The 72,089-nt window shown below is 38.0% G+C and overlaps 4 pseudogenes; 1 reads left to right on the forward strand and 3 right to left on the reverse strand.

Moving 5' to 3' along the window:
* Positions 1 to 13,488: 13,488 nt before the first annotated feature.
* Positions 13,489 to 16,832, reverse strand: LOC149208011 (DExH-box ATP-dependent RNA helicase DExH6-like; annotated as a pseudogene).
* Positions 16,833 to 19,477: 2,645 nt separating this feature from the next.
* Positions 19,478 to 20,482, reverse strand: LOC149208012 (DExH-box ATP-dependent RNA helicase DExH6-like; annotated as a pseudogene).
* A 5,413-nt stretch (positions 20,483 to 25,895) lies between these two features.
* On the reverse strand, positions 25,896 to 50,197 carry LOC149208013 (DExH-box ATP-dependent RNA helicase DExH6 pseudogene; annotated as a pseudogene).
* A 17,797-nt stretch (positions 50,198 to 67,994) lies between these two features.
* The window catches only part of LOC149208014 (protein rough sheath 2-like), an 11,233-nt pseudogene continuing 7,138 nt past the window's right edge, over positions 67,995 to 72,089 (forward strand).

The raw sequence follows: 72,089 nt of genomic DNA on the forward strand, positions 1-72,089 counted from the left end.
GATACTCCAAATGAAGTCGAGCTGCCTTATATACATAGCCTTCGAATGAGGTCGAATTTCCTTCCTTTAGGCTGACTTGCTCTTCTTGAGGCCGACTTTATGTTGAGGTTACATAATTCATTTTTGACTAAAAGATAATTCTTTTTACATCATTTGAAAGCCCAGAAGGGTCTCATAAAATATACAATGATTCGAATGACTCTTTATTAATCCTAGAAGTCCACAATGAGGAATTTGACTAATAAAATGATGACCCAAGCATGAAACCCATGATTTAATAAGTCATTGTGACAATAAAAAAAATCTTTTGACAAATACATTTTATGAAGACCGAACCTAGTTACATTTTTCAACACTCCCTCTTAATTAGGGAGGTATTCATATGGAATATATCAAACTATAAGAACTATGAAGAGTTTAGGCACCACAATGCCATGGACTAGATTCCTGTCCAGGGTAGTCTATCCAAGGTCTCTCAACAATTTAGGCACCACAATGCCACAGACTAGATTCTTGACTAGGGAAATCTATTCAAGTGGGACTAAGATGGACTAAAGCTTTCAACCTCCTTAGGCACCATAAGGATTAATTACTAAGCATCAACCCATGGATTTAGGTGCGTATCCGAGGTTAGAGCTCTACGACCAACGCCACCCTCCCTACTTCAGGTATTAGACATCAACACATAGTTCTGACTAGATGTCCTCCCAGGAAATATATTACACACAAATCTTCAACTTCATGACTATTTCAATCAGTAACAAATCCTCCCCGATGAAACAAATTGACACCAAATATCTCCCAATCAAACTAATCGTCAACTCTAGGCATGAAAAACACGCTATCAAACTTCTGAGATATTTACCTATGCAAACACAACCCCAATCAGTAACAAACTTTCAAATGTATATAAATAGATACAAACCTCCGTGGTCTTCCAGACAACTTGATGTTTCTTCTCAAATTTTCATAGTACGACTTAGAGCTTTCCCAATGAATCTTGACAGAAGATTCCTCAACCATACAACTTCCTTTCCTACTTCTCATGCAACAACATATTCCACAAATCGATCTGATTTTTCTTATCTCAACAGCCCTTCAAAATACATTCTCCAATTTTCTTCTCTCACTCATGGACTTCACTAAAACTTACGGTTTTTAGTCCTGGTCTAGTGTATGACACATGAAGTAGAGAACCATATCCATCACTCCCTCTTAGCCAAGGAGTATCTAATCATTCCTATACAAGGAATATACCCAAGCTCACTCTTATCCTAGGGAGAATCCTTTCATTCAAGCTCCCTCTTAACTTAGGGGGATCAACTTATTTTCTACGACATCAGAGAATCCTTCATGGATTCCATCCTTCTCATCAGAGTTTTCATGACCATCATTATTCACATCAACTTTACTTTACAAAAATATTCACTATCTTGAAGATCATGTACCTACACAACTTAAATAGAAACTACAACTAAATCTATAGAAGCATGAAGTTAACCATATCAAAATCACGGAAGCATTCAACTTTATATATCAAATGCCCAAACTTAATTACAAACAAGAGACACATACTCTTCAACTTCTTGCTAGGGAATTTGTCATAAACCCTAAACTACTTCATCAAGACTTCGAGAATTTCATAACAACTTTCAATATGTCTAGGGTTTCAATGTTTCTTCCAAAGGTATCACATACCCTACTACAACATATAAAAAACCCAAGAAACAATTTCAAACAAATATAGATCTACAAAGTATCTAAAAACTTCAGAATTCACATGTTAGACTTCCTATTAGGATTTCATACAAACCCTAGATTTCATACACGAGATTTCAATAATCAAAACCAATCACAACTCAATCAACAACATGACTAGCTCCCACTATGGTTTGTTTCAAACCCTAGATTTTCTCAATCAAACATCAATCACAACTAAAACTCAGGTTTCAAAAATCTTACACAAATCTCACGTTATCATATTGTCATCATATATTAGGGATTTGGACCTCTACTAAGGTTTAATTACAAAACCCTATAACTCACAAATACTATCATCCTAGATAATCAAACTTCGACTAAGTCTTCGTTCCAAACCCTAGCGATCATGACCATCAATAATTAGGTCAACTCATATATCTAGGATTTCATCATCATGCACAAGCACATCATAACATGTGTTAGTCAAACCTGTTGATAGTGCTGGAAGTCCGTCTACCAAGGGGATCTCCCCGATACGAAGTCCCAATCAGACCTCACACCATTTGGTGTAGGAGTCCCATCCAGTATAAAGGACCGGTTGCCAAATCCTTAAATATTTGCCTTGGCTCTAGCTGTCATCACAAGAGAGTGATGCAATGGTGTCTTCGAAAAGCAAGGGAAGTGTGCCTGGTGAGTGTGCAATTGGAACTATGTCAAGGTTCTTCTACTAAAAAGGTGGGGTGAAAAGTGAGCCTCTAAGTGAGAAGTAATAGTACCACCTAGGGAGAGACACACATGAACTAGAAAGCTCCATCTAACATCCAATAGAATAATCCACAATGGATGCAATGGTCATTACAACCAACATCAAGGAAATATATGTCTAGTATCTCACATAATATCCCACAAGGATGGGACAATGATAACAACCATTACAACACATTCTCAATAAGATAAGAACTAAAATAACCGAAAAAGTTCAACCATCTTAGTACATGTGAAAGAAAACATGAAATATAAACGTCGACAGAATAGTCTTACAAACATTCTTAGTCCAAGCTTTAAGAACGTGTTGGCCTTAAAGGCATATGTTATTAAGAAAAAGTTCCAAGACACATGTTTACAATGTACATCACTAGCCCAAATAGTGGGACATTGGAGCTACTCCTTTCTCCTCAAAGAACTAGATGATCTCTCTAATGCCTTGTAGGAGGAGCCAAGGTGAAAGTCCTTTTCTCATACAATGAGGGGTATATATAACCAAGGGGCGATGCTCTCCCTTTGTGACTCTTTGACTACCCTCATGACTGTTCAAATTCCTATGACTATTTAACTTACATGACTCTCCATATTCATGTGTGTCCTTTGGACTTCCACTTTACAATACATTTGAATATAATATACATGGTCCACAATGATGATGTGGCATATGACAACTCATGACAAGACATGACATGGCACTGCTAATGTAAACTTCTTGGATGTTGTGGCAGTGTCAGGTCACTGTTGCTGCTATGAGTGATGTCTTATTGAGCATACTTTTGTCTTCCACCTCCTCATGGCTTGGTGACAAGAATCTTCAATGATCTCAAGTCTTGGGTTGTGGTTGTGAGTTGGTGTCCCTTTGCTTTGCCTTGATGGATCAGCTTGCATGCTCAGCTACAAGAATGTCCTTTGCATGTCTTCCACCTTCATCTCATTCTTCATCATCCCACCAAGTTCCTGTATCTACAATTCACTCATGATGAGACGACATCAGCCTGAAATCCTAGCCTAAGATGGTGCATTTAGCTTCAAATAATGAGCTGAAATTGAGTTGAAGGTCAAAGAGGGAGGCTCAATGATGGTGCATTGCATAGTCCCAGTAACTAGGGCTGAGGCTTGAGGTCTGAAACTATACAATGCATAGTCGAGGCTGTGCTGAGGGATGGTCTCTCCATAGTTTTGAGAGACAGTGAGTCTGGCTGAAGGAGTGGCCACTGTGGAATATTTCCGCATAGTTATGGAGAGGAAGGCTGACTGAATTCTGCGCAGTTCTGGGAGACAGTGGGTTAAGATGAGGGGAGGACCACTGAAGGCAACTTCTGCATAGTTTTGGAATGGGAGGCTGACTAATTAGATTGGGCAGTTCTGGAAGGGAAGGCTGGTCTTGAGATCAAGAATTGCACAATGTAGCAGTCCTGGGGGACAAGAATTGAGCATTGCATAGATCCAAGGGTTAGTTCACAACTTTTTGACTAGAACTACGCAATGCGCAGTCCAAGAAGGCTAGGTGAAGCTAAGTTGAAGGGTCGGGGAGCTTCTTCGAAAAAGGCCAAGTGCTGGACTAGTGAGACCGATAGGTGAAGTGATGAAGCTTCGACTATGTCCTAACACTTACAATACTCGATGACTCAATAAAATTTATCACCCATGACATATGAACAACACTTTTACTTGTGTGTGATTGCTTCATGACCAGCTATGACAAGTGTGACACCTAAGATAGACTTTATGACGACCGTGACGACACTTGTGCGACATCACTCAAAACTTTGTGAATGAGCATGACATATGTTTACATGGTTAGGAAAACTCATAAACACAAGTGACAAAGATGAGGCCTTGGAACCACTAGAATGAGCTTACTCATAAAGTACGACAACCAACATGCAAAAAGACGACATCTTGCCTATCTTGCGAAGGGAGCGGAACACTTAGTAAAAACACATGGAATGACTTTCGGTTTTGCAACCATACATGTCATTGAAGATATAACGGTATGAAAATGATAAGCTATCCTTCATGCTACACAAAGAGGTGCATTTAAACTTCATGAAACATGTGATTTATTTTTCGTACCTACCCTCCAAATGGTTTTGAATCAAATGGAGTCTTCATGCGGTCCTGATCTCTGATCTTCTATCATACCACAGGGTTTCTTGGTCTTCTTATCTGATGATTATCTTTTCTCCTCAGCTCCTTAAGTTTCATCTAGTGTGTCCTCCTTCTTCATCATCTTGCCATAGTGTAAGAGAGTACCTACATCTGCAACTCACTCATGGTGAGATGACATTAGTCTGAAAACCCCTAGCCTAAGATAGAGCACTTGGATTCATGAACTAGGACATGACTGAGTGATAGGTTAGGGGAGAAGGTTCAGTGACTACACAATTACGTAGTTCAATCAGCCAAGGGTCGATCTTGATCACTGAGAATGCGCAGCGCACGACTTAGTCCAGACTGAGGGGAATTTCTGCATAGTTCTCATTGAGGGAAAAATTGCCGCAGTGTTCACTAATGGACATAATTGTGCAGTTGAAGTAGGAAGTGGCTACTATGGGATGGGGCCCTAGGAGGAAAAACTATGCAATTTCAGGAGGCAAGGGGAACTGGGCAGCTGAGAGGCTTGAGAGACAGAACTGCGTAGTTTCTGAAGGTAGTGAGCTTCGACTGAGGGAAGGAAACTGGAGGAAGCATCTGCATAGTTTTGGAAGCCAAGAGAGGCTGGGATTTTTGCGCATTTCGTAGTTCCAATAGATAAGGAGAAATCTTGATGGTTGTAGATGCGAAGTGCGCAGTTTAGGAAGGTTGGATGAGGCTAGGTTTCCAGAAATCCTCGATAATTTGGCTAAGTGTGGGATCAGTGGAACTGATGTGAACAGTGATAGAACTTAACTGTGACCACACACCTGGATATTTGGTGATACAACGTAGAGCATCCAAAACATATGAAAACATATTTCGCTTAATGCAACAAAGTTTGTGGCAACTTACGACAAGTGCGACCTCGTCAATGGATTTTGTGAGGATAATGACGACATTTTGGAAATGAGTGCAAAACATGTCTATATGATGAGAAAAACTCATTTTCACAAATATTTTCCCTTGATGCAAACCAAAACTCCCCTTTGCATGACAAGTGATAACTTCCATGCTTGAAGACGATACTTTATATATAAAGATAAAAGTGTGAACGCAACTTGATATCTGAGAAGGGGGCTTGAAATCATCAACTAACCAATAAGTGACTAAGGAACGATCAATCACAGGATCCATAGTAGGCTCCAAAATTCGAATGTAGGCCAAAATTTTGGAGGGTGTTGCAGTCGCTACAACACTTGGCAACACACTGGTAGAATCCAACTTCTCTATTTTGGTTAAATCTTTCATGCAGGGCCTTGGTTCTTCGGGGAGTACTGATTCATCATGTAGATCACTTTGGCCTTTTCCACTTACCTCACGACCATACATGGTCCCCTATGTACCTTATCGGTGGAACACAACATAAGATTCAACATAATCACAATGTTTTGAGTTGGGAAGGGTAGTGTAGCTCGCGAGCTTAAGATTTTTAGAGTATAATTTTTCATATTTGGTGTTGGTCTACTGCCAGTAGGCCTGGACTGTACCCTGGTGGAGTCACGCAGGAACACAAACATTGCTCCACTTCCAGTGAACTTGGACAGTACCCCGGAGGAGTTGCTTGCTTCACCTCTCTAAGCAAGAAGCATTTCTCTTTCTTCGCATTTATTTATTTATTTGAAGAGAACTGCGCACTCCCACTTATTTGTTTTGGGGCAGAAGAGGGATCCTGACTTATTGAAAGCAGAAGAGGTTGTTCCTTTAGATAAGCATATAGATACCTATAATTTAGGTTTGCTCATTTAGATTTTCCCCTTCTTCGTTTCTACTAGTTGGATAAGCTTGAGAACAACAAAGAAAAAAAAAACCGAGAATAGGCATGACGTTTATGGACTAGATGTGAGTTCATGGTTGGACCAAAAGTCTCCTTATGGACGTATCATATTTTCCATCATAACTTCTTCAACCAAAATATGTAACCAACGTAAGGAAGATGAACAAATGGCTAGCCAAATGCTGAAGTGTCACAAGATTCTTCATAGTTCGGCCACACACATGCTAAGAAGCCAAAATAGGTCCAAGCACAACAATTATTCGCACGATAAAACAAAAGGAGAAACTCAACAAAAATGGAAAGACATCACACAACCAGAAGAGAAGAAAGAAAATGGCTACAACAAACATGATGTAGAACTAAAATAAGAATACCGGGACAAACTATAGGGAACAAGTGCGAGATGAGTGCAAAGAAGGGGGAAAAAGATGCAACTAATCCTACTCCTAACCTAACAGCTAGAAGGTTGGGGTTACATATAATGAAATTTTTAGTGATGCCACCGTAATTTTTCCCGACCTATATTCACAAAGACACGGACAATTAAAACATATATAAAGTGATGTGCAATAGAAAATATAAAAGCTTGAATAACTTGCACAAGAAAAGGAAGGTCATGCCTGTGGGCAGAAAGGTGTGTCACAACCACTACTTTCATCCAATCCACATGCTTACCTTTTCGATGAATATCATTTTTCAACAAACCTCGGAAGCTTCTTGCGGATGTGTCTTCATCTACATCGAGCTCCTTAGCGAGCGCGAGGAAATATTGAAACTTGTTGTTTGCTACAGATCTTTCCATGTAATATTGTTCCAACTTGTTGTATCTCTCAAGAGACAGTTCCTGGCTATGGGGAACTCATGCCCTAGACATATTCAGATTAATTAAAAACAATTTGAAATCGATGGAAGGAAGGGTAGGCCATGAGGGCTTGCAAGAAAAGCTTCTAGTTCCGAAACCCTAGCTTTCCAAAGCAGAATGGCCAAAGAGGCTATGAGAATTGCAGGGTGGAGGTGTAAAGCAGAAAATGGAAGGGATAGAGTTTTGGTATAGGAAATTAATAATATGTGTTTTAACTCTGTAGAAAGAATAATGTAAGACTGAGAAAATTTAAATGAAATTCCTGGACTTGGAGCGCTTCAAGATTAATTTTAATGAGTACAATTAAGTAAATTCATCAAAAACTAAACCAAAGCACCAACTACATCTTACACTGCCCAATAGAGGAAAAGGCATAAATTTGAATGATGAATCTCAAGATAAAAAAAATCACCGCAACTTCCCAATGTTGGAATCAAACTGCAATTTCATTGTCAGATTTCAGAGAGAATGTTTTGTTTACATTTCTAGTCATGGATGGCTGTGCCCTTTCGAACCCTTTACAATCATTGATTTCTAATTTTTATTTCCTTCCCTTGGACCTAACTGTCTAATCAGTTATACAACTAAATTTTAGAACAATTATAAAATTGTTTCTCTTTTTAAGAAAGCTCAACTTACAAAGAAATATTATATATATTAAAATATATATAATATTAAAATTAAACTCTTAAAACCAAACCCACCCATTTATAAAAGTTCATAATATGATTTGAGTTTTGACTCAAAAACAAAATATCTGCATAAATGAGTGTCGGCAATCAGAAGTAGGTGCGTTCAAGTCGCAGATGTATTGACATGCGTGTCAGAAGTGAAGAGGCAACACATGTTGATGTTAAGATGAATAACAATGAAAAGTTGCATGTGGGTCACAACCTATCGTCATACACAAGTTTCTAATTGAAACCATAAACCATTTACGGTGACACCTTTGGTGGTTTTATAAAATTGAGGTGGGTGATGCCACATTGAATCATGGCCATCAATCCACAAATAATGATTCAGTCCAAACCACTCTACAGGGGCATTCTCTTCATTACAATTCTTGCAGTTTATCTTTCCGAGAGTCCATTGATTTAGAACTTAAGGGTTTTGGATGTAGGTTTTAACCCCATACAAAAATTACATGCATACGAATTCTAAAACACATAAAATAAACAATGCGAGCGCATAACACATATACACAGAGACTTTCCCTTGGATCCCAAAACCGGGACTACCATCTTGTTTTTTCATTATATTCCTTTCAATGTTACAATACATATTTATACATGCCAAAGCATCCAATACCAAGGACTGAAAGCCATCGTGTCCAAAACCATGGACCGAAAACCATCGCGTCCAAAACCATGTGCGAAAAATCATGCACAATACCATAGGTAGGTCCGTCCAACCTAATATAGGGTCCAAAAACAAAATTTCCCTAGGCACTTCCCCAGACCCCATAGAGTGGGGTTAGCTGCACCCCTCAAACCCCTTGTGACCCCCGCCCCCCTACTACGCAATCGACGCAACAAAGGGGGGGCTCCGCCCCCCTCATAACCCCCAGTTAACTACGTGGACTAGTTGTGGAAAGAATATAACACAACCCAACATTCTCCCACTTGTTGTTTTCTTTCCACAGGGGGCCACAAGAGAGCTTAGTCATTTATCCAGCCCTGCAATGCCCATTGTTTCTCTACACCAAGAGAACTTCTCAGAACTCACAGATTTTGTCAATCCATCTGCAATATTCTTTAAAGTGTCCACCTTTACCAGTAGCACCTTTTTGTCTTCTATCATATCCCTCACAAAGTGATACTGAACATCAATGTGCTTTGTCTTTGAATGATATGTAGGGTCCTTTGCCAAGAAAATTGCACTTTGGCTGTCACAGTCTATCTTTATGGCTCCCTCTACTAACCCTATACTTGAACACAATCTCTGCAACCAAATTGCTTCCTTGCTTGCATGAGTGGTTGCCATGTATTCCGCCTCTGTAGTTGATAGTGACACTACAATTTGTTTCTTACTCATCCAACTGACTGCACCTCCAAATAGGTTAAACACATACCCACTTGTAGATATTCTTTGATCCAGATCTCCAGCCCAGTCTACATCAAGAAAGCCACAAATATCCAACACTCTGTCCAATCCTGGTCTTCCTTGGTAGCAAAAACCATAATCATAAGTGCCACGGAAATACCTAGAAACCTGCTTCACTGTTGTCCAGTGCTCCTTCCCTGGTTTTGACATAAACCTACTCAATACTCCCACTGCATGTGAATTGTCTGGTCTAGTACATACCATCGCATACACCAGGCTACCGACTGCACTTGCATATGGAAAACGGGACATGTCCTCTTCCTCTTCTTGTGTCGTGGGACACTGTTCAGCAGATAACTTTACACCTATAGGAATAGTAACCTTCACATGTTTACTATCTTGCATATTAAACCTCTGAAATATTGTCTCGACATACTTCCTCTGGTTTAACTAGAGCTTCCTCTTTGTCCTATCTCTTTTAATTTCCATGCCCAAAATATAGTTTGCAGCACCAAGATTTTTCATGTCGAATTTGGAGGACAAATGGGCCTTCAAATCCTGGACAATTTCTTTGTCATTTCCAACCAGCAACATATCATCCACATACAAGACCAGATAAATAACATGGTCATCAATTAATTTAAAATACACACAGTGATCTGCTTTACTTTTGGTGAAGCCAAGTCCCCATATAAATGTATCAAATTTCTGATACCACATCCTTGGTGACTATTTTAACCCATACAGAGACTTCTTTAACTTGCATACCAGTTATTTCTTACCCTTCACCACAAAGCCTTCAGGTTGCTTCATGCAGATCTCCTCTTCTAGATCCCCGTGAAGAAATGTTGTCTTCACATCCATCTTTTCTACCTCAAAATCAAAAGCAGCAACAAAATATAGAAGTAATCTAATAGAAGTTACCTTGGCAACAGGAGAGAAAATATCACCAAAATCAATTTCCCGGCAGCTGGGAATAACCTTTTGCTACCAATCGAGCTTTGTATTTCTCCACCTTTCCTTCTACATTTGTCTTCTTCTTGAACACCCATTTGCTGCCATTGGGTTTCCTTCCATCCGGCAACTCCACTAGATCCCAAGCCTCATTTTTGCGCAAAGATACCATTTCATCAACCATGGCCTCTTTCCAGAGTTTTCCATCCTCTGAATCTACTGCTTCCTTCACAGTTCTGGGATCATCATGGGTAATAGATAAAGAAAAATTTGAACAGAAAGCAGATGGACTATACCTTTCTGGCTGCCTTCTTTCTCGAACTGATCTTCTCACACCCGGAGTTTGTGGCTCTTCATCTTCTGATTCCTCCTCTGCTGTAGAGTCTGATTTTCCTCCTTTAGCTCAAACTCTATCTTCTCAGGTTCCTTTGGTTGGAATTCATGTTTAATAACATCTTTCACTTCTCTAAACACCACATCTCGGCTGTACACAACCTTCCTTGTTACTGGGTTCCAAAGCTTATAACCCTTTAAACCATCCTTACACCCAATAATGATTCACTTTTCATATTTACTATCCAACTTGGTTCGTTTCTCCTTTGGAACATGTACATATGCATCACATCCAAATACCCTCAGATGTGGAAGAAAGGGTTTCTTACCAGTCCATACCTCTTATGGAGTCTTATCCTCCAACGCTAATAAAGGTGATCTATTGACCAGGTAACATGTTGTCTCCACCACCTCTGCCCAGAATTCCTGTCCTAACCCGACACCATTGAACATGCTTCTTTCCCTTTCCATCAACGTCTTGTTCATTCTTTCAGCAACTCCATTTTGCTGAGGTGTATATGGAGTAGTCTTCTGCCATGCTATACCACACTTCTTACAGAATGCTTCAAATTCCTTATTGCAAAACTCTCCACCGTTATCTGTCCTTAGCACCTTTATCTTCTTCTCTGTCTCGTTTTCCACCAGAGCCTTAAATTCTTTAAACTTGTCAAAGACTTCAGATTTCTTCTTAAGGAAATATATCCATGTATTCTTTGAGAAGTCATCTATAAATGATACATAGTACACAGACTTACCCAGTGATGGAACCTTCACAGGTCCAAACACATCACTGTGCACAAGCTCTAATATCTGTTTCACCCTCTTACCACTAGAGGGGAAACTCACCCGATTTTGCTTCCCATATACACAATTTTCACAGAAATCAAAATCCAGAGAGCTATTACTCATACCCTCTACCATACCTTTACCATGAAGTATTCGAAGGCCCTTCTCTCCAATATGTCCAAGCCTTTGATGCCACAACATGGTCTTCTCTCCAGAGACCACTAGATTTTCTGCTCCACTTTCAGGAACCACGGAACTATTGCACCCATCAACAACAATGCTACCTTGCAGCTTGTACAGAGTTCCAATTTGAAATCCCCGCATCAATACTAGTGCCACTTGAACCATCTCACAGGTATCCTTCTCGAACACTATTTTTACACCTGCATCATCCAACTTGCTTACAGAAATCAGATTTCTGGCTAATGCAGGAATATGCAGAACACCTAGAAGTGTTCTAACCCTTCCACCTTGCAACTTCAACTTTAATTTTCCACGACCAACGATTCTAGCCTTCCTGTCATCCGTAAAGAAGACATCACCACCATCATATTTCTCATACTCGCAGAACCACTCTCTATGGGGAGTGAAGTGAAAGGATGCACCTAAGTCAATCAACAATGCCTCATGATCTACATGTGTACTTGAAGAAGCCAAGTACACATCCCCACCTTCATCTGAGGTGGTTTTCGCCTCTGCAGAAGGAGCATCATCAGATCCCTTTCCTTTATCAGGAGCTTTAGATTTACAGTCCCTTTTGTAGTGCCCTTCCTTTCCGCATTTCCAACACACCACCTTTACAGGCTTTCCTGGAGATTTAGATCTACCTATAGATTTAGATCTCCCACTCGATGACTTATTTTTGTTTCTGTTCTGGGACCGTCCTTGTACAGACAAGGCATCACCATTCTGGCTCTCCATATTTTTCCGTCTCATCTCCTCTATCAGCAAGGATGAGACTATTTCATCAAACTGCAAAGCAGTTACATTGCTACCTATTGCAATAACTAGACTATCCCACGAATCTGGTAGAGAACACAAAAAACTGATGCACTTATCTTCATCTGAAATTTTAATATCAACAGATAATAACTAACTTACCATAGTATTAAATGTGTTCAGATGTTCTGTCACCGAGTCTCCATCTTTCATCCTCAAGTTATACAACTTTTTTCTTAGGAATAGTTTATTCACCAGAGACTTAGATTGGTACAAAGTCCCTAACTTGTCCCACAAAGCCTTTGTTGTAGCTTCCCCTGAAACATTCAGCAATACTGAATTCGAGACACACAATCATATTATGCTCTTAGCCTTCCGATCCAACTTCTTCCATTCTTCATCGGACACCCCCGTTGGTTTATTACCCGGATCTACTGTGATCCACTGATCTTTATCCACCAACAAATCCTCCATCTTGAGTTTCCATAACTCAAAACTCTGACCATTAAATTTCTCGATCTCTATCTTTCCACTGCTCGCCATCCTCTTTCACCACCAGAATCGAGCCCGCAGATATCCCACTGAATAGGGTCTACCAAAGGCCCGAGCGAAACCCCTCAACAACAAAGGTTTCCCCTTGAAGCCAAAACAACTCTAATACCAAATGTAGGTTTTAACCCCGTACAAAAATTACTTGCATACAAATTCTAAAACACAGAAAATAAACAATGCGAGAGCATAACACATAAAACACATATACACAGAGATTTTTCCTTGGATCCCAAAAGTGGGAATAGCAGCTTGATTTTTCATTATATTCCTTTCAATGTTACAATACATATTTATACATGCCGAAGCATCCAATACCATGGACCGAAAACCATCGCATCCAAAACCATGTGCGAAAAATCATGCACAAAACCATAATTAGGTCCGCCCAACCTAATATAGGGTCCAAAAACAAAAATTTCCGTGGCGCTGCCCCGGACCCCATAGAGTGGGGTTACCTGCACCCCTCAAACCCCCTGTGGGCCCCCTTGCTATGCAATTGACGCTACGAAGGGGGGGCTCCGCCCCCCCTTCTAACCCCCAGTTAACTACGTGGGCTAGTCGTGGAAAGAATATAACACAACCCAACATTGGACCTTTAAATGCGCTGGTACTTGTATGATTCATACCAGATCAACTCGTTTCACACAAATTTTTTCACAGTAGTCTCTTCTACATATCTCTTCTTGACAAGTCTTTGCGAAGATGTGAACGTCGCACCCCTTGCCTTGTGTTTCTTCCTTTTTGACTTGCGAAGGTGTACCTTGTTGCCATATTCATCTTTGTTGTTCTCATCCTCACCCACACTGCATTCTGTCTCCCCATCATCCATTTCTTCATTAGGATCAAGCGAATAAACCACCGTTTTTGTAGCAAGTAATAGTAGTGGATAGTGCTGGACTAGAGTATAGTTTTTAATGGACATCGATGCCTCACTGCGTGTTACCTCATAAAACACAAGTAGAGGCCCGTTCAATAATTCCTTTCTCTTTGAATTTGAATTGTAATGTACCAACCTAAAATTTTCAGAATGAGGATGAATACGTGCTTTATCACCCTTGGAAGTCTACACTACTGCTTTCTAACCACTGGGAAAAGGTGGTAACAAGATTCCTACCATTGGATACAAACTAGCTAATAGAACTGCAAGTAGAATACCTGGATGCTGAGCATTCAAACTTTAGGACTGTAAATCATCTGAGACTAATCCCTTCTAAGTAATCTCATTCCACAACTGCTTACGCATACCATCCAACATAACCATGGTTCCATGAGAAACAAAATTCTTAACTCATAATGCAACTTACTGTCCCTTTTTCTTTGCTTATCTCCCCTGATCAAATGCTGTAACCTTTGCCAAATGATCACTATAGCCACCATAGCATGACATGAACTCCATCTCCACTGCAAAGGTTCACGTTTTTTGTGTGATGCCATTGGAAACACAAAAGGCTGTCTGTAGCTTGCAACACATGCTATTGTCAAAGCATGATCAAGGCAGTTCAATAATATTGCAAATAGTAACATCTTGCTTGTTGAGAGATGAATTGGTAAGGAACCCATCTTCTTTCCCAGTTCTGTAAGCTTTTCACCTTGCGTTACAGCCCCTATATGTTGGAGCAATGTGATCGCATTATGAACAACAATATTGACTAGTGCATCAATTATCTTGTAAATGAATTTACTAATATTACAATCATGATCTAGTCTCTTGACCCGCAAATAGCACTCCTCCAAATAATATGTACAGACCAGATAAGTGACCCGAGGGACATTAATGATAGGGAAACCATTGAAATACTTCGAAAACAATTTGGCATCAAGAGTGGCGCTCATTAATATCAGGCACAAATCTGGCTGAGAAGGAAACAAATCTCTGATTATAATTAACATAAAATCAGCATATTGATCTCGTTCATGGATTTCATCCACAATGATATGAGTCACATCAATGCCATAGGAACTTCTTGTACTTTGGCTTTGTTGTCTTACATCTATATGAGAATGTTGACTTCTTGAGCCAATCAATTTTCGCAATAGAACACCATATGTACACAACATCAAAGATGAATGCTTTCCACCTTTTGACTCTAATCTTATATGATACCCAAGAGTCCCTCCAACATTTTCTCCTCTTTCTGCAACTATTATCTCTACAACTAATGTAACCGATATTCTTCAAGGTTGTGTACATAGTATTTTATGAATTTTTCCTTGGTTCCACATATGAGCCAATATAAATTGTGGTACCTGAGTTATTTTCCCACAACCGGTTTCAGCAGCAATGAGCACAACCTATTCTGATGAGAGTCCATTGTTGATGTATTGGGATCCTTAAAATATGTTATTGGTAACTTTGATCTCTATTATCACTACTTCTCTCCCAGCACGATCAACAAAGTCTATACCTTCACTCACTTTTCCACGACAAACAACAAATAATACAACACCAAAATGTGAGCGAAATTCACAATTGCGTTGATCTCAAACTTTGAAGCCTGCAGGTAGCACCCTTTGCCTTTGGTTACATCGTGGCAGAGCTCAAATATGATTCATCTTGAAGAAAATTTATTTCATGATTAATTGTATCAATAAACATATTTGTTGTTTCAATAGTAATGTTTAGATCCGCGAAAAACTCAAAAATATATGGACTCATTTAGCTTTTGAATTAAGTTCAAGGAACCTTTCTGAATGTTCACACTTGTTGGATGAATCCGCCATTGATAACTATTTACCAAAATCTATTCTTGAGCTTTCCATATATTGCATTGGATGAATTGGCAACATTGCATTAAAATAGAAAGCAGTTGCTTTCTGACACAAGTATGTTCTTGTGCAATCAAAAACCTCTATTTTGCACCCCATAGAAGTACCTAAACATTCAAAGCTAAGATATATTAACATATTTTGGATAGTGCTGACATGACTGCCTGAAGGACATGTTTCTTCAATCTTAAGTAAGTTCTCTAAAACCTTCAAATATACACTATTGACCATGGGGCAGGAACACAGTTCAACACTACCCAGCCATAAGCAGCTTTGAAGCATGGAAAGCAATGCACTGACAATTTGATGTTTCTCAGCCACATCTAGTATAATAATGCATTTTGTACTTAGAAGAAAATCCATTTGCAAAAGTATTCCATGAATGGCATTAAATGAAACACATCCCCTCTTCATGGTTATACATTGTCAAACCTTGCAAGACTCCTTGGGGCAAAATTCACTACCTCATTGTTCCAAGTCCAAATCCAAGAGGTAAAAATAAGCTACAACATCTGGCTCCAACTGGGGACAACATTTTTCTTGCAAAGCACTGAGAAAAATAGATCAATGGCCTTTATTGGGCATGGAGTCTAAAATTTTGAAACCCCTGGAATCTAAAAACTAAAGCCTGACTTTTTTGAAAACTGTTTTCAATAATGTTTATTTTCCAACTGAAAAAACTAACTGCAAACTACAACTCAAAATAAAAACTGAACACCAAACCTTATTTATGTACAGTTTCCTACCTATGTACATGAATGATCTCAATTAGGTGAAGTCGGACTTCCAATGGCACCAACCCAACACCTGGGTATTGGACCTAATTCCTCCATACTGCTAAGCTTGAGAAATTAAAACTAGCATGCACCACAAAATATTTTTAGATAAAAAACCTGATACATACCCCAGAAAATATATTTGTTGCTGACCAAAGAATGTTTCCATATAGTCAGCTACTGGATCATAAAGTTGATGAGAGAATGTTTCAGCTGCCCCCTTCTCCTGAACAATTTGCTGACATATATTTTCTTGAAAAAGGCAACTATACTCACTTTTTAACTCCTGAACTTGGGGTTGTACAACAACCTGCTTCTTTGCATAATCAAACGAAAGAACTTCTGCTTCAGAAATATTCTTGTACAAAATTGTGTTCAATCTTTCACACATTTCCATAGAAGCACAATTGATCTGAATATAAAAATTTGAAGATGGTGCCATGTGTTCTGGTTCAACAAATTGCTGATGTGACAAATTTTTGCTAGAAACCAAGAAATTTTCATTATTGTGAGCAAAGTGCTATGTATAATGTGAATATTCACCTTCAATTTTCACAACATTTCCTTCAAGAAACACCATGTCAGATCCATTCATTAATTCAAGAAATGGGAAATCATTTGCTACAAAAGTAAAATTATTTTGCTGAGGCAAATTGTTTAACTCATAAGAATTTGACTTACAACCTGTAAAATTTGAGGAAGAAAAGTTTAGATCAGATGATTGTCCTTTTGACTCCTTCTGCTGATTTATTCCCAGATTTGCAGAAATATTTTGATAGGGAAGCTTCCCACAGGCCCATAGATTATCCTCAATTTCTTGTGCATAGAGAAACATTTTCTCCATAGTGCAAGGCTTCCTTTCCCTAAGAAAAAATGCCAAGTCAAGAGGATGAGCTGCTAAATAATACACCATGGCAACAACTTTAGGAGGTTGAATTTCTTTTGGCATGCTAAAATAAATTTTTTGAAACCTCCTATTAAAATCAGTGACCAATTCACTACTCTGCCTCTGGATAGTATATAATTCCAAAAGGTGTTTTTCATATGACTTCTGCTCACCCCAACATCTAAGAAAGATATCCTGAAAACCTTTCCATGAACTAATTGAACTTGCCTCCAAATACTGGAACCATTGTTGAGCTTCCCGCTTTAATGTATGACAAAACAACCTCAAAACCACATCTTCATAAATAATTTGAAATTTGTCTAGAAAGTACTCAAATTCTAAGACATGTTGTTCAGTTGTAACATCATCATTCTCTCTAGAGAAACTTGGCAGAAATTTGAAGCTTTTTGAAGGATACTGATGAAGAATTGTAGGCAACACCAAGGGTTTAAAGATCGCCTTGGCTCCAAGCTGAAAAGCAGTGGATTGTTTATGAGGCAGAGTTATATCTCCCAAAGATGATGAATCATCACCTTTATGCCCAGACTATGACTGATTATCTTCAGGAATTGTAATGCAACAATCATCTCTCCTCTCATATTTAGGAGATAAAGTTGTGTCAAGATCAATAATACAAGAAGAAGAAAGGTCTTCTTTTTCCAATAAAGAATGTACTTTTTGGGCTTTACAATCTTATGAGAATATAAAGCAGGAAATAATATTTTTAATGTGAAGGGGAAAGTATACCACAAAGCTGATAATAAAAAATAAAATTTCCTTAAAAAACTTGAAAGCCTGATACTTGAACTTTTCATGTTGCTTCCTCATTTTCTTGTCAGCAAAATTTTAATTCAATGAAGCCTTCGTCAGTGGAGTCACCAGATGAATAATAAACAACCAATTTTATATCTAAATCTTGTTCACCATCAAGAAATAGATCTTAATACCCAAGGAAAAATAACTTCGTGTCTTCGTTCCCCGACAATAACACCAAAAGATGTTGTATCTCTCAAGAGATAGTTCCTGGCTATGGGGAACCCATGCCTGAGACATCTTCAAATTAATTAAAAACAATTTGAAACCAATGGAAGGAAGGACAGGCCATGAGGGCTTGCAAACAAATCTTCTAGTTCTGAAACCCTAGCTTTCCAAAGTAGAATGTCCATAGAGGCTATGAGAATTGTAGGGTGGAGGTGTAAAGCAGAAAATGGAAGAGACAGAGTTTTGGCATAAGAAATTAAGAATCTGTGCTTTAACTCTGTAGAAAGAATAATGTAAGACTAAGAAAATATAAATGAAATTCTTGGATGTGGATCACTTCATTAAGGGCTTCAAGATTAATTTTAATGAGTACAATTAAGTAAATTCATCAAAAACTAAACCAAAGCACCAACTGCATCTTACACTGTCCAAGAGAGGAAAATACATAAATTTGAATGCTGAAACTCAAGAGAAAAACAATCACTGCAACTTCCCAATGCTAGAATCAAACTGCAATTTCATCTTCAGATTTCAAAGAGAATATTTTGTTTACATTGCGAGTCCCTTCCAAACCCTTTACCATCATTGACTTCTCATTTTTATTTCCTTCCCTTGAACCCAACTGTCTAATAAGTTATACAACTAAATTTTAGAACATTTATAAAACTCTTTCTTATTAAGAAAGCTAAAATTACAAAGAAATATATTATATATATTAAAATATATATAATATTAAAATTAAACTCTTAAAGACAAACCCACCCATTTATAAAATTTCATAATATGATTTGAGTTTCGACTCAAAACAAAATATATGCATAAATGAGTGCTGGCAATTAGAAGTAGGTGCCTTCAAGTCGCAAATGTATTATTATCCGTGTCGGAAGTGAAGATACAACGCATGTTGATGGTAAGCTGAATAACAATGAAAAGTTGTATGTGGGTCCCAACCTTATCGTCAGACACAAGTTTCTAATCGAAACCATAAACCGTTTACGGGGACACCTTTGGTGGTTTCAGAAAATTGAGGTGGGTGATGTCACATTGAATCATGGCCATCGATCAGCAAACAATGATAAAGTCCAAATCACTCTACAAGGGCACTCTCTTTATTAAACTTCTTGCAGCTTATCTTCCGGGAGTCCATTGATTTAGAACTTAAGGGTTTTGGACCTTTAATAGTGCTGGTAATTGTATGATTCATACCTTGTTAACTCGTTTCACAAAAAAATTGTCACGGTAGTATCTTCTACATATCTCTTCTTGACACGTCTTCGAGAAGATGTGAGCATCACACCCCCTCCCTTGTGTTTCTTCCTTTTTGACTTGCGAAGATGTGCCTTGCTGCTATCTTCATCTTTGTTGTTCTCATCTTCATCCACACTACATTCTTTCTCCCCATCATCCATTTCTTCATCAGGATCAATCAAAGTAACCACCATTTCTGTAGCAAGTAATAATAGTGGATAACGCTGGACTAGAGTACAGTTTTTAATGGACATCGATGCCTCACCTTGTGTTACCTCATCAAACACAAGCAAAATCCTGTTAAAGAATTCCTTTCTTTGTGAATTCGAATTGTAACGTACCAACCTAAAATTTGCAGAATGAGGATGAAAACGTGTTTTTTCACCCGTGGTAGTTTGCACTACTGCTTTCTGACCACTGGGAATAAGCGGCAACAAGATTCCTAACATTAGATACAAACTAACGAATAAAACTACATGTAGAATACCTGGATTCCGAGAATTCAAGCTACATGACTATAAATCCTCTAAGACTAATCCCTTATAAGTAAGCTTATTCCACAACTGCTTACACATACCATCCAACATAACCATGGTTCCATGAGAAACAAAATTCTTAGCACAGAATGTGACTCACTATCCCTTTTTATTTGCTTCTCTCCACTGATAAAATGATGTAACCACTGCCAAATGATCACTGTGGCCACCATAGCATGACATGAACTCCATCTTTGCTGCAAAGACTTGCTTTTTTGTTTGTGATTCTATTGGCAAAATAAAAGGCTCTCTGTAGCCTACAACACAGGGTATTGTCAAAGCAGGATCAAGGCAGTGCAATAATATTGCAAATAGTAACATCTTTCTTGTTGAGGGATGAACTGGAAAGGAACCCAACTGCTTTCCTAGTTTTGTAGTATTTTCGCCTTGTGTTAAAGCCCCTACATCTTGGAGCAATGTGATAGCATTATGAACAACATGTAGGAGTTAATAAACAGGAAAGAAAACAAACTGAAAGGAAATTGAATACAACCACACAAGTAATAACTTGGGATTTACGTGGTAAAACCCTGACAGAGTTTCAAGGAAACATCCACAGGGCAAGGGATTGGAATTTCTATTCAATCAACGAAATGATTCTCCGTTACAATAGTTTGGGCATTCATCAGTTTTATATGAGCCTCCTCAGTTACATAACTGCTGATTCGGTATGAAAGTCAATAACTAAAACAATTTATCCAAATTTACATTTACATTACTTTGTTGTCAATTACCAACAAACTCCACCTTGACAACAATTTTCCTAATCCCTTGCCCATGCCCATTCATCATCTTTTCTGCAAGCCAAGAGAAGCTAAACACCATTGCAACTTCTCTACTATAACTGGCTTTGTGAATATGTCTGCACAATTCTCTCGTGTATGGACCTTTTGAAGAGCTACTTTTCTGCCATCGATCACATGTCTTAGAAAATGATACCTTACATCAATGTGCTTGGTTCTGCTGTGATAAGCAGGATTTGTAGCCAAGTGAATAGCACTTTGACTGTCACAAAGTACATTCACTTTCTCCTGCGTCCTTCCAATCTCATCAAGTAGACCCTTTAACCAGATTGCTTCTTTACTGGCATCTGAAGCTGTTATATATTCTACTTCTGCAGTGGACAACGCAGCTGTTTTTTGAAGCTTTGACATCCAACTAATTACTCCACCTGCAAGAGTAAAGTCATAACCTGTAGTAGATCTTCTTTTGTCCAAATCACCTGCATAATCAACATCTACATATCCGCACACTGATTCTTCACTACCATTAAAGATGATGCAATGGTCACTTGTGCCTCTTAGATATCGAAGCACCCATTTCACTGCTCGCCAATGTTCTTCACCTGGATTTGCCATGAACCTGCTGACAACTCCAACTGCATGTGAAATGTCAGGTCTTGTAGATACCATCGCATACATTAAGTTGCCTACAACATTTGCATATGGTACATGAGACATACACTGCTTTTCTTCATCAGTTATAGGACTCAAAATCGAAGAAAGCATAAAATGGGAACCTAATGGAACATTAACATGTTTCACATTGTTCATACAGAACTTTTCAAGTACTTTCTCCACATACTTCTGCTGCGATAACCAAAGCTTACCATTTTTCCTGTCTCTGTGTATCTCCATGCCCAAGATATGTTTTGCTGCTCCAAGATCCTCCATATCAAACGTCTTAGAGAGTTGAGCCTTTACCTTGTTGATCTCTTCCATGTTTTTGCTTGCAATAAGCATATCGTCAACATACAAAGCTAAGATAATGAATATGCCATTGAAACTTTTGAAGTATACACAATGATCATACTCACTTCTAATAAAGTTCTGGCTCACCATGAAGGAATCAAACTTCTTGTACCATTGTCTGGGGGACTGCCTCAGACCATACAATGATTTCCTGAGCTTGCAAACTAATCTTCTGTTGTGACCCTGTACAAAACCTTCTGGTTGTTCCATATATAACTCTACATTCAAATCACCATGTAGAAAAGTTGTTTTAACATCTAACTATTTTAACTCAATGTTAAGTAATGCAGTTAGTGCCAACACAGTACGAATAGAAACAAGTTTTACAACTGGTGAAAAAATCTCATGAAAATCGATACCTTCAACCTGAGAATACCCTTTTGCTACTAGTCTTGCCTTATACCTTTCAATACTTCCATCAACTTTTCGTTTTAGTTTGAAGACCCATTTGCATCCAACAACACTTCTCCCTTCAGGAAGTTCTACAAGATCCGAGGTATTGTTCTTGGCTAAGGAATCCATTTCTTCTTCCATAGCCATTTTCCATTTTCACTATCTGTATCATATACTGCTTCCTCATAACAAGAAGGTTCCCCATCTTCAGTAATCAAAGCAAAAGATGAAGCAGAATCTTCATACCTTTTGGGAGTTTTTCTTTCCCTTGTAGACCTTCTTAGAGTGACTGGTCGTTGAACTGGTTCAAAAACTTCAACAGTTTCCTTTGTATCTTCAACACTTTTTTCTCCAAAAGTCTCTTCTTCCTTTTGACTATCATCGAAAGGTCTAGCCTCCCACTGAATTTGTTGATTTGACAATATGTGTTCTTGTTCAATTCTTTCAACATTTGATTTTAAAAAAGAAGATTCATCAAATGTTACATCTCTACTAATGACTATCTTTCGCGATGTAGGATCCCACAATCTATATCGTTTCATTGCATAGTCATAACCAACAAAGACATAACATTTCGATTTTGGATCTAATTTTGAACGCCGATTTTTAGGAATAAGAGAATAAGCATCACAACCAAATATCCTTAAATGTGAATAATCACAAGACCGACCTAACCAAATTTCTTCAGGAATTTTACAATTAATTGCTAGTGAAGGTGATCTGTTAACTAAATAACAAGCAGTGGATACTGCTTTTGCCCACAACTCCTTTTGTAAGTTAGCATTGCTGATTATGCTTCTGGCTTTTTCCATAATTTTCTGAGGAGTATAAACAATAGTTTTGTGTCTAACAATTCCTTCATCCTTATAGTAATGTTCAAATTCTATTAAAGTGAATTCACCACCATTGTCAGTTCTTAAACATTTAATTGATTTTCCTGTTCTTTTCTCTACCATTGCTTTAAATTGTTTAAAGATATTGAATACATCAACGTTCTTTTTCAACATAAAGACCCAAACTTTACCACAGAAATCATCAATAAACGTTAAAAAATATAGAGCACCTCCATATGATACAATAGGAGATGGTCCCCACAGATCAGAATAAATATAGTCTAAAATATCTTTACTATTATGATTTCCAGTTTTAAATCTCTGTTTACACTGTTTTCCATACACACAATATTTACAGAAATCTAACTTCAAAGACTTTAGATCAGGAAGTGATTTACATTTCATCAGTATCTGAAGACCTTTCTCGCTCATGTGACCCAATCGTTGATGCCATATGCGAGTACCTTCTTCTTCTTCTTTCTCTAACACAATTGCTACTTCACTGACCTGAATACTTCCTTTGAGTCTGTAAAGATTTCCGACCTTTTCTGCTTACATAACAATAGGGCACCTTTAGAGACTTTCAGCACTCCATTCTGACCTGTAAACTTATAACCATTCAAATCCAACACTCCCAAAGAAATCAATTTCTTTTTGAAATCAAGTACATGTCTAACACTAGTTAATGTTCTAATTGTGTTATCATGCATTTTAATCCTGATATTTCCCATCCCAACAGTCTGACATGATACATTATTACCCATAAACACAGAACTACCATTTACGTTTTCATATGAAGTAAACCAATTTCTGTGTGGACACATGTGATAAGAAGCACCAGAGTCTAACAGCGAGATTTCAAAACCCTGAGAGACATTACATACAGGTGAAGTTTCATCTATCATACATAATTCTTCAGCAGATAAAACTTCATCTATAATACCTAAATCAACCTGATTTGCTTCCTTCTTCGGGTTATCAGACTCTTTTCGTTTCCAATAGTCTTTCTTCAGGTGTCCAATTTTATTACAGTGCCAACATTTTGCCTTACACTTCTTTCCCTTTGATATAGATCTGGAAGACCCCCTTTTTTTTTTCTCCTATTTCCTTTGATCGCCCTCTTGCTATCATGGCTTCTGATGTTGCTGTTTCAGTACTGGATTTCCTTCGCACTTCTTCATACAAGAGAGCTCCCACAACTTACTCAAATTTCAAAGAATTAGCAGTGCTCAAACTGATTGAAGTTACGAAGTGATCCCATGATTCGGGCAGAGAACACAACAAGGTTATAGCTTTGTCTTCTTCTTAAATTTTAACTTCCATATCTGCTAATTGGCATATAAGTGTATTAAAAACATTCAAATGTTCTACAACTTTTAAACCCTCCTTCATTCGAAGACTGTACAGTTGTCTTTTCAAATAAATTCTATTAGTTAACGACTTTGTCATATATAGTTTTTCCAGTTTTCCCCATAAACCTAAAGTTGTACTCTCTTCAACAATGTTGAAGAGAATTTCATCAGCCAGGCATAACCTGATGGTGCTAAGAGCTCGGATATCCAAGTCCTCCCAGTCCGAATATTTCATGCTTGCAGGTTTTTTATTTGCCCCGTCCAAGGTTTTGTGCAACCCTTGTTGCACCAGCAAATCCCTAACTTTTAGTTTCCATAGAGCAAAGTTGCTCTTGCCGGTGAATTTCTCCACCTCAAACTTTGCATTCGACATCTTGGCCATTTCTTTCCTCCTAGGGTTTCCTTTTTTTCAACTAGGTTTCTCAAAGAAAACAAGGGTTTAGGGTTTCTTCAATTTCTGGTTTCCTCTTATGATTTCTTCGATTTCTGGTATCCTCTTAAGATTTCTTCAATTTTTGGTTTCCTCTTCAGAAATCTGAGCCTTTTTTAATAAAGAAACTCCTTTCTACAATTTTTTAACCTTTTAAAAAAAATTGAGCCTGTTTATTAAAAAATATATTTGAATCTGATCCCCTTCAAAAACTTTATTCAAATTTTCTGTTACTATTCCAGAATAGAAAAAAATTATTTTTTTTCTTAACCAGAGAAGCCCTTCAACAAATTTTTCTGGAAAAAAAATTACCCGACACTCAGCGTCGATCTCATCGATCAAAGTAGACCACAAGTATTTCTGGTGTGAATCACATCGGAGATGGCATTCACAGGAACACAACAGAAGTGCAAGGCATGCGAGAAGACGGTGTATGTGGTGGATCAGCTCACAGCCAATGCTTCAGTCAGCGTGGTTCCTTCAACCGAACCTTTCCTTCAACCAGAGCGTGGTTCCTTCAATCGTTCCTTCAACCGGCGGTGGGCAATACGAAATATGTCTCTGCCCTCCTTTTCTCTTCGACAGTGGCAGCGTGCCCTCCTTTCTCAGATAAAACAACGTAGGCAGGTTCCTCGCTAGTCAACGCAGGACCAGCACGCAGGTCGACCACGCAGTGACGACTCTGGCATGCAGAGGCAGAGGTATTCTCCAGCATGCAGTGCGAGCGTTCCTCCTTGATAGATGTTGCCAGCTCTGGCTTCCCTCCTTGACGGTTTTACACAACCTTTTTTTCACAAACATTCGCCTCCAACTTCCTCTGATACCATTTTTAGGAGTTAATAAACTGGAAAGAAAAGAAACTGAATACAACCACACAAGTAATAACTCATGATTTACGTGGTAAAACCCTGACAGAGTGTCAAGGAAACATCCACGGGGCAAGGGATTGGAATTTCTATTCAATCAACGAAATGATTCTCCGTTACAATAGTTCTGGCATTCATCAATTTTATATGAGCCCCCTTAGTTACATAACTGTTGATTCAGTAGGAAAGTGACTTGTCAATAACTAAAACAATTTATCCAAATTTACATTTACATTAATTTTTTGTCAACTACCAACACAACAAGATTGACTGGTGCATCAATTACCTTGTAAATGAATTTACTAATATTACAATCAGGATCTAGTATCTTGACTTGCAAACAAAGCTCCTCCAAATAATATGTAGGGACCAGATAAATGAACCCAGGGACATTAATGATAGGGAAACCATTGAAATAATTCGAAAATAATTCGGCATCAAGAGTGACACTCATTCATATCAGGCGCAAATTTGGCCGAGAAGGAAGCAAATTTCTAAGTATAATCAACATAAAATCAACATAGTGATCTCGTTCATGGATTTCATCCACAATAATATGAGTCACATCAATGCCATAGGATCTGCTTGTACTTTGTATTTGTTGTATGAGAATGTTGACTTCCTGAACCAATCAATTTTCGCAATAGAACACATTTGTACATAACATCAAAGATGAATGCTTTCCACGTTTTGACTCTAGTCTTATCTGATACCCAACAATCCCTCCAACATTTTCTCCTCTTTCCGCAGCTATTCTCTCCGCAACTGATGTAGCCAATATTCTCCGAGGTTGTGTACATAGTATTTTATGGCTTTTGCCTTGGCTCCACATATGAGCCAATACAAATTGTGGACCTCAGTTTTTTTCCCACAACCAGTTTCACCAACAATGAGCACAACCTGTTTTGATGAGAGTCCATTGTTGATGTAATGGGATCCTTAAAGGATGTTGTTGGTAACTTTGATCTCTGTTATCACTACGGCTCTCCCAACATGATAAAAAAAGTCTAGACCTTCACTCATTTTGTCATGGCAAACAAAAAAGAAGACAACACCAGAATGCGAGCGAAATTCACAATTGTGTTGCTCTCAAACTTTGAAGCCTGCAGGTAGCACCCCTCTGCCTTTAGTTACATCGTGACAGAGCTCAAATTTTATTCATATTGAAGAAAATTTACTACATGATTAATTGTATCAATAAGAATATTTTCTCGTTCAATAGTGATGTTTAGATCTGCGAAAAACTCAAAAATATATGGACTCCTCTAGCTTCTGAATTAAGTTCGAGGAACCTTTATGAATGTTCACACTTGTTGGATGAATCCTCCATTAATAAATGTATATCAAAACCAATTCTTGAACTTTCCATATATTGCATTGGGTGAATTGGAAGCATTGCATTAAAATAGAAAGTAGTTTCTTTCTCACAAAAGTCTGTTCTTGTGCAATCAAAAACCTCTATTTTTCACCCCACAAAAATATCTAAACATTCAAAGCTAAGATATATCAACATACTTTGGATAGTGCTAACATGACCGCCTGAAGGACATGTTTCTTCAACCTTAATTAAGTTCTCTAAAACCTTCAGAAATACACTATTGACCGTGGGGCAGGAACAGAGTTCAACACTGCCCATCCATAACCAACTTTGAAGCATGGAAAGAATGCACTAACAATTTGATGTTTCTCAGCCACATCTAGTATAAAAATGCAGTTTGTACTTAGAAGAAAATCCATTTGCAAAATTATTCCATGAATGACATCGAATGAAACAAAACCCCTACATGATGGTTTTTACCTTGTCAAAACTTGCAAGACTCCTTGGGGCAGAATTCAATACCTCATTGTTATAGGTCCAAATCCAAGAGGCAAAAATAAGCTACAACACAACCATTCAACGATTGGATCGTAAAATTCATGATGCCCCCCTTGAAAACCCCGTAATATTGGAAAAGATGATTTTTCAATTAGAGGAGTGAGATCACGATGGGAATATTGTAAGGGAAAGTAGATCTGATCATTATCAATAGTCATGCCAAGAAAATGAAGACCTACCATATCCATCAGTGAAGGCTGAAGTGCCTATCCTGCTTGACAAAAACATGAATAGAGAGATGTTGAACAATGAATATCAAGGGGTGTGAAACAATTGTCATTGGATGTGCTGATGGGAAAATGATAAACTGAATGACAGTCACCAAAGATAGAAAAATTATCAGATGTGCTGATTAAAGGCATCAAATTCTCAGTTTGTAGTAAGCGAAGAAAAAACAATTTGAATAGTCTCGTGGATGCTCTGAACAATCGAACCAAGTTCCTTGCGAGCCAAATATGACAGACCATTTTCCTACAACTGGTGACAAATTGTACAAGCATCGTAGTCATAAAAAGAGTTTAAAAAGGATGCTAATACCACAAATACATGAGACCAGTTGGGACATGGTGAACGGAGAAGAACTTGATTCGTGTGACAACTTGTGCATTCATTATTACTTAAGAGGATTTCTGGTGTGATGAGAGGACAAATTTGCAATATAAAATTGTCAAGAAGACTGAGGAGATGATCATTAAGGGATAAATTCGATAAGTATGATTCCTTCAAGAAAATATAGTCTTTGGAATGATCAACTTCGCAATTCCATGACTCTATGAGAGATTCACATTCCCAACCCAAGTTTGATGTGAGAGATTTGCATGAAGATGAATGAACTGTAATAGATTCTTGAATTTGGTCAGAAGTAAAATCTTGAAAATTTGAAAGGTCACACCCGGAATACCAAACATTTTTCACAAGGAAATTTACATCGAGTGAAACCATGCAAAGAGACGGGTTGTGTGAGATAAAACTGATCTGACATAGTACGGGGGGCTTACCAGATTTGCGAGATCCTAAGATAAGCATCAATGAAATTTGAAGTGCCTCGACTCCCTGGCAGGTCTCGGAACTTCCCAAGATTGTAGAATCGCATTTTGAAGCTTGAACCAGATCATGCATGGTTTGAGGATAGCTGCTATTGCTGGTTTTAGTAAGACCACTTCTCATTGGATAACAACCATCTCTGTCACAGATTTAACCATATTTTTCAACTTCAACAACCAAATTTCTCAAATCGGAAGACTCTTTTGATCGCAAATTCAAAGATAAATGAATCGGTGAGATCTCATGAGCAAGATGATTTGAAGAGTTGTCCTCATGCAAGAGAAGATATGATGAGGGGTGGGAAGGGTTCTCTATGATTTGACTGTTTTCAATTTCATCATGGACAACCTCACTGCCTTGTGTCAATCGAGGGGATAACTCATTGGATGAAGAAACTGAAGAGCATGGAGTATCTTCATCGCAAGTAGATGCGTTGAAAATGGTAGGACACAAGGGATAGTGAGGTGAAGAGGAATTTTTGATATGAACATCTTCTTTGACCGAACCATATTTTAGATCTAAATTAAAATCTTCATGAGAAACTGAAAGATCATATGATGTGATTGGGCATTCGTCACATCATATAGAAATATTGGAATGATTAATGCCCAAGGACGAGGATTGATTGAAATAATTGATTGCATTGGATTCTCTATCGATATTAGCAAATTGAGAATCATTCATGAATGGAAACACAATATCTTGACATGGAACATTCTGAAAAAGAGAGGAAAGATTGAAAGCGTCTTCACCTTTATGCTCCTCTACCTACGTAATGTGACTGCTTTATACCTGATCAAAATTTGAGCCAACAACTTGAGAATCAAGAGAATGTGAAGAACCAACTGGTGGAGCAGATTGATTAAGCAAGTCATGGTATAAAGAGTCAAGATGTGTAGATGATAGAGGATAACAGAAATATGGATTAGCTTTGAGACTAGAGTTATGAACAATGACATCATCTTGTGGAATGGAGGAGTGAGTCTTCACTGTAAGCTTCATGAGCCATTCTGGAATTTCCTCCATTGAATCTGAATCATGCAAAGAAGAAGAAGAATGAGAAGATGGAATGGAGATTTTATTTGCAGATTTTCTAGTTTTACAACCACTGTAAGGAGGCACCCACATCAGGACTGGAAACAAAAGATGACAAAGAACAAAAGGGGAAGTAAGGTCATTCTCTAAAATTTGAGGTGTCTCATGATTCACAAGAGTTGGGGGAGTGGAAAAATCAGGAGGTTCAGGTTCACCATATGAAGAGACAAGAACCAAGCGCTCAAACTCTTATTTCAAGAAATCCCAGTTCAGATGTTTTTTAGGAATTTCATAACAAAGGTGAAGGAATCGATCAGAAAAATCCTCAACTAATTCATTGAGATTCATTCTTAAAAGATTTATTCTTCCACAAACATCTCGGTAGTTATACTTGTTGAAGGCTTTATGAAGCATCTTAGTAAGCTAGTCAAATGAATGGATAGAAGCAATGGGTAATGTATGACACCATCGATTAACACGACCTTCGAATGTGAGGGTGAGTAATCTAGCCATGACATATTTGGAATATATTCTGTGAGAAAGACAAATATGGATAACTTGAAACAAATGTTCACGAAAATTTGATTCACCCTCATCATCAAACTTAAATTTAGACATGTTATGAATAACTTCCGCAGGGATGGTACAATTAAGCTCTTTAGAAAAACATCCTGGGATTATGATTTGGGGAAGAGCCATTTTAAATAAGAGATTCAAACCAAACTCAACAGGCACAACCTGTCGTTTGGCCCTCCTTCTAGCACCATTTTATTGATGGTGCTAGAAATCCGTCAACCAAGGGGATCTCCCTGATATGAAGTCCCAATCAGACCTCACACCATTTGGTGTAGGAGTCCCATCCAGTATAAAGGACCAATTTCAAAATCCTTAAATATTTTCCTTGGCCCTAGCTGTCAGCACAAGAGAGTAATGCAATGGTGTCTTCGAAAAGCAAGGGAGGTGTGCCTGGTGAGTGTGCAATTGCAACTGTGTCAAGGTTCTCCTACTGTAAAGGGGGGGAGCAAAGTGAGCCTCTAAGCGAGAAGCAATAGTACCAACCAAGAAGAGACACACATGAACTACAAAGCTCTGCTAACTTCCAATGGAATAGTCCATAGCGGATGCGATGGTCGTTACAACCAACATTAAGGAAAGATATGTCTAGTATCTCGCATAATAGTCCACATGGATGGGACATCGATAACAACCATTACAACACATTATCAATGAGATAAGCACTAAAATAACTGAAATAGTTCAACTATCTTAGTACATGTGAAAGCAAACATGAAATACAAATGTCCACAAAATAGTCTTACAAACATTCATAGTCCATGCATGAAGAACGTGCTAACCTTAAAAGGCTTTTGTTATTAAGCAAAAGTTCCAAGACACATGTTTACAATGTACATCACTAGCCCCAATAGTGGGACATTGGAGCCACTCCTTGCTCCTCAAAGAACTAGATGATCTCTCTAATGCCTTGCGAGGGAAGCCAAGGTGAAAAGTCCTTTGCTCGTACAATGAGGGGATATATATAACCAAGGGGCAATGCTTCCCCTTTGTGACTCTTTGACTACCCTCACGACTTTTCAACTTCCTATAACTTTTCAACTTATATGACTCTCAATATTCATGTGTATCCTTTGGACTTCCACTTTACAATACATTTGAATATAATATACATGTTCCATAATGATGATGTGGCATATGACAACTCATGACAAGACATGACATGGCACTGCTGATGTAAACTGCTTGGATGTTGTGGCAGTGTCAGGCCATTTCTGCTGCTGTGAGTGATGTCTTCTTGAGCATACTCTTGTCTTCCACCTCCTCATATCTTGGTGATAGGATTCTTCAATGATCTCAAGTCTTAGGTTGTGGTCGCAACTTAGTGTCCCTTTGCTTTGCCTTGATGGATTGACTTGCATGCTTAGCTACAAGAATTTCCTTTACATGTCTTCCAACTTCATCTCATTCTTCATCATCCTGTAAGGTTCTTGTATCTACAATTCACTCATGACGAGATGACATCAACTTGAAAACCTCCTAGCCTAAGATGGTGCATTAAGCTTCAAAGAATGAGTCGGAATTGAGTTACAAGTCAAAGAGGGAGGCTCACTGACTGTGCATTGCGCAGTCCCAGTAGCCAGGACTGAGGCTTGAGGCTTGAAACTACGCAATGGGCGGTCCAGGCTATGCTAAGGGACATTCTCTGCACAGTTTTGAGAGACAGTGAGTTCGGCTGAAGGAGGGGCTACTGTGGAAGATTTCTACCTAGTTCTGGAGAGGAAGCTTGACTGAATTTTGCGTAGTTCTGGGAGATAGTGGGTCAAGATGAGGGGAGGGTCACTAAAGGAAACTTCTGCTCAGTTTTGGAAGGGGAGGCTCACTGATTAGATTGCACAGTTTTGGAAGGGAAGGCTGGTCCCGAGCTCAGGAATTACATAAAACAGTAGTCCTGGGTGACAGGAATTGCGCATTGCACAGATCCAATGGTCAAAGTCATAACTTGCTGATTGGAACTGCACAATTCATAGTCCAGGCAGGCTGGGTGAAGCCAAGTTGAAGGGTCATGAAGCTTCTTCGGAAAAGGCCAAGTGTTGGACTAGTGAGACCGACAGGTGAAGTGATGAAGCTTTGACTGTGTCCTAACACTTAGAATACTTGATGAATCAACAACATTGATCACCCATGACACATGAACAACACTTTTGCTTGTGTGTGATCGCTTCATGACCAACTATGACAAGTGTGACACCTAAGATAAACTTTATGACAACCGTGATGGAACTTGTGCGACAACACTCAAAACTTTGTGAGTGAGTGCAACAAGTGTTTACATGGTTAGGAAAACTCATAAACAAAAAGATGAGCGCTTGGAACCACCAGAATGAGCTTATGCATAAAGTTTAATCACCAACATGGAAAAAGACGACATCTTTCTTATCTTGTGAAATGGAGCGAAACACCTAGCAAAAACACATGGAATGACTTTCGGTGTTGTGACCATACATGTCATTGAAGACATAATTACATGACAATGATAAGATGTCCTTCATGCTACACTAAGAGGTGCATTTCAACTTCATGAAAGATGTGCTTTGTTTTTTGTACCTACCCTCCAAAGGGTTGTGAATTAGATGGAGTCTTCATGTGGTCCTGATCTCTGACATTCTATCATACCCTAGGGTTCCTTGGTATTCTTATTTGATGATTATCTTTTCTCCTCAACTCCTTAAGTGTCATCTAGCCTGTCCTCCTTCTTCATCATCTTTCCATAGTGTAAGAGAGTACCTGCATTTGCAACTCACTCATGGTGAGATGACATCAGTCTAAAAACCCCTAGCCTAAGATAGAGAACTTGGATTCATGAATTGGGTTGGGACTGAGTGACAAGTCAGGGGAGAAGGCTTAGTGACTGTGGAATTGTGCAATTCAAGCAGCCAAGGGCCGAGATTGATCATTGAGAATTCACAGTGCGTAGCTCAGGCTAGATTGAGGGAAATTTCTGCACAGTCCTTATTGAGGGAAAAATTTGCACAGTGCACACTAACGGACAAAATTGTGCAGTTCAAGCAGGAAATGGCTGTGGGATGGGGCTCTAGGAGGACGAATCGCGCAGTTTCAGGAGTCAAGGGGAATTGGGTAGCTGAGAGGCTTGAGAGACATAACTGCATAGTTTCTAAAGGCAGTGAGCTCCGGCTGAGGGAAGGACACTGGAGGAAGAATCGACACAGTTTTGGAGGCCAAGGGAGGTTGGGCTTTCTATTCATTGTGCAGTTCCAACATGCAAGGAAAAATATTGAGGGTTGTAGATTCGAAGTGCGTAGTTTGGGAAGGCTCGATGAGGCTAAGTTGTTAGGAATCCTCCGGAATTTGGGTAAGTGTGGGATCAGTGGAATCGATGTGTACAATGATAGAACTTGAGTGTGACCACACACTTGGATATTTGGTGATACATCGTACAACATATAGAACATATGAAAGCATAATTTGCTTAATGAAACAACCTTTGTGGAAACTTACGACAAGTGTGGCCCCATTGATGGACTTTGTGAGGATAATGACGACACTTGTGTAATGGTGTGTGAAACCTTGGAAATGAGTGTGAAAAACTCATTTTTACAAAGATTTCCCCTTGATGCAAACCAAAACTCCCCTTTACATGACAAGTGATAACTCCCATGCTTGAAGACGACATTTTCTATATAAAGAAAAAAACATGAATGACACTTAATATTCGAGATGGGGGCTTGAAATCATCAACTACACAATAATTGACTAAGGAACTATTGATCACAAGATCCATAATAGGCTCAAAAATTCGAGTGTAGGTCAAAATTTTGGAGGGTGTTGCATCCACTACAACAAAGCCCAACTACACAAATATCAATAAGAGTTAGACATATAACAAACTTGATCAGAATAGGGTTTGATTGGAAAAACACCTACATGCCAAGGATTTCATTTCTAAGACATTATAAGGGTCTTGCTTATACATCCTACCAAACCCTACGATCTAGGGTTTTAATACAAAACATAACAAACCTTAAATTATCAATACTTCAAAGGTTCAAGATTTTGGTCATTATCATTCAACCCTAACGAGTTAGGCTTTCCATATCCATACCAAAATCCCAAACATGACTTCATCAAAACATCAGACATTTTCTTTCAACAATAACCCTAAGCACATTAAGGTTTTATACATAATCATTGACGTACCCTTAAAGTTTGGGTTTTCACAATGAACCTTTCTAGGGTTCCATAATAACCAGAGATATAAGGAGGGTAGATTTATCTAATGATGAATCACCCAATCAAGAATCTTTATGATTCAAGAAAGCTAGATAAGAATATGGTAGTAATAGTTTATTAATAATAAATATCAAAAAATTGTAATTTAAAACATACCTCTTGTTTCTTAACAAACCTTGAAATTCCAATGCTTTGTTTTGTGACACCTTCTTCCATGTTCCTTGAGTATTCAACAAGTCTTTTCTAAACAAAAATATGACTAGAAATGTGATTAGTATTTAATATAAACAAAATTAGATAAGTAAGGGAAACGAAAAATAAAAGACAATACAAGGAGTAAGATACTTACCTTTGGAAGTTGGAAAGGGCTCCTTCCAAGCTTGAGGGATGCAAGGGATAGAGTTGCTAAGAGTTCCTAGAAAATAGGTCTTTGACTTTGAGTCCTTCCATCATGTTCTTCTTTGGAAAAGTTTGCTTGATCCTTATCCCTTCTTTCTTGGCCATTTAGGCTTCTTGATTTCTTTGTAGACTTCTTCACTTTTCCTTTTACTAGATCCAAGACTTTATCCTTTTCGAGGATGAGATCTATCCTCTTCTTTCAAGCATTGAATGATTATTCTAATTTTTTCTCTTCCTTTATTGTGTTAGACATTGTCCTTGAAGATGGTAAGCTTCTTTCCCGATAAGGTCTCTTTATGTGATTCTTTAATTAACTTCTTGAGGTTCCTTAGATTAATTTCAATAGATCCTTAAATTGTCTTTTTCCTCCTTCTTCACCTTAACTCCATTCTCTAGCTTTTAATGATGTTGATCCCAGGCTTCTTAATAGCTTTTTTTATCTCCCAGTTCCACTGTATGAGAAGATGATTCCTTTGATAGAGTGTGAGTTTGTATACTCTTTCTTGTCATATGCCTAGATGCTTCAATGTCAATAATCCATCCATTATCATTATTAAGTGCAACCAGGAACCCTTGGATTTGACTTTGTTGAATAAGTAGTAGAAGATATTTTTGATAAATCTTCCTGCAGTATTGAATCCCCCTTCTGATCATAGAGGGAGTAATCATTTCCTTCAAGCCAATGATGTGATCTCGAATCTTCTTTGACCTTAGCTGTGATACCATGTTGAGAAATTGATGCTAGTAGGATTAGGGTTAGATTTTTCTTTCTTGATAATTACTTGTGAATTATGTTGGATTCTTTTACTTATTTGTTATATTATCTTTCATCAAGCAATTACTAAATTATGTGTGCATGAAGATCACAAAAACACAAGACACAAGATGTAGGCACTATGCCAGGGAAAACCTAGTGAAAATCTCTTCCTTTAATAGTTTTCCTTAAGACTCTTCAACCTAGACAAAGACATCCTCCACACCAAGCCAACCTCTTCTTCTTCGATCCAACCTTCGACCTAGTAGCAAAAGCACTTCGATCCTAACAACTTCTACTTGGAAGCTTCTGGCATCAGTAGTAGCTTCGACTTGGCAATTTTCGGCATCAACAACAACTTCGACTTGGCAACTTCCAGCATTAGCAACAACTTTGACTTGGTAGCTTCCAACATCAATAGCAACTTCGACTTGGCAACTTCCGACATCAACAATAACTTCGACTTTTCGACATCAGCAACAACTTTAATCTTGACAAGGAGACTTCGATCTCCTAAACCAACCCACATGAGAGAGAGAGAGACACCAAAAATTTAATTTTCTTCTTCCCTTACTTCTTGACTAAACTCACACTCCTTTTAGCCCCTTCTTTCAACTTCACATTTTTCTAGCTTCCAGTTTCCAGCTTCAGATATCGAACTATGCTTGAGTGTGTGAGATACACCAAATGAAGTCGATCTGTCTTGTATATATAGCCTTCCAATGAGGTCGAATTTCCTTCCTCGAAGCCGACTTGATGTGGAGGTTACATAATTCATTTTTGACTAAAAAGTCATTGCTTTTACATTGTTCAAAAGCCCAAGTAGGGTCTCATAAAATATACAATGACTCTAATGACTCTTTATTAATCCTAGAAGTCCACAATGAGGACTTTGACTAATAAAATGATGACCCAAGAATGAAATGCATGCTTTAATAAGTCATTGTAACAATAATAAAAATTCTTTTGACAAATACATTTTATGAAGACTGAACCTAGTTACATTTTTCAACACCATAAACTAACCTTGTCCAATGTAACTTCACCTATTCTAGCTAAGCTAGCCTTTTTTTTCCCAACCAAACCTATGCCAGAATAACCTACCATAGCCTACCTAAATCTTACCTTAACTTAGCTTAATCTAATCTAACCTAGCCACCTAACCTAATCTAGCATATCCTACCTTAACCTAGGCTAGCCTACTCTATCTTAAAGTACATAAGCTAATCTCTAACCTACATAGACCAACTTATTCTTTCCTACCATAAGCTTAAGTCTAAAGCCCTAAGTCTCAATCCAATGTTTAAATACTTAGTCCCAAAACTAAAACTATAGTGGATCCATATCCTAGGACAAAGCCTTCCTCACATTGTACTTACTTAAATAAAATGATAATAATTCATTGAACACATATATGATGTAGCAATATACATCTTTATTCAAATCCACTTTTTAATATGGAATAAGCAATCATAGACCCATAATGTGAATCAAAGTAAGAATTACATAATCTAATAAAAAATACAAAGTAAAATAAGTGATTTAAAAAAATGAAAATAAGCAAATCACTAATGTAGCTGCAAAATGCTTACAACATGAGAAAATTACCTAAATGTAATAAGCGAGGCATAAAATGCAGAAAAAGCTAAAATGCTCTATAGAGGTGGGTGAAAAATAATGTTATATTTATAATTAGTAATTGAGTATTTCATATTTCAAAGACAAAATATAAGTATAAAACCGGGTTATGAAACCTACTTCAAAATTTATAAATTAAAGAGAGATTTGAGATAAATCGGAAGACATTAAGATTCCATTGATATGCAAAAATGCTAGTTTCCTCATACTGAAAGTCAAAGAAAGATTTGAAAGGGTATTAATAACGTTTATATATTTTATAAATGTGGAGTTTCTTTTATGATATTAATAATTAAATATTAGTAAAGGCAGTATATAACTAAAAAGTAATACAGAGAGTGACAATCATTGTATTAGTAAAGCCAGTATAGTTGAGCATTGTCATAGTTGGTTCCTCACTATACATGGAATCATTTTTTAGGAAAAACCATGTTCACATTTCCAAGTAACATTGAGTATGACAATCTTTGAAACTAATGTATCTTGTCCTTTGAATGGGAGGATTTCTCAATCCATGGGATTGGAACATGTGTGACGGTTTGCCATGAAGGCTGCTGATGGGAAGGTCAAGGAGAAAGAAGACATTTTCCAATGTGTTTCAAGGAGAAAGTAGTAATTTTCCACATGGGGTAAGGTTCAAATGGTTAAGAATTGTCCTAGTTAATTTTTAAATGTATACAAAATAATTTTCGAGAAAAACATATTTTCATTTCCAAGTAACATCAACTCTGACAATATTGAAATTGTTGCATCTAATGCATCTTGATGCCTTTCATTCAAATGGGAGGATTTCTCAAGTTGCTGGAATGGATGACGTCAAGTCTAGCCTATTCGTCATGAAGGAAAATGATGGGAGGGTCAAGGAGAAAGAAATTGTCTGCCATGTGAGCAAAAATTTGAAAAATGGAAGCCAATTTGAATTTGTACCTAGAACGCCTAGATATAAATGATTCACTGGTAGAGTTGCTACTATCTTAGCAAGTATTAGGATTTTGGAGATAAAGTAACAAGTCATCCATTGCAGGCTGAGATGTTACCATGGAGAAATATCCTAAACATGCATAGGCAATTTAACATATCATAAGCATAACTACAAAGTTCGAATTCAAATTCAATATGATATGGAAAAAATTCGATTGATTTTTTTTTTTTATACCAAAAACAATTCAACGAAATTTGACAATATATTTAATTGAAAATCACAAATATTTATCACGTACTTTGTGAATCAGTTGTATCTAGAATGGTATGCTCTAGAAATTCTATTGGTTTCCCTTATATTTTCCACAATGCCACATATGCCTCATTTAATTTCAAATAAAAACATGGTGATAAACAAATTTGCAAGTGATGTATCATCATAGGAGGGACAAATATTTATATTGGAGGGCCATATTTAGGGATTGGTTCCTTTACAAGCGATATTCACATCTCCATCTCCATTACAATTACATAAAATGATGATAGAAATTCATTCGTTCTTCTCTTCAGGGAGTTGACACACACACACACACACACACACACACACACACACACACACACACGCACGCACACACACATACACACACATATATATAGCATTGAGGATCACTTATCACAAAATGGGGTAGATAGACATGCAACCATTATTGACTTGCTTTAGGTAAGAAATAAGCCATTCATGACCAACTAGGATATGATTCGAGGCACATCAATACCATATATCCTAACATGTCCCTTAGCGGCATGAGAGAAATCAACATCATAGAAAGAAATAAAGTTAATATCCAACTAATCCACATGGGGCATAACACCATTCCTTCAATCGTAGTAGCTCAACTCTACCCCACCACAAAAACTAGATTTGACATATATCACCATCCTATATCCATCTAACATCATATCTATCATGCACCAAGAGGGATCAAATCCTCTTGGCGCATGATAGATTTGATGTTAGATGGATCTAGGCTAGTTCTAGTCGTGGGAAACAATGCCACTTTTTTAGATTATCATTATTATGTATATTTTTGAGATGAACATTATACTTTGAAATTTACATGATTAGGAATACAAATAGTAACCAATATAACATTGTAACAATGTTTACTGATAAAAAAAATGAAGTAATTAATATATTGAATAACACATATACTGCATCATATCATTTATATGCGAGATGAGGAAGGTATTGAAAAACACATAAATTACATAGAAATTGATCTTAATATATCTTCTTCTTATTTTCTCTTAGACACATAGGCACACTTTCCCATATTTTCATATTTATCATATGGAAATGGAGGTTGAAATTAAATACCATCCAAATATTTAACTCGAGATATTGTTGCAAAAGTGAGACCTTGTCGCTATGTCTTTCCAATATTAATAGTTGCCTTCTCTGGTGTCAACCCCTCATACTTATGAATTGTTAATCGCCAAGCAAGTATCAATGGAATTTGTCTATTATGACCTCTTTTAATATGTATAATAGGAATGATATGAGGGAATAGTTCATCCTAGGGAACTTTGAAATAGTTATCAATTTTTACCAAAACATATGTTAGAGGATCAAGAGGGGATGCTTCAAGAGTATACAAAATATCTTAAACTACTCCAAGGGCACCAATGACATGTCCTTCATAATCCATAAATTTGAAGTAAGCATAACCCTATCTCCAACAAAAAGAAGGAGCTCATTATCCAAAATTTCCTCATCTCCTTTAATGGTGTGGTTTTTGTCTATTCTTGTAGCAACACTATGTGCAACAAGGTGATTTAGGGATATTGATGAGCACCAATATTGTAGCAAGAATGTTGCAACTCTTGGGGCTACCAACTTTACGTTATCAACCCGGGGTTCATACAAACTTGGAGGTGACAATGCTGTATACACAAGTAGATGCAATGGGTCCACTCTTTGTCACTGTTGAGTTGGCGATAGACCACTAGGGTTTCTCAAACCAACCTTCTATTGATTTAGAAGAAGTTTGATTACCAATGGAGAAAGGGGAATTTTACCCTAATTGAGAGAATTGAAATATTGTCTATTGCAATAATGAAAGACTGAAATAAATGCTTTAAACACACCACTCATCTAACTATTTGTTAAGAGATCTTGCTTCAAAAGAATTCTAAGCTAACATATGTGTAATCCTAACTATTCTAAGCATGTAATATGAGATAATCAAACACTTTACTTCTGCATATGAATGAACACAATAACCTTTTTTCCTTTTTGTCCTTTTTATGAAAACATGAATGCTAATTCTTCTTGGTTGTGTGGTAGGTGGGTTAGGTGTGGAGAGAGATGGTTGTGAAGGGTCAGATGGCTTGGGAGGCAAGCAGGGGTCTTCTCCTATCTTTCTAGATGCATTTTCCACAAATCGGCCTCAAAACAGGCCACTACAGGTCATCCTACAGGATGTCCTAATGCACCTACAGGATGTCCTAATGCTCCTACAGGATCCCCTGTATTCCTACAAGATCCGGTCGAAAGCATAAGGAGTGGTTTGGAAGGTGGTATAGGGCTTAGGGAAGGTGAATGATGGAAGAAATAAGGCAAGGGAGTGGCTAGGACTTCCTCAGAACTCAAACCAAAGTTTGTAAGATGGTTGGATTTGCTCAACAAACATGGAAAGTTGTTCTTATGGAATGATAAATTGGTTTATGGACTTAGTGGCTTTTGGTGATCATGGATGGATGAGGTTAGGCTGGGGCTGCTGACATGAGATCTTCTTGCACTATTGAAACTCCTACAATACACACATCACTGGAATTTACCCATGAATCATGTCAAAACAAGAAAGATTTCCAATCAACATAAGAAAACAAAACTCCATCATTCATTTGCCTAGTTCATGCATGGAAATACTTGCAAAATATTGTGAAACACCATGAGATCTAATACAAAGTTGGAGATATCAAAAATAACAATTGAAACCTATTCTTGAAAACTGAAAAGATGCTGGCCTAATTAGCAAAAAACCCTAAATTCCATAAGAAATCAAAATTCTGTCTTTTTGGGGCTGAATAAGAATTTTTCCTCAAACCATGGTCCCTGAAGGGAGGAGTGAGGCAAGATCCACCTGCTATTAGCCTTTTTGGTATTCCTTTATCTCTCTAAAGCTACTGCTAAAGCTATGCACAAATGGAAGCAAACTAATCAAATTCACCAATACTTGCAATGAAACAATGCCAAAATCAATTCAACAATTAATCTATGAAATAACCTAAGCATACAAGTACAATAAGAGGAACCTTTGCTACTAGGGTTGGGCCCTAACCCAAGAGCTTCAACCCTCTGAGTCAACTCAGTGTTGGATCAAGGAAATGCTCATTCTCATTATCATATCAAAAAAATTACATAACAGTGTTTTGCCACAATCCTTCAACTCGAAAATTCTTAGTTCTCTTACATAAAAAATTTGAATCCTAATGAGGCTCTAGGCCTCCTTATTTATACAACTGAAGTCTCCAACAACTTCCTTAAATATAGGGAGGCTTGGCTCCCAAACTCAAGATGAACTGGTTCTTAACTATCACTGGCTTAGCTGCCAATGATCTCCATGACTCAGCTGCTTGCAACTCCGAGCTAGTGTGATTTGATTGAGGGATATTCGAATGAGTGAGGATTTAATGAGGAAGATCCATCTCCTATAATCTCTCCTTCTTGTCTCATTCGAGTTCCTGCACCTTAATTAGCCAAAATTGCCATGATTTGCTCCCAAAAACCTACAATCAATTCACATTAGCCCACTAGACATAACATCTTACTTTTACTCATCTCATTAAGAAAAATATAATTAAAACATGTAAGGAATTATGAGAATATTTGATTTTAGTAAGCTTGGAGGTGTATTCAGGTCCATATAGTTACCCAATGATGAGCCTCATTAGATATCGAACAAAACTTTTTTTGATTATGCACATTATCATTCGTTTCAAACAAATGTATAACCTTATTAAATGACTCTTTTGTTGAAGCATTCAAACTAGAAGCTGTATGTTTCACTAGTAATTTCTAGTCTTCTATTTTTGGAATCACTTCTCTAATGTTCATTAATAGATGACAAAAACATCTCTGATCATTGCTCTGTCCATATTGCCTGAACATTGTACCAAGAATTATAACAATTGTGAATAAATTCCATAATTCTTTTGCATGGAATTCACATGCATATGCATGTCTATCCATAAAAAGAGGTAGTTTTCCTAAATCACCTACCAATATAATTGATCTACCTCCAAAAGTAACATCAAAATTTCTAGGAAAAGCTTGATGAAGCTGAGAATCAATATGTGTCAACAAATTTCTCGCTATAAAAATCATCTCATGAATAAGGATGTATTGAACATGTCTCATCTCTTCTCGTAAGGTAATCAAACGTGACCAATCGGTCATGTCCTTTACTGATATACAAAGAGTAGAGTGTATTGTTGATGCGAATATGTTGAATGTTGCAACACTGATAAGGGTCAAAAGAAGCAAGGGGATTTTGTGAGCAAGAGAGTTAATTTCGTGTTCTTGTTTAATAACACCGATCAAGTAAGACTTTCCATTACATGTTGTCCCTTCTGTAATCATACAAAAGGGTTTGATGTTGCTACCTCCTCTGTAATTTTCAAGAATTTTATTATATGCTAATTTTTTCTTTTCTCCTAAACTTTCAAATGAATATTTGTTTAAAGATTCACTAGTAACAATTGTATTCACTTTTCTATTAACACATATGTAGTTCACTACATATCTTGATGTCTCTTCATCAACAAAGCTAGAGCTCCAATTTTTCTTAATATCACGATCCCTAAATCCAATCATGTCAACTTCACTGGCATTTATAAAATTATACAAATTTGAAATAATCTCCCACTCATGTTGCCTAGAATCTCTCTGTACATGCAGAAAATATTCATGCTCATCTCGATTATGATCACATGCCAAATATTATAACAATTTTTTTTCCAATTTTGTATGATATCATCATTTGTAGCACCAATATCTATATGAAAATCACGAAATGGCGTGCACAATACCAATTCAGACCAACAAAACTCCCCAAACCTATCATTTTCGCGAGGGGGAACTGAACTAAACTTAGGAAACACTTGTACAATGGTTGCATTATTTCATTGTAAAAATTTCTCATCATGGCAACGCTTGTCACATGACTAGGATCTAGCAACATTTATCATTGAAAGGTGATCCATGCTCATATGTCTCTATGCATATGTATCAATAAGATAATTATCATTATGATCGTTATATATCAACTTTCACTTGTTTGAAAACCTTTATCCCAACATTTAGAACACCAAAATAACGATTACATTCAAAAAGAGAAAGATCCAAAATCATATGGTATGTTTCCTGCGCTACTATATCTGATTAGGTGCTCAGTATTTAGCTCAAAAATCAAAGTTCTCAGAATCACTCAAAACCTAAATGACTGTGACCGTCTCGGCGATATGATCCCAATGCAATTTGTTTCACTCCAAACCGAGCTCATATGAGGAAGATATCACGTTCTGTTCGCTTTGCCAAATAGAAGAATTTTTGCAAAAAAAGTACAGTCATTGCACAGTCAACAGTCCGTACTGCTGACATGGTAGGTGACTGGGCAAGTCAATGGGATGGTCAAGGTCCAACCAGGTTTCTCCAAGTGTCATATTGTGGTTGGTCCGCAGGTGTGGTGATTTGGCTTGTCTTTATTGGATGGAGGTGGATCGGTTGGGCATGGAATCCCCCCAAGGCATGTTTTGGGGCTTAAAGCCCAAGTTTTGACCGAATCTTGTTGTAAAAGCTCCGCGAATTGCGGGCATGGGGTGCAAAAGTATAATAGAGTCACAAGGTTGTCCACCCTAGTTTTTGTAATGTAATGTCGGTTGGATAGACCTACCCATGGTCCGCGGACCATGGGATTTTATAAATAGAGCGAGGCTCTAAGTGTAGAAGAATGAACTAATAGAAGGATAAGAAGTCTAAGTGATTGAGTCGAAGTGTAAAGTGTGTCTGTGGGTCATAGAGTAGGAGAAGGCTCTATAACTGAGTGTGCAGAGGCCTAGTAGTTTGCAGCTGAGTGAGCAGACCCTTGCAGCTGAGTGCACAGGGCAGGTCGAGTTTGTAACCATTGGAAGAATCAATAAAGAGAAGTTTTGCTATAATTCTATGTATCTTTTCCTGGTTTAATGCATGATTGGATATAATTTGCAAATACACTGTTTATTTACTACGCGATCGTGTATGAATGCTTTGTATTGCTAATTATAAGACATTCAAGTAGGAAAAGGTAGTTAATTAACACTGGAAGATAAGTAAGATCTTGGGTAATAGCGCAGAGCACGGCACAACCCCTGGTTAGGGTTGCGCGAAGGCAGTGTATCAGGCCACGAGGAATGGGAAGTGTGTGAAGCAACCTGCGCGCAGGAGCAAACAAAGGACCAGTCGAACCTCTCAGACATCTCAAGGGTGTGGAAACCTGGTTCTAGCACCCTCCCATACTACTTTGGGTGAGACCTCAGTACGCACTCTGTGGACTGTTGTCGAAAGGGCCAGTAATACATGGATTTGTTTGGCTAATTAACTCTGAACCTGGGTTAGACCCCAACAAGCCAACAAATGGTTCCGTTCCCAGGACCGAGATCTGCATAGAGATGCCTGATGTTGTATCAATGGAATCCGACAAAGAAAGGAATTGAAGAGTGGTTGGATAGAAAGATTCACCAGTTTGCGGTGCAAGAAAACAGGAATCTGTGACTATCAAAGAAAGAGTGGTTAGATTGCTACTTGTATACGGAGATCCACAAAATTTTCTTTGCATCCTTCCCTACTGAGTTGTACGAGTGGGTCACGAAGCTAGAAAATAGCCAAGGAAGGTGTAAACTCGACAAACCTATTGTGTGGACTCCAGAATTGGTGCGCAGACTAGAAGCATTGGAAGATAAGATCGCGCGTGCTGTTAATCACTGGCTTGATCGAATCATAGGAGGATTCATCACTGCATTCACGGTAGATACTTCAGTTAGCTATAGTGAGGCAGAATGACATTTCCTCAAGGGACCGTGAGGTAAGTACGTTAAATATTTGAACACTTGGATTAAAATGCTACTGTGTGAAAAACAGGTTATGCGAATAAATTGATGTTTGGGGCTACACGGAGTGGGAAACTCTACAGAAATGAAGGTAGCACTAGCCCCTTGATTTCACCTCCGTGAGGGGGCGAAGAAGAGCTCACGAAGGTTTCGCCAAGAAGTGTGATCAATCTGATAAGGTAGAGAATTCCGCGCATACCACCCCCACCCACACCACCACCAGTTTCACCGTCTTCACCCTCGACTTCACCCATACCACCTCCGCCACCACCGCAAAGCAATATGGCCAGTGCGATAAAGCTACCAGTGTTCAAGGGAGTAGGGAATGAAGATCCAGACCAATTTTGGTTCGTGATAAAAGTTGTATGGGAAGCATAGGGTGTCACGGATGATAATATAAAGAAGGCAACGTTGGTCAGCGCTCTGCAGGATCGCGCGCTGACCTGGTACATTAAGCATTCCAATGACAATCCGAATGCGGGGATAACAGATATCCAAGCTGCGCTAAACAAAGAATTTAGTAGGCCAAAATCGAAGGCACAGTCGATCATTGGATTCAAGGAAATCACAATGCTACCAGGAAAAACCCCGTGGGAGTTGGATCAAATACTTGAGTGCACAATTTGCGAAGCGAACATGACATTAACATATGGGCAACACCATGAATGGTTTGTAGCATCGTTAACACCGCATCTACGGAATGCACTATCGCAACAAAGACTAACCACTCAGGTTGAGGCTTTGGAGGTCACGATGAGATTGCACGAGACTCCAATACAAGATCCTAACCTGGGAGTTCAGCAGATTCACATGTAGTTGAAAAACTTGTGCCTTGAGATGCAAAGTTTGAAATAAGACAGGACGAATCACCCAGAAGTGTGCGATGAGGTATGGTGCGTAAAATGTAAGGGCTAGGGGCACAACAAGGACCATTTCTTGGTGTTCGCGAATTACCTTGCGGGAGGAGGGCCAATTCCACTAAGACTGGAGGCACAAATAGTACCAAGTGCGGCGCCTGCGTTATGGTGCGTAATTTGTCAGATAGGAGGAAAGCATGCTACAGATAACTGCCGAATCACCACGGATGACCGAATCTCTTGGGAGCGTGAAAGCTCCTACACATCAGATTTTGACGACGAGATAGAACAATGGCAGAATCGGTTACACGAGGTAACCACAGTCAACTGTAACATGATGACAAGTTCGCTGTGCTGCGTGGCAACAGAGGTAAGAGATCTGCCTATGCATGACGGGTTGAATGAGGTGGATGACTTCTTGAACAAATTTGAAAGAGAAGTACTAGAACAACAACATTTCGACGCTCTAAAATGGGTACTGTGAGCTACGCCCGCAAGATGGTGGGGGATGCACCAAAGAAGTTTTGAGGACTGGCATGAATGCAGAAGGATGATGCTCATGCGGTTTGGGAAGCCTCAGATGTGATTGAAAGACAAGTATGACGGATGAACCAACCCCCACACCCACCTATCCAGGTGGATACAAGCATATGGTGTGAAACCTACGCGATTGCACACCATCCTCGCGATAGGAGACACGATCAGTAAGAAGGTATGGGTAAGGAAATAGCATGAACGACCCCTATGGATGGGACCATGAAGTATGGAAAAACCAAGTGCGCATAAGAATATCCACGCAGAATCTTTTAACAAAGTACACAAAGCACTGAACAAGGTCCATAATGTGAGGCAGACTAACTGGGACCTGTGTGTACCTGTAGTACTATGGGCTTATAGGACAACATGCAAGAAACTGATGGGACAGACACCTTTTCGGTTAGTTTATGGCATGGAAGTTGTCATGCCAATGGAGTATATTGTACCTAGTCTGCACATAGCAGTGCTCATAGGTATGACGGACCGCAAAGCCCTAGAGGAAAGACTCGTGCAGTTGGAAGAACTTGAGGAGGAATGGTTCCTGGCTGGCTTTCATCAACAAGTGAAAAAGAAACGTGAGAAGGCCTGACATGATTGCCATATTAAGTTGCGCATATTCAAGGTAAATGATTTAGTGCTGTTGTATGACAGTAAGTTTGATAAATTCCCAAGAAAGTTCATAATGCATTGGCTGGGACCATACATTGTTAAGGAGGTCACAGATGGAGGTGCGGTACAACTAGTCAAACTAAATGGAGAGCCTTTCCTAGGCAAAGTGAATGGCAACCACTTGAAGCCATACATGGGTGGCCCAACTATCTAACTAACCGGCAGAAGCACAGTCTTCGTACTCCAAGGATCCGAACAAAGGCGCGGGACTATAAACAAATGCAGGGGATACTGGCATAGATGCAGAGAAGTAGTTCTGACACAGAAGTCTCGAAACAACGTATGCAGTAGATCTAGCAAGCAGCAGCTCAGTGTGCTGCTGACCTTGCCGCAGTTCGAGAACAGTTGGAGGGACTCCGTGTAAAGATCTCTGCGCCGATAGAGTGACTCGAGGGTGAGTCACGATGTTTATGTTGGGGGCCTGTTGGGCATGGAATCCCCCCAAGGCATGTTTTGGGGCTTAAAGCCCAAGTTTTGACCGAATCTTGTTGTAAAAGCTCCGTGAATTGCAAGCGCGGGGCGCGAAAGTATAATAGAGTCACAGGGTTGTCCACCCTAGTTTTTGTAATGTAATGTCGGTTGGATAGACCTACCCATGGTCCGCGGACCATGGGATTGTATAAATAGAGCGAGGCTCTAAGTGTAGAAGAACAAACTAATAGAAGGATAAGAAGTCTAAGTGATTGAGTTGAAGTGTAAAGTGTGTCTGTGGGTTGTAGAGTAGGAGAAGGCTCTGCCGCTGAGTGCGCAGAGTCCTAGTAGTCTGTGTTATCACTCAGATTTTCCTTAGAAGTTATGGGAAGAAGGAAAGGGGTCCGAGGTAACCACAAACCAATCTTTTAAGTACAGAATCTAGCCAATCTGTACTCAGAGAGGGCTCTCTCTTTATGATTTAGCTATATTTGAAAAGATTTTAGGCTAGTTATAAATGTTCAGGGTTGTTTTGTTTGAGAGTGGTGGAATTCTGAAACAAATGGGCAAACTAGGCTTCAAGCCATTGGGCTATGGAGTCAATTAGGGATAATTCACTGGATTAAGTCAAATTGTTGAGGTATGAGTCCAACAGGCAGGATAACAGAGTAAAAACAAATTCAGGGCTTGAATGGATGATATTTCTGTTCAAAACAAGAGGGCAATTAAGAATCCTCAAGTTAGGATTAGAAAGAAGAAAGGAAGATAGGTCAACTAGCATAAGGAAATTAAGAATCCTATACCAGGGACTTATTAGAGAAAACTACAGGGATAGAGGAGCAACTAAGAATTCCTTTACTGAAATAGCTTAGAAGAAAACATATAAATGGTAGACTGTTGATAGCAGAGAGCAATAAAGCTAATTCTGATATACTTTGACTATTTTACCATTTAGTTTTAAGATGCATGAAACATTGAAACATGTAGAAAACACATAAATCACAAGGATAGAATACTTATTTGCAATTAGACTGCACATGAATCTGATGTAATGTCCTCAACTTTTATTCCTTTTCCAGCAAAAATCCAGACTTGAGTACAAAAGCTTTCTCCGCTTGATAGTATAGAGTTACAGAAATGTTATAGAATCCACCCCTAATACTTCGAATGGAGAAGTATTTATACAAAAATTTACATAAAAAATATCTCATAACTATATGAGATTTATTCTAGGAGTACAAAATATCTTTTACAAAAATATAGAGACAGATGGTCTCAAATATAGAAACAGATAGTAAATTGATTGTTGCTGTCCCCTTTTTTGTTGAAGGAGCTGGAGGCTTTTATACGGATTTGTTTCTTGCTGTTGCTTTAGTAATTATGTGCTGGACTTTGATTTAGTTTTTCTCTACTGATACTCTTTCACCCGTTTCTGATACACTTTACCTGTCCACCAACTTTCATCCTTTTTACCAAATTATACTGTGGTAAATATTTCTATTTACCTTGCTATTACCATAGTAATGTAAAGTATGTCTGTCATGTTAGTCCACCATTCTTTATTTTGTATTTTCGCCCTTATTAACTTCCTGTAAATTTCATCAGCCTCAGCATATTTCAAAAAATTAGGCTAGACTGTGAATAAGTGCTTTACTTCATGTTCAATGAAGAAGAGGTTCTCTAAACCATCGTAAAGCACTTTTCCTATGCGTAGTGCCTTTGCTGAGGATGACACGTGCTTGACTTTCAGCTTGCTGATGTAGTTTGTTGATGTAGTCTATCTGAACCATTAGCCTATCATTGATGACTAAATGGCTTGGGAGTCCTTAACTCCTTGAGATGTCAAACTTTCTCATGAACGCATCTATCTCTTCCTGCATACTTTGACATCTTCGCTCCAGGCCTTGCATTAAGTTCCTTTTTGTCAGAACTTTCTTCAGTTCAAGGATAGTAGCAATCCTATCCTCAATGTCCAGTTGCTCCAACTGTTGCCTGCTTTTACTGTTTAGAAAATTTATTAATTGGACTGCCTCTTCAGGCTTTCCACCCAGTTCTTCTCTAGTCTTCTGAATTGCCTCAAGAGCAAGCTTAACCAAATCAATTTGTTCAAAAATAATTTGAATGGATGACCAAATATCATTGATGGAATCAATGATATTGGTCCACAGTATTTTCCTGATCTCTGCTAAAGGCCTGTCAAATGTCAGGTCCTTCTCTAATGTCTTGATTTGTTCAGCCATGCCTTTGTTTTTTCTTTTCTCCTCTGCATAATTGATCTTTGAAAGATCATACTTTTGCTCCAAGGTAGTGAATTTCTATTTTACCTTCTGTAGCTCTGTTACTTGGAGCTTCATTTCTTCCATTGACTTAATTAAGTCCTCTGTGCTCTGTGTTGATGTACCTGCCTGTGTTGTACCTGTTGCTTCCATTGGTGTGGCTATTGCCAAAGGAATGCTCGGCACTAAAACAGTTGCCATAGTGGAAGGGACTGCTGTGGAAACTATTGGCACTACAGTTTGAGGCTGGGAGGTTGATTCACTTTTCCCTGACTACAACACCTTCTCTAATTCTTGCTCAGTTTCCTTTAACTACTCATTCAACTTAAGGAGCAAGTCCATAAGTTCCTCATCATTCTTTTTCTCAATAACCTCAGCAGTTTGAGGGTGTATGAGGGGTGGCAATTTCAGTTGTTTTCTAAGTGCAACTATATCTTCATTTTTCTTCTTGATTAAGCTTTCTGCTGCCTTAACATCCTTTGGGTCATGACCCAACTCAATTACTAATTCTTCCAATGATTTTATTCTATTATCTTTAGCTTGTGATGAGGTTTTTTCCAGCTGCAATTGAGTTGTAGTGTTGCTCAATGAATTTTGCAAACTATGAGCCATCATTGCTTTGCTGGTCAAAGTAGAATAGACCATCTCACTCGTTTGCTTATGGAGCTCAATCTGATCAATAGGGTGGATGTCTTTGGCAAGAACTTCAAAATTAGTTCTGAAAAATCAGCCATGGACTTTGGCTGCTGTATTGTTGGCTTCAAAAATCTCATTTGCATTTTTCCCTCTTTGATGTCAAATGCTGACATCAATCTTGTCTGGTTTGTGGGGGCCATTTTCAAGTAATGAGCATAAGTTTGTGCTTTCAATTGCTCATTTCTTGTTTTTATTTCTTTGTATTTTCCCTTGATATCTATGTTCTGCTCAGATGAAGCCCTAAAAGAAGATACCTCTGTACTTTGCTGCCTCTCCAGTATCTGCTTTTGTGAAGAGGATGGTGTCCCACCTGTAGGGATAGTCTGTGGACTCTCTACCCTCTCTGTCATTGTGTTTCTTGCGGTTTCTTCAATGAATTCTTCTTCTAAGTAAGGATTCAACCTATGCCTTTTAGCAAAAGGTTGGTCTGTAGGCCTTGAGGGAGTGGCCTCTTCCCTGTCTCTTTTCAAATTTCTTTCCTCATTAAGAGGAGTCTGTATAACTGGGGGATTGCTCATATTTGGCTGTGGTGGATTTGGCTGAGGTGGAGCAAATTCTTCTGAGATTTCTAGCTGCTCTGACTCTCCTTGCTGTGTTGAGGTCTCAGGCTGTTCTGAAGTATCTGGTTGTCCCGATGTCTGTGCACTATGTTCCTGTGGTGGCCTTTGTGAAGATTCTTCAGGCACCTGTACAAAGGAATCTAGATCAAGTCTCTTTTCTAAATCTTTCATGACATTTTCTACTTCGACCTTTTCACTATCCTGTTCTATGAGTGTTCCCTCCACCCATTCATTTTGATTAGCATATTGCTCTATCTCTGGAATTCTATGATGAATGTAAGGGGACAACTTATGTTTTAGTCTTCTGTCACAGATAAAGCTGTGAGGATCATAAGGCCAAATAAAACTCTTTTTCAAATGCATCCTCTCTAGGATCTCCTCTACTGCTTGCCCTGCTTTTCTGTTGTTGCACACAAATGGGCCTAGGTGATCTTTGATCCTCAGCTGGGCTTTCTTTTTTGCTTTCATGAAGTGGATTTCATCAGAGTTTATCATTTGCCTGTAGTACTCCAGGGAAAACAATCTCATGGGGACATATTTGGGCAATTTGTAGGGAGGCAATTCACACCCATAAACTCTGATCTTGGTATGGTTTTGGTATAAATACCAGTCACCAATCCTGTATTTCTTGGACAATTGAAGGATTCTTTTGATATCATCACTGATTCTAGGAGGGGGATTTCCTATCAACATGGTAGTTACAGGATGGACAAACTGATCAATAAAATCTATATAAGAATAAGGAGAAGAAGCTGAATAGTGGAAAATTGAAGTCCAGAAGACAACAGACCTGGGATTCCCTCTGGTATCAAGTTTTTGGACAAAGAAAGGGAATTTATCAGACTGGTAGTAAAGAAAAAGATGATACAAGACTGTGGAATATTTAAAGACTCTCTCATTCTCCAATCTCATGAATTGGTCATGTATCTTGTCTGCAATGAATGTGGCATAGTCAAATTTAGCTACAGGAGGTTGACCAGGGGTAAAAATAGTCATGAAGGCTAAGGTCAACTCATCTACATACTCACTAGTAGTAAAACCCAAAATGCAAGCAATCATGGTGATGATATCTTGGCCCAGATTTGTAAAGAAGCTTGACATATAAGGAGGGGGTTCTTTGGGCCTGTATTTTTCCTCCATGAAAGTCTGACAGACTTGGTTGATTTCAGAATTGGACAGCTTGGTAGATTTCTCAAGTAATTCTACAATGGAAAGAGGAGTGAGGTTCTGGCCAGGCTGTAATTGCAACATTTCGTTTATGGACTCAGCTGTAATGGTGAAAAGAACTTCTTGGTTAGGGGACATTACAGCTCTCAGATTGGGGTTGTAATTTGCATGGCATTGGTGAACAATGTCTGGGAAGATATGGACAGTGGGGAACTGATATTTGGGGAGGTTGGACTCCCAAAGACCTATTTTATCAGAGTGGTTCAGGTAATTGTCTCGGTACCTGCAGTAGAATTTCAAGGGGTTGTCATCAAAAGTAAGGTCTTTGATTTGAAAATCCTTATCGGCCAAGGGGAGATAGTCCAAATCCCGGTGGGGAGCATTGACTGGAGCAATGTTTAGGGCAACTAGGGTTCCCATCCCTGGTTCTTGTGTATTCAAGGAAGGAAGACAAGATTTTCAAGGTTTTTCAGATGAGTGAGGTACTTGAGGTAGCCTTACGGTCAAGAATAGTTCAATTGCACCAAATTACTTAAATTAAGAGCAATTTGATGGAGGCTTTAGCTTAAAACAAGGATTTTGAGATTGAAATGTAGTAAATACCTGTTTTCGGATGGTCGAAGGGGCATTTGATTATGGTGATGGCTCTGCGGGTGTGCACAGTAGACTGGAGTAGTTTTGGAGTTCAGCAACTATTGGCGGTTGATGGTTGAAAGTCAGTTTCTGGACTGGGACGTACTCTGTGCGTGCATGGGAGGCAGAGGTCGTTTTCTCGGACAAAAAGGGAAAACAATGAACATTTTTGTTTTTATGCATAAGTCAATATTTTGGCGGGTTAACGACAGTGACAGTTGGTATCAATTGAATGACGGGACATTTTGTCGTTTATGGGAGGTGGTAAGCGGGTTTCATCGCACTGCTTCTGGGAGGCGAGTGGTTTTGGAGGAGGGTCGTGCGATTCCATTGATCGATTGACACGTTGCATCGGCGAGTTTTGGAAAACCGCCCATATCGTGCTTAACGTTCGACCGAAGGGCCCGCGCGATATGAGCGATAGCCGTCGGATCTAGGAGATCTGATTGGATGGTAGTCGGCGTTGGAAAGTGGCGGGGAGTTAAATGGAGGGGTCCGACCATAATTAAATGCCTTAATCATATTGGGGGTGATATGATTGGATGATAAGTTATTAATTAATCCAGATGATTAATTAATCCTTTATTAGGATGGTGGGGGGTTTGGCTCCTAATTAATCATGGGTCGATTAATTAATCCCATTTATCAAACTTTATTATGGTTATTTTGCAAACCAATGGGGCGGGATACATATTTTTTGGGATTTTTAATAGTAATACGGGAAAGGGGTGATTTATTTTCTTGGGAGTTAAATAATAATACGAGTTAAAGTTAATATGACCTTGTAGGATATGAAATGCACTAAGTTAAATGTTTTCGAAAGCATTTTCATCATATAACATTTATGACTTAGGCTAAATGAATATGAGGGTTTTTTATATACAGAATGTTTTAATTTTCCTAAGTAAAATAGGGATTTTACTTAGGAAAAACATTATAAAGGGGATGAATGAATTTATGAAGGGGAAATATTGATGAAGGGGGCTTAAGTACTTTAGGCATTTCAAATTATTGGGCCGAGGGTCCGGTCCCTCCAAAAGTCAGAGAAATGCTCTGAGCCCCTCTAACTTGTTGTAGGTGCCTTTAGTACTTAGGGGAAATTAGTAAAAATTAGGGGAAAATGAGTGAGGAAGTTAATTAATTTGACTTTGAATTCTTGATATGTTGTCTTTACTGTGCTCCATGCTTTGTCTAAGTGATGAAAGCAAAAAGATTAAAGCATTAAACTTAACCATTCATCACACCTTTGTTCTGCAACCAATCATCTACTCACCCTATCTACACATCCTAACATTTTTACTCCTTTATTAGGGTGCACTTAAGTTGGCAAACCCTCATCAAACTTTTCTTTTCTTTTACAATGGAAATCTATCTAAATCTATCCTTATTACATCCAAGGGCTCAAATTAAATTGTTGAGCTCCTTTTATTCACTCTACCTATCTACTTATCTTCCAAGATTAAACAGTTTGGTCAGATTTTATTCTCTATATCTATAAACATGAAATTCAAAACATGGAATAACCAAGATTAAACTATTTGGTTACCATGGATTGTGGCATAAGTAACAAGTTGCACACAATCTTTATTCAAAAAGTGAAATAGCAGTGGCATTTGGACTTGCTCACTTTCATGGTCTTTTTCTTTTTCTTGGGGTTCATTTTCTTTCATTTTTTTGACCTTTTCTTTATTCTTTTTGCCCTTTGATTTTTCTTTTAGGGCATACCCTATTTACATTTTTTAATTTTTTGATTTTTTACAAATATGGAAAACACTTGCAACAAGCAAATGTAAATACATATTTCAGAGCTAAACCAAGTCAATCATGATATATGACACATATTGGTATAGGAGCATAACAGTCTGCAGCTGAGTGCGCATAGCCCTATAGTTGAGTACGTAGGGCAGGTCGAGTCTGTAACCATTGGAAGAATCAATAAAGAGAAGTTTTGCTATAATTTTGTGTATCTTTTCCTGGTTTAATGCATGATTGGATATAATTTGCAAATACATTGTTTATTTACTACGCGATTGTGTCTGAATGATTTGTATTGCTAATTATAAGACATTTAAGTAGGCAAAGGTAGTTAATTAACACTGGAAGATAAGTAATATATTGGGTAATAGCACAGAGCATGGCACAACCCCTGGTTAGGGTTGTGCGAAGGCAGTGTATCAGGCCACGAGGAACGGGAAGTGTGTGAAGCAACCTACGCACAGGAGCAAACAAAGGACTAGTCGAGTCTCTCAGACGTCTCAAGGGTGCGGAAACCTGGTTCTAGCACCCTCCCATACTACTTCAGGTGAGACCTCAGTCCGTGCTCCTCAGACTGTTGTCAAAAGGGCCAGTAGTACAAGGATTTGTTTGGCTAATTAACTCCGAACCTGGGTCAGGCCCCAACAAGCCAATAGGACTAATGAGGAGGGGACAAGTGGCAAGCCTGGAGGTAGCCACGTGTCCCTCCCCAAAGAACAAGAAATATGGTGCACAATGGCAAAATTGTGGGTAGGTTGGTGGATTCGAACCCACGACCTCACCCGAACAAACCTCGTGTCTTACCGTTATGCCACACCGGTGGTTCTTACTATACAATGGATTCACGTTGTATTTGTTATGTTATGTTGGCAGAGTTCGGAATAAACCGTTGGCATTTATCGCTAACCTAAACCACAACATGTGACCACACTAAACTATCTGGCGGCCAGCACAAATGTAACTGTCAGCTAACCGTGGCATTTACTGCTCGACATGTGACCATTATAGCATTTAATGCAGCCTTAACCGCGGATTAAGTGTTAATCCTTTTTAACGTTAATTAATCTGAGATTATCCACCAGTTAAGCACAGTTAAGATGGCGAAGTTTTTAGCGGAGCCCCAAAATTGGCGGTAACTCCAGTTTTAGCGGAGTTCACTGGAGTTCCTCCAGTTTTAGTGGAGTTTTACTAGGAGAAATAGTTTTTGCCATAACTTTTGCAAAATTCGACCAAATTGGGATCAGGAAAACGCATTCTTAGATGATTTTGATGTTCTAAGCAGAGCAGTAGAGCATTGTAAACAACACTTTTTTCCATTTTGAGCTAATACAGAGGCCCAAGCCATGGCAGCTGGACAAAGGAGATGTAGCCCAGGAGGGGTGAACTCCTTCATCAAAACATTGCATTAAGTGTTCATTTTGATGGTTTTCTGTACATTTGTTTGTTTCTACTCAACACTTTACTTTTATGCTATTCTTCTCATGATTTTAACATAAAACTTGACAAAATTTACCTGTTCATTCACAAACACCATAAAGGAAACCTATGCACATGAAGAAAATGATAAGCAATTGTTTTTTAATTATGAAGTTGAAATTAGCACAACAAAACTAACATTCAACAACATATCAAGTTGGTATCAGAGCAAAGGTTATTTTCTTGATTGTTTGAGTTTGTGCAAGTAGGGTTTTAATGGTTACAAATTTGTGATGCTTACAAGGTTAAAGTTGCAGAGAGGAGAATGGAAACTATTGGTTGCAAATCTTGAGGTAATGCCCAGAAGAAGGAGAGCTAAAAGGCCACAATCTCCACCAAAAGTTCCAATCCCATCTTCGCTTGAAAAAACTCAAGTTTTACCTTCAATTGATATTGAGGAGGTACAAGCAGTACCAGAAGCTAAGCTTGAATCCAAAGCCATCATGTCTGGAGCAGGAGAGACTGAAGGTATTTCAGAAGAGGAAGCATTCAAGAAATATTTCTATGACTTAACTGACATGGTTAGAGTCCTCTATGAAGAGAGGAATACTAGGATGGTTGGAGAGAGCTCCAAATCCCCACATGGAGAGGGAATCTCAAGAGATAAAAAATATGAAAAGAAGGATTCAAAGGGTATTGAAGGAAAGAATCCTCCATCTCCACCATATTCATCATCTTCCTCATCATACTCATCATCTCGAACAACATCATCTTCCACTTCCACCACAAAAAATGTTCATATTCATTCAAAAACCCCAAAAGAAAAAACTCCCTTACTCAAATTGGACATTAAGTTTGAACTTCCCATGTACAATGGTGAGGTGAATGCAGAAAAGTTAGACATTTGGATTCGAAAATTGGAGGTTTATTGCATAATTCAGAACCTCCAAGAAGATGACATAAAAATCTAGTTGGTTTCATTAAGGCTAGAATTTAAAGAGCAACACTAGTTTGGTGGGAAGCAAGGACTCAAGAGGAAAAGCAAATTCATGGTGAGATATCCATTTCTTGGGTTGAATTTGTCTTTGCAATTAAAAGACAGTTTTATCCTTAAGTGTATATGCAAAAATCCATTATGAGTTGGAAATTTTTTAGGAAACTCAAGGGCCAAACAATTCAAGACTATACCCAGGAGTTTAGGAAGAGGGCTTTGTTTTTAGGAGTAAACTTGAATTCCCAAGATACATTGTTGAAATATATTGGGGGCTTACATTCCTACTTAAAACATACTATCCTTATGTTTAATCCAAGAAATTTGGATGAGGTATGTGTGCAAGCCACGCACCTTGAAGCAAGAGGGAAGAACATTCAGGAAGAGGGTAGTAAGAAGAAGCCATTCAAGGGTAAGGAGAAAGAGAAGGGTGAAATGGAAGGGAAAGAAGAATGCAAGTGTGAAGAAAGAAGGGGATAAAACTATATGCCAACATTGTTCCAAAGCGGGGCATGATGAAACCCACTGTTGGAAACTACATCTTGAACTAAGGCCTAAGAAACCAAACAATAATGGAAAACAAAAGATGACCACTACCACACAACAAGATATTGGATCCTATTTTGGTGATGAGACCAGCCATGGTCACAAAAGGAAAATAAGTTGTTCTCTCGGCCATGGTAGCAAATGCTTGCTCCTTTGATCCCACATCTTCCTTGGCTTTGAGTCTGGTTTCCTCTGTCTTGCATAGGGACCACATTTCACTTAGTGTGGTATATTCCTTCTTGGCATATATGCTTGATGTGAAGTTGCCCCAACCCTTAGGTAGAGCATTGAGTACTACAATTGTCATTTCTTTGTCGAACATGAATTCCCCTAGCTCTTGAAGTTGATACCTCATCTCAGAGATATCCATGAAGTATATTGGAGTCAGAGCATACTCTCATTGGAGCTGGAGCATACTGCCATTTTTTGAGTTGTATAAATTCATTGCTAGGTATGTTGACAACAATATATTGTGTTTTTTTGGTAGTTCATTACATGGTTTTTGCTTATTTAGTTGTTGACTAAAACTTAGATGTATATCAAATGTTGCAGGAATTTTGCAAAAACTGTAATTCATTTTATGTAAGTTTTTTTTTTTTGTACAGTTTCATTGCAAGTTGATTTACATCACGTCTTAATGGATGAAGCATTCAAGCTGCCATGAATTTTATGAAAACATGTTAATAGCGTAAATTTGGTTTTTCCTTCTCTTTTTACAGCTGTGTAGAGTCCGAAGATTGTCCTACCATGACATACTTTTTGCCTAATGATCCTCTCTTTTCCTATATATTTACCACCTAAATAAAGCCATATCCACCTGGTTTTGATGAAGGTATGCAATAATATGTCTTCTTGTTCATATTTAACTTTATACCCTATTGTTTTGTTAAAGTTTGCAATTGGCTACCGAATCAGTCTGTTTTCGCAGCTAATCCAGGTTTTTGTAGTTGTCTCCATTGTTTGCAAGGTTTCGGAGTTCCAAGTCAGCAACGAAGGGTGCGGATGGATAGAGGATGGCTCCCTCGTGGATCCCTTCCTATCCCCTCGAAACTGTTTGTTAAGATAAGCGCAGGAGATCACGGTCAAACTCCAAGTCAACCGCCGGATTAATGCAGAACAGAATCCAAGTTCGATTGAAACCTTATCGTTTTGCTTTCGGAATAGAAAAACGAAGGTTTAGCGATATAAGTTTAGATAAGATAGAGATATTAGGCTTGAATTACTCGTGTAGTTATGCCAGAAACCTGTTATAAAACTTATGGCCGCACTGTGATTTGGGTGCGCGCCGGATGATGTAATTTTGAACAGTTTGTGAATTTCGTTTGAATAGAATTGGTTTTGTGTGTATGCATTGTGTTGATTGGAAGCTATGAACTGCTATGTGGAGGGCCCCTACAAACAATGACAGGTTTTAATCAATTGCAATACGATTTCCTTTCATTCTTCAAATGCTCTGTTTTGTGTGAAAATGCAGCATAATGATTTCGCCAGCGAGTTGTTATTTGCATAAGTACTTTCATTTGCTTTATACCTAGTTTAGTCTATTATTTAATTTTATTTATACCTGGTACAACATGGTTATTTCATTTTCTTATTATCTAGCATAGTTGAAGTGTGTTTAATTCATAATATAGATATTGCTTGGATTATTTTGTTTGAGCGAAAATTGAATAAGTAAAAGAGTGAGAGTTCTCTCCTAAACAATTGAGTTCAGACAATATTTCTTCATAGCTGATAGAATAAGTTTATTTTTGCACTTAGTGAATTAGAAGCTGCAGCATAAATATTTAGGATCAAAAATCCCAAAACAATCTAATACAAGTAGGATCACTCTCATATCATCTGCAAACTAATTAGATAGAGACTAACTCCTACGAAACTTAGCCAACATTTTTAAGAATTACGACACTAATATAATTGACAAACACCACCTCCATATCCATCCTAAGTTTAGATCCTAACAAATACATAATGACCTAATGAATAACTTCTAAGCACATATTGTGCACCTATACTTCATCAGTCTACGCACCCTGGTTGACAATTTATGATTGACAATTCAAAGACATTGAATTGACCAAACATTTTGGCGTTGTTGTCAAGGAAGTACGAATAGAAGTTAAAATAAAATAAAATTGAAACATGATATGTGTAGGGATAGAGACTCTAGAGGTAGATTTGTAGGGAGAGGAAGAAGTTTAATTCCCACAAATCCACTCACTTCACCTAGACCTCGAGAATCCACACCGCCTACTCAAACCCGAATTCCTTTTAGAGGTCGACAAAGGCTTCCTAAAATTTCAAGATCAGAAATCCAATCTAGGACTTCACCCACTTCTTCTACTGAAGCTGTAATTGAGGAAGATCCTACATCCCCAACTACAAGAGTAATCTTTCTATCCTCCACTAGTGAGCAAATTTTGGGAGAAAAATTAGAAGTTCCTAGTGAAGAAGAGGAATTGGAAACTTATTCTGAGCAACCATTGATAGAGGAACCAGAAATATTAGAAGAACACTATATTAGCTCCGAAGAATCTATCATGGCTGAAGAAGGGGAAGGAGAAGTACACAATGTCCATGGTGAAGAAGATAGGATTGGAGGAAGAGGAAGAGGAAGAGGTAGAGGTAGAGGAGGGGGTAGAGGCAGAGGAAATCAAGATCCTTCAGGATTCCCTATTCTTGATGAAGATACAACCCTCACAATGAAAAATATATCACCCTCGATTCTTCCTAATTTCCACGGAAAAAGAAACGAAGATACAGAGACATTTCTCTTCGAATTTGAAGTATTATGCAGATCGTATGACTATCTGCATGATGCTCAAAAGTTAAAATTGTTCCCTGCCACATTAAAAGGCTCAACATTAAAATGGTTTATGAGTCTAGGAGTGCATTCTATAACAACATGGGGACAAATGAAAGAAGCTTTCTTAGGAAAACATAGAGATTATTGTATGCCTAGTAACCTTAAAGATGAAGTCTTAAAAATGACACAAAAAGAAGATGAAAATCTTGAAAACTTGGTAGAAAGGTTTGTTTACAATGTTAAGAGAGAAAAAATGGATAATTTGGATGAAGAAACCTTAAAAGCTCTCTTACTTAGAGTTGTTAAAGATGAATGGATCGATCTCCTTAACCTAACTGGGAAAGGAGATATTTCCCAACTACCATTCGCAGATATTTGTGATTTATGTGTACATATCTCAAGGGGTAAAGCACAAGTTGGAAGGAGTCCTAGAGACCCTCTCTTGTCAAGAATTAACAAATCTGCAGTTGGGATAGTCAACAGGGCATACATAGGAAATTTGCTTAACACCTTCAAAATAGATATTTTAGGGAGCCTAATTGAGTAGATAGACACCCTTAAAATACAAAACAAGCAAAATTCCGAAAATGTTGCATTATCTATCTTCTGTCCCAAATGTTAGAAGAAACATGCTCTAAGAGAGTGTCCCTTAGACTCAAAAGCCATAGAAACCTGTGTCATATGTGCAGATAATCATGATACGAAGGAATGTCCATCCTTACCAGGTCTTAAGGCCATATTCAATGATGAAGGAATCTTAGAACCAGTAGACCCTCTCTACTTTATAGCCAAAAGACCATGGCAAAACCCCCAACCAAATCAATCACAAGGATTTAGACCACAACAATTTGCCCAGTCTTCACAAAATAATTGGAATTCAGCCTGGTAGCCTTGGGCTCTGCCACAGTCACAACCTTGGAATCAAGGATGGAAAAATCCTTATGGAGCCTATGCTCAATATCAATAGTACTCGCCATCTTACCTTCCACCACAATTCTTACCCCCGTCTAATCAAATTCCTCAAGCTAATCAATTTCCACAAGTTCCAATTCAGAATCAAAACCTACAACTTTCCCTACCATTTCCACAAAAATCAAATCAACTACCTGCTCAACCACTTCCAAATCCTAATAATAAAATACCACAACAACCAGTGTACAACATGGAGGGTTAGAATCCTCAAACTTATGTAATAACTCCACTAGACCTAAACAATGTCCAATTAAGGTCTGGAAGAGTATTACCAAGAAAACCTCCCATTGTCATTCAAGAAACAAGATCCAATATTCAAAAACAAAAAAACCGATCAGAAGAAGGGGAGACTTCTCTCCCTCAAAAAGAAAATAAACAACCCTAGGAAATTCCAATAAATACTCCTATCATAGAACAACCCTTGATATTAGTTAAACCACCTTTCCCAGAAAGGTTGAAAATCGATGAAGGAGTAGAGAAACAAATTGTCTTGCCTCATTACAATATGATGGATGAATTGAGAAATGTTTGTATTAAGATTCCCATATTTTTTGCAAAAATAATTAAGGAATTAAGTACACAAAGATCAGGGAGAAGTAGAAAAGATATAAAAATAATTCAGTTAGTTGGAAAAATTGCAGACATTATGATGGGGAAGTCAACAATTCAAAAATATTTAGATGTAGGAAGCCTCGTTGTAAAAATTCACATCAATGGAACTGAAATACCAAACACATTAATTGATCTAGGAGCAACCATAAACATAATGAGTAAACAAGTTATGGACACACTTAGGCTTCCTAACCTTCAGTACACACCAACCTTGTTGCAATTAGCAGATAGGTCTATTATTAAATCAGATGGTGTGTTGGAAGATGTTTGTGTATCCTTAGATTCTTGGGAATATCCTGTTGATTTCATGGTCTTAACACCCAAGAATAATTTAGGAGGACATCCATTAATTCTAGGAAGGCCTTGGTTGGCTACAGCTGATGCTTTCATCAGCTGTAGATCAGGTGATATGTTTATCTCAGATGGAAATTCCACAAAGAAATTTACATTATATCCCCCTGCAAGAACAACAATAGATACAGAAATTGAAGAATGGATAGAAGATGAAGAAGATATACAACCTATTTTCACTACTGAACAAGTAAAGGAGGAAGAAAAACTTTTAAATTTACTGGAAAATAATGAATCTTCCTCACATTATGATCGTAATTGAAATGATTATCTCTCATCTAAACAAGTATCATTTCTCTCCATGGAAAAATTTGGGAATTCCTCGATAGAAATCTTTCCAGGAAAAACCTTGAATGTCAATGAAAACCTGGAAGAAGTGCAAAAGAATCAATTGATAGAAATTTTACAGAAACATTCTTCTGCTTTTGCATGGGAATACACTGACATGAGAGGGATTGATCCTAAAACTTGCATACATCATATCTACATTGAACAAAATGCAAGACCAGTTAGACAACCTCAACGAAGAATGAACCCAAACCTAAAAGAAATTGTTAAGGAAGAATTGCAGAAACTATTAAATGTAAATTTCATCTATCCAATATCTGACAGTCAGTGGGTTTCACCCCTAGTAATCATTCCTAAAAAGAATGGAAAATGGAGAGTATGCATCGATTACAGGGAATTAAACAAAGCAACATTAAAAGACCACTTTCCGTTACCTTTCATAGACCATGTCTTAGAAACTTTAGCAGGAAAAAAATATTTTTCCTTCTTGGACGGGTTCAGTGGATATAACTAGATTCAGGTAGCCCCTGAAGATCAAGATAAAACCACGTTCACTTGTCCATGGGAAACTTATGCTTACCGAGTACTTCTCTTTGGTTTATGTAATACTCCAGCAACATTCCAAAGAGCAGTCCTTGGCATTTTCTTTGATCTCATTCATGATTGTGTGGAAGTGTACATGGATGATTTCACAGTCTATGGGGATTCTTTCAATGAAGCACTGAAAAATCTACAAAAAGTCTTCATAAGATGTAAAGAAACAAATCTCTCACTAAGCCATGAAAAATGCTTCATGATGTTTAACGAAGGAATTGTTTTAGGTCATCATATTTCAGGGGATGGAATCAAAGTAGACTCATCTAAAGTTGAAGTCATTTCTAAGTTATCAGTGCCAAGTTGTCAAAAGGATAGAAGTTTTCTCGGTTTTACTGGATACCATATAAGATTTATGGAAAACTTCACAAAAATTTCATCCCCACTCTTTAAACCACTCACCAAAGACTGTGAATTCAGTTGGGATTCCGAATGTCAAACTGCCTTTGAAACTTTGAAAAAGAGAATTTCTGAAGAACCCATCTTAAAAGGACCTAATTGTAAATTTCCTTTCCATATCTCAATAGATGCTTCAGATTCAGGCTTAAGAGCTATGCTAGGACAAAAATATCTTACTCCTTATGCAATCTATTATAACCGTAAAAAATTCCTGCAGAGTTAAATTATACTGTAACCGAAAAGGAGCTTTTAGCTGTAGTTCATGCCATTAACAAATTCAGACATTATATAACTGGCTATGAAACCTTTGTTCACACAGACCATTCTGCCATTAGATACTTAATGAATAAATCAGTCACCAATCGAAGAATAACTAGATGGCTCCTAATTTTACAAGAATTCAACATAACCATTCTAGATAGGCCGGGAAAATAGAACAAAATTGCCAATTTTCTATCTAGGGTACAAAATGAAAATAATGATCAACCAGTAGAAGACAAATTTCCTTATGAATATCTTTTTGCAGTATCTAATAAATCACCTTGGTATGCAGATATTGCTAACTATTTGGCCATAGAAAAAATGCCATTTCATTTATCTCCTAGAGGGAAGAGAAGAATAGTCCATAATAACACATCTTATTCATGGATAAATGAAGAATTATATAAGACAGGACCAAATCTCATCATCAGAAGATGTGTTCGAGAGGATAAAATACCATAAATACTTGAGGCTTGTCATGATGAGCCATGTGGAGGACATTTTTCTGACAGGAGAGTTGCTTACAAAATCTTGCTTTTAGGATATTATTGGCCTTCCATTTTCAGGGACACCAAGGAATATGTTAAAAGATGCAACAATTGTCAGAGAATGGGCAAACCTACTCTTTCAAATGAAATGCCACGACAACCACAGGTACTTATCGAACCATTTGAAAAATGGGCACTGGATTTTGTTGGACCTATCAGCTCACCTTCAAAGAAAAAGAAGTATATTCTGGTATGTACTGATTATGTCACTAAATGGGTAGAGGCTAAAGCACTTCCTTTTGCTACTGAAAATGTTGTAGTTTCATTTCTTTTTGAGGATATTTTTACTCGTTTTGGTGTCCCAAGAGAAATTGTAACAGATCAAGGAACACAGTTCACATCCAGACTAGTGCAGAAGCTTGTGGATCAATACAAGATAAAACATCAGAAGTCCACTCCATACCATCCACAAGCCAATGGACAAGTTGAGTCCACAAATAAGGTGATTGAAGCTATCCTTACCAAGACTGTACATCTACACAGGAAGGACTGGGTGGAAAAGCTTCCAGAAGCCTTATGGGCCTACAGAACTACATGGAGGAATACTACAGGGCATACTCCCTATGAACTTGTTTATGGGAAGCAGGTCTTACTGCCAATAGAGTTCCAGATCCAGACCTATAAGACAACAGTCCAGTTAGATCTAGACTTGTTAGAAGCCCAGAAGCAAAGGATGACACAACTAAATGAGCTTGATGAAATCAAACAAGAAGCCTTCCAGAGAACTAGCCTAGTTCAACAACAGAGGTCAAGATGGCATGATAAGTACATTAAATAAAGGAAATTTCATCCGGGAGATTGGGCATTGCTCATTGATTCAAAATTCAAAAATTTTAAAGGAAAATTCCAAATCCATTGGCTTGGACCTTATGAAGTTGAAAATGTCCTTGACAATGGTGCAGTTAGAATCAGGACTATTGATGAAGAGAAAACTCCTCTATTAGTAAATGGACATCGACTCAAGCTTTACCAGAAACCATTAACGAAAGAGGAATTTGTTAAAATGTTTCAAGATAATTGAAAACTGAAGATGGTCAAGAAGAATTCTTCTTCTTTTCCACCTTAGAAATTTTTACTCAGTTTGCTCTTAATATATATATATAGATATTATGTAAAAAAAAGATAAAAAATAAATAAATGTATAAACATGAAAACCAACATGTTGTTGGCATGTTTATACAGAAAATTTAAAGTGAAAACCAATTTGTTGGCACTTCAAATTTTCTTTTAAAAATAAATAAATAATAAAGTTCATCTATTAAAGCCTTCTTTCTCTTAGCTGCAGAATCAGCAACTTTCCGCAGCTTGGACAAGTTTCCGCAGCTAAGACAAGTTTCTGCAGCCTAATAAATTTTTGAAGTCTACAAAGATACTTGGTGATTTGGATTAAAGGACAGCTGACAACAAAGTACCTGCAGGAGATCAAAGGACAACAAATAAGGTTAGCAAAAGAAGATCAAAGGTATGTGTTGCTTTAATTTAACAATAGGGAAGGTTATATAGCATATATGATTAAGAAGATATAGTACTAAAATGCAATCATTATAACCTAAGGGTAATGGCCGCCTAACAAAATATCATATGCCACCACTTAAAAAGTCATGTCACGACCTTATTCCAAATCTGCCGAAGTAATTACCAAATCATAAGTTTAAATGCGCCTAATGGTCAAATTCATCCCTATAATCCTTATGATAATCTATCTGTTCTTCCCTATTCTCACACTCCTTTGAACTTTCATAGCCACTCCATCTTTCCGCCATCTAGCAAACCCTACCAGCTCCATTTTCCTGTCAAGGTAGCCAATCTTCGAGGCAAAGCATCCTTTAGAATGGGGATAATTGTTTGAACTGAGCCAACAGGGAAGCAATTCTTGGAGGGGTACCCACAAACTAGGGAGCTGCTGCAAAGGAGACAATGGCTGCAGTTCATTGAAAAATTTAACGGCTTCCACAAGGAAGTAACCAAGACATTTGCATGCTCATTCGATGGAATTGAAGCCAAAATTGGGGACATTAAGCTCACAATAACAGAGTCTATGATCGCTGAGGCTACTGAGCTGCCAAGGAATGGAGAAAAATGGTTTAAAAACAGGGGATTGATAGCGAGGATTGGAAGGTCTTCCTCAAGAATCCGAACATGGACACTACGGTCTACAAGAAAGGTATTCCCAGCACTGCTCTTAAAAACAAATGGAGAAACTTATTACTTGTGCTTCAGAAGTTTGTCACTTGTGAGGGTAGGTTTGGGCAAATGTATTTTTATCATGTTAGGATGATGATGCATTTCCTTGAAGACCACCAGATGAACCTTCCCTACTTCCTCTTAAATAGCCTCAAGAAAATGTCTACAAACGTTCAGAAGAAAATTCAGTATATAGAAAACACCATGTATCATCATGGCCTGATAAAAATATTGGTCGAATTTCATCTCCAAAGTATAGGGGATAATTGGGAGAGTTTCCTAGTGAGGAACCACTTTGAAGAAAAATCCCTAGAAAAAGCAAGTAGTAGCAGGGCCCTCAGAGGAAGGAAGAGAACCATAGAAGTGATAAAGGAGCAGACACCTCAGACTCAGATAGAACTATCAGAAGAAGAGCTGCCTATAGTAAAGATTTTGCAGAAAATGAAGAGGGGAAACCTTAGAAGAAAGAAAGCCAGCCCAAGTAAAGAAGAATTCTCACAAACTAAGACCCCTCCTCTAGAAGAAAAATTAGAGAATAAAAGGAGGAAAGTACAGAAAATACAAACCCCAGGATTGAGGAGGAGCACAAGGTTGAGCACGATCCCACAAACAACCTCAAAAACTATAGAATACATTAATCTTGAGGAAAATGAGCCAAATGAAAAGGAGCCAACTGAAAAGGAGCCAACTAAAAATGAGCCAATAGAGAATACTCCAATAGAGAATGAGCCAACAGAGAATGAGCCAATAGGGGATGAGCCAATTGAAAGCCCTGGAAATTCTCCAAAAGGGTCACCAAGATCATCACCAAGAGTATCACCACAGCCTTACAACTCACCTCTAAGAAGCCCAATGCATAGTTCGGGTATTGATCCTGCTCAGCAGGAAATATATGATTATATAGTCATTGGAAAGAAAAGGGACAACAACAAAGGAAACAATTCAGAGCCCTGGAGAAGGGAGCAATCAGGTAAATGAACAATCAACCTCAAACATCTTAAAGCAGGAGATCTTTGAACTAGAAACATTGAATCGGTATCTCAAAAATGAGAATCAAGCATTGAAGACACAAAGTGAGATCCAAATTGCAAAGAGTGACAATCTGATCCTTCATCTAAGCTTGTGGTATAAGAAAAACAAAAAGTTGAAGAAGGAAAACAGAATTATGCAGAGAGAGATTATCAGTTTAAAGTACAAAATTCTCATGAGAAAGCCTAGAATGCCGATCACTGCCAAAAAGAAGAAAACAGTGAAACATGGAGATGATAAGCAAGAGGCACAAGTGACTGACAAGGAAGAAGTGTATGAGGACATACAAAATCTCTAGTCTAGGGGAATGTAGAGTCCAAAGATTGTCCTACCATGACATCCTTTTTGCCTAATGATCCTCTCTTTTCCTATATATTTACCACCTAAATAAAGCCATATCCACCAGGTTTTGATGAAGGTATGCAATAATATGTCTTCTTGTTCATATTTAACTTTATACCCTATTGTTTTGTTAAAGTTTGCAATTGGCTACCGAATCAGTCTATTTCTGCAGCTAATCCAGGTTTTTGTAGCTGTCTCCATTGTTTGCAAGGTTCTAGAGTTCCAGGTCAGTAGTGAAGGGTGCAGATGGATAGAGGATGGCTCCCTCGTGGATCCCTTCCTATCCCCTCGAAACTGTTCGTTAAGATAAGTGCAGGAGATCACGGTCAACCACCGGATTAATGTAGAACAGAATCCAAGTTTGATTGAAACCTTATCGTTTTGCTTTCAGAATAGCAAAACGAAGGTTTAGCGATATAAGTTTAGATAAGATAGAGATATTAGGCTTGAATTACTTGTGCAGTTATGCCAGAAACCTGTTATAAAACTTATGGCCACACTGTGATTTGGGTGTGCGTCGGATGATGTAATTTTGAACAGTTTGTGAATTCCGTTTGAATAGAATTGGTTTTGTGTGTATGTGTTGTGTTGATTGGAAGCTATGAACTACTATGTGGAGGGCCCCTACAAACAGTGACATGTTTTAATCAATTGCAATATGATTTCCTTTCATTCTTCAAATGCTTTGTTTTGTGTGAAAATGCAGCATAATGATTTCGTGAGCGAGTTGTTATTTGCATAAGTACTTTCATTTGCTTTACACCTAGTTTAGTATGTTATTTAATTTTATTTATACCTAGTACAACATGGTTATTTCATTTTCTTATTATCTAGCATAGTTGAAGTGTGTTTAATTCATAATATAGATATTGCTTGGATTATTTTGTTTGAGCGAAAATTGAATAAGTAAAAGAGTGAGAGTTCTCTCCTAAACAATTGAGTTCAGATAGTATTTCTTCATAGTTGATAGAATAAGTTTATTTTTGCACTTAGTGAATTAGAAGCTGCAGCATAAAGATTCAGGATCAAAAATCCCAAAACAATCTAATACAAGTAGGATCACTCTCATATCATCTGCAAACTAATTAGATAGAGACTAACTCCTAGGAAACTGTTGATGCCTCGAAAATCGCTGCAACAACATCGGGGGAAAACCACCCGGTCCGGACCTTAAAGACAGCTCCTTTTCCGTTTGGTGTGGTGGCTCTGACTGGAAATAATGGGACCAGTTTCCCAATGATTGATAAATAGGGTGGATAAGCGGTTGATTCTCTAATATATAATGATAACGGAAGAATGATTTGATCTAAAAAGTAAAATTATAAATAACTATTCTATCCCGGGAAATTTCTGCTTTAGTGTAACTTTTGATGATCTTTATCTACAAAAAGGCATATAGATGACTCTATTGGTAAACAAAGCCATTTATTCATATGATAATTACTTTTGTTCAAGTAGTTGAACAAAGTAAGCATGAAAACATTATTACACTATTCTTCATATATATCATTGACATAAATATGATTGAAAGAATAACACTCCTTAGACATTCAATAGTGATAAGTATAAGGACTGCTGTTAAAACACATACATATATCCAATGATAGCAATATTAAATAAATGCTGATTCACATGAAAGAATGAAACAAGAGCATAGATAATAGTACCATATGTTATTTGGATCACTCCCGATATGTTATTCAGATTCCTTCTTCTAACTTAGAAACACTTCCATAACAAAGCAATAGTGCATATTTCATCAAAGCTTTCTTCGTTAAAATTCAGAATATTGGCCCAGTCTTCATAAAAAATATATCAGAAGCACAATAGTGTGACTTACTGATTTGAGTTTATACAAAAACTGAGGACCCTTTCTAAAGACAATGAAAGGGTCTATAAATACTATCTAAGCTAACTAATTATGAAATAAAAATGCTATTAGGTGGTATAACTAAATCATGAGAATCTCCTTGAAATAGGCCTGTTTGCAGTCGGCAGCATGATTCACTATTCTGATGATCTTCCTTTGGCTTGAGCTGGCAGATAGCAAGCATTGGTTGCAATTCTAGAGGGTGACTCAGACGAGAATGCAGTTGAGCTGAGTATGTGGCATCATGGATTTTGGGAATCATGTAACCGATCGCATCGGTTAAACATTTGAGTGTTGCCCTTTGACTATATGGTTTAACTAAGAAAAACCAAAAGGTATCCCAAGTTAAACTTTGGATTCCGGCGATTAATCTTCCATTCTTCTCCAATTCTTGATTGCATGTTTGTTCCAATGCTTTGGCTGACAGCAATTTACCTGGAGTGCACTGTGAAATCAAGTTAGACAGATAAAGAGTGTCATTGATTAACTCAATTAAATTACTGGTTGATAATCTGCATCTTGAGGTTTCTCTTTCTGCTTTCATCAATTGTGACTGCCATTCTAGGAAAAGGATTTCTTTGTGTGACTCTAGAATTTTAGGCAGATTCGCGGCTTGCCCTTCACTGGTTTCTTGCCAAGCAAGAAAGTTGGTTAAAGTCTCATCGGCCTGTTCCAAATCCTGCCTGGCGTCGACTGATTTGTCAATTATTGATGAAGTAATCTCACAGAGGGGCTCAACCAGGGAAATATTATGACATAGCAATTTTAGCTGTGTAATCAATGCTTTATTGATCTGGAGAGCTTCAGACCTGAAATCTGCTGGTTGAGGAAGACTCTTGAACTTTTCTACTTGGTGTGACAGTTGAGCGATTTTCTCATCTTTCGTCTTACTCATTTGTTCATTCATTGTCTTCAACCTGGCCAATGCTTCGGATAATTCTTTTTGTTTCTGTACTGCGCTTAGGTCTATCCTCTGCTTCTCCTTGAGCAATTGCTCATTTAATTGATTGTTTATCTGCTGCTGTGTTGATAGTTGCTGTTCTAACTATTCTATTTTTTGTTGTCTTTCGGACACCTGTGACTGCAATGAAACAATTGTTTGGTCTTTTTCCTTAAGTAGATTGCTTACTTCCGATGCTTTATCCATAGTGGCTGTCGAATAGGCTCCAACATACTGAGAAAGTTTTGTGAGGTCATCAGAAGGATTAAATTCTTCTTTCCATACCACATTAGCCATCTTTGTTTGTGCTAGTAAAAGGGAAGATTGATCAAGTCTTCTCCTTTTCCTTTATCTTTTCACTACAGCCCTATGTTTGGGACTGTAAAAGACATCTAATGGTGGTATGTCTTCTATCTGCAAAACAATCTGATCGGATGGATCCTTAGGAATTATTTCTACATCTTTGCTGGTGGGTAGGCCGCTGGTCCCTTCAATTGGAACCGTAGTTGTCGCTGTCTCTTGACCGACTGTTACTTGAGGTGTGCTGAAACCTTGTGAAGTTTCAGGATTGCTTATAATGGAGTCAAATTGTTGCCATTCTTTAAGGAGTTTGGGATCAATCTGAGTATCTATATCAATATGTTCACTGCCCTGTTCCTTTTCTTTCTCCTGTTCTGTCTCCTGTTCTGGCTCTTTTCCTTTCTCGAGAATCTTCTCTATAGCAGGAGGTTTGTCAATAATTTGTTGTTCAGGCTCGCTTGACTGGGTTGTTGGGGTAGTAGCTAATAAGTCCAGAGGCAGAGTTTGCAACCTCTGTTCTCTGAGCCTATTGAATTCTACCAGCCCTTCATCTTTATATCTCATTTTGGCCAATGTTTTTACCTGAAATAATGATTCTGTTGAAGAAAACAGGTCATCAAATTCATCTTTTTCATGATCAAACTTTGTGAATTTGGCTTGTTCAAGGACATTATAGGCAACTTTCCTTGGATCGTATTGCCTGTTAGAAATAGTTGCAAGATTGAGCATGTTTATTTTTCCTGCCTCCTTTTCCGCATGTTTGTAATCATGTAGAGTGTAAACACCGCATCTCAAAGGAAATGTAGGCCACGCCTACTTTTTAGAATTCCTAA

Source organism: Pinus tabuliformis, chromosome 1_2 (assembly GCF_031772625.1).
Source record: "Pinus tabuliformis cultivar Carrire ecotype Pingquan chromosome 1_2, CPIR1, whole genome shotgun sequence".
NCBI lineage: Eukaryota > Viridiplantae > Streptophyta > Pinopsida > Pinales > Pinaceae > Pinus > Pinus tabuliformis.